The sequence below is a fragment of the Suncus etruscus genome, chromosome 7 (genome assembly GCF_024139225.1).
Source record: "Suncus etruscus isolate mSunEtr1 chromosome 7, mSunEtr1.pri.cur, whole genome shotgun sequence".
Taxonomy (NCBI): domain Eukaryota; kingdom Metazoa; phylum Chordata; class Mammalia; order Eulipotyphla; family Soricidae; genus Suncus; species Suncus etruscus.
The window spans coordinates 29,217,757-29,289,845 of NC_064854.1; the positions used below are offsets into that span (position 1 = coordinate 29,217,757).

The 72,089-nt window shown below is 40.6% G+C and overlaps 2 protein-coding genes and 1 pseudogene across 3 annotated transcripts; 2 read left to right on the plus strand and 1 right to left on the minus strand.

Annotated features, from left to right (window-relative positions):
- Positions 1–281: 281 nt before the first annotated feature.
- On the minus strand, positions 282–20,217 carry ENKUR (enkurin, TRPC channel interacting protein). Its single transcript, XM_049777815.1, has 5 exons — positions 19,991–20,217; positions 16,256–16,401; positions 11,995–12,227; positions 7,175–7,321; positions 282–682 (listed from the first exon to the last, which is right to left on the minus strand). Exons 1-5 carry the CDS (start codon positions 20,065–20,067, stop codon positions 509–511), a joined length of 777 nt encoding a protein of 258 aa, XP_049633772.1. The 5' UTR covers positions 20,068–20,217; the 3' UTR covers positions 282–508.
- A 531-nt stretch (positions 20,218–20,748) lies between these two features.
- On the plus strand, positions 20,749–30,440 carry THNSL1 (threonine synthase like 1). Of its 2 annotated transcripts, XM_049777767.1 has the most exons (3): positions 20,749–20,894; positions 26,487–26,636; positions 28,101–30,440. In XM_049777767.1, exon 3 carries the CDS (start codon positions 28,147–28,149, stop codon positions 30,376–30,378), a length of 2,232 nt encoding a protein of 743 aa, XP_049633724.1. In that variant the 5' UTR covers positions 20,749–20,894; positions 26,487–26,636; positions 28,101–28,146; the 3' UTR covers positions 30,379–30,440. The 2 variants fall into 2 exon arrangements, with proteins under 2 accessions (XP_049633724.1, XP_049633725.1); XM_049777768.1 differs by lacking the exon at positions 26,487–26,636.
- Positions 30,441–71,899: 41,459 nt separating this feature from the next.
- Positions 71,900–72,049, plus strand: LOC126014740 (uncharacterized; annotated as a pseudogene).
- The last annotated feature ends 40 nt before the right edge of the window (positions 72,050–72,089 follow it).

Sequence of the window (72,089 nt, forward strand, 5' to 3'; positions counted from 1 at the left end):
ATGTATGAAGCTCTGAAATTATCAGTAGGAAACACTTTAGAGTGACACAGTATATAGTACAATTTCAATTCAAAATATATAGTTATTTTTCTTTTGAATCCAGAATTTCCCCCATGTGAGGCAGGCACTCTATTAAGAACTTTTTTATTATGTTCCTTGTATCATGCAGTATAAAAATGTGAATTTCCAACTGTTCATTTTATATTTTAGGACCTAGAAATGATCATTTATGTGAAACAAGTGCACAATAATAGTAATAATGAATTGCACAATAAAATAAAAATACTTAAAACAAGACTTTATTTTGGTCTATTTGTAGAAAACCTCACACTCAAAAACCACAGTTTTCTCTCATGAGAGGAAATAATTTAACCATTCTTTAACATTTCCCAACTGTGTGCTAGTAAAGACCATTCAATATTTTTTCCTGGGCTGTGTTCTTTGAGAAACTATATCTCATCAGTATGTCCCTCACCTTATTTGAAAGTGATTCGACCTTTAAATCACATCACTTATTAGCAATATATATAATTTTATGCTTTTCAATGGCAGCAATGTCATGTTCTAGTTGCTTCATTTCCTCTTCCAGTCTTTGCTTGTGCATCTTCTTGGGGAGTGAGTCGATGAAGACTGATAGGGACTGGAACTCTTTATGCACCTCTTCCCAGTTCTTCTTCAGCCCCTGTCAATGATGGAGAGAACTGTAATAATGACAGTAAACCAAAAAAGCAACATAACTTATAAAAGGAAAATAAATAGTAAAGAAAAGCATGCTAGAAAAGAAAAATGCACATTGGTAAAGAAAACAGGCTTTGAACAATGATAAGTATTTATCAAGTGCATAGCCACAGCAACCAAAAGATACTGTACAGATGCCAGCCCCAGTTTTTGCCCATGTGCTTTGCTCCCACTGAAGACATTTATTTGCTGTTTTTAATGTTACTGTACTAGTTTTGACCATCAGATACACATACATAGTTAGGAGTTGTGTGAAACTAAACTTATATACAGTAAATGCTTTGTTAAAAATCATTAAACTTGATAATGCTATGCAAAATAAAATCCAACCAAGAAATTCTTCTAAAAATATTGGCTTTTTTTTCTTTTGAGTTCTATTTTAACCATCAGCCTCATTCTAAAATATGGCAATCACATAAAAATGTTTATTCTGACTTGTGAAGTCATTTCTTGTCTTTCCTTCTCTTTTTTATTTTTTTATTTTTCTTCTTTCTTTCTTTCTTTTCTTCTTTCTTCCTTCCTTCCTTCCTTCCTTCCTTCCTTCCTTCCTTCCTTCCTTCCTTCCTTCCTTCCTTCCTTCCTTCCTTCCTTCCTTCCCTCCCTCCCTCCCTCCCTCCCTCCCTTCCTTCCTTTCTTTCTTTCTTTCTCTTTCTCTTTCTTTCTCTCTTTCTTTTCCTTCCTTCCTTCCTCTTCCTTCCTACCTCTTCCTTCCTTTTTCTTTTTCTTTCTTTCTCTTTCTTTCTTCTTTCTTTTTTCTTCTTTCTCCTCTTTCCTTCCTTTCTTCCTTCCTTACTTCTTCCTTCCTTCCTTCCTTCCTTCCTTTTCCTTCCTTCCTTCCTTTTCCTTTCTTTCCTTCCTTCCTTTTCTCTCCTTTTCTTTTTTCTTTTCTTTACTTTTCTTTTCTTTACTTTTCTTTTCTTTTCTTTTCTTTTTCAGTTTTTGGACTATACCTGGCAATGCTCAGGGGGTAACTCTTGGCTCTGCATTCAGCAATTACTTTTGGTTCCTGGGGACCACTGGAGTACCAGGAATCAAAACTATGTTGACTGCATGTAAGGCTAGCACCCTACCTCTACTATATTTCCAGCCAGAGAAGTGTCATTTCTTTTTTTTTTTTTGGTTTTTGGGCCACACCTGGTAACGCTCAGGGGTTACTCCTGGCTATGTGCTCAGAAGTTGCTCCTGGCTTGGGGGACCATATGGGACACCGGGGGATCGAACCGCGGTCCGTCCAAGGCTAGCGCAGGCAAGGCAGGCACCTTACCTTTAGCGCCACCGCCTGGCCCCGTGAAGTGTCATTTCTTATTAAAATAGAATTGTATAAAATCGGGAGGCCGGAGAGATAGCATGGAAGTAAGGCTTTTGCCTTTCATGCAGAAGGTCATCAGTTCGAATCCAGCTTCCCATATGGTCTCCTGTGCCTGCCAGGAGCAATTTCTGAGCATGGAGCCAGGAGTTTCCTCTGAGCACTGCCGGGTGTGACCCAAAAACCACAAAAATTTGTATAAAATCCTAAAAATAAATTTTACATTTTTTTGTTGTTGTTTTGGGATCACACCCAGTAGTGCTCAGGACTTACTCCTTGCTTGTTTAGGAGGACTATATAAGGTTCCAGGGACTGAATGTGTGCAAGCCAAGTGCCCTATTCACTATACCATATCTCTGACTCATTCACAAGATCTTTTATGTGTCTTTTAATATACTAGAATAACTCTTCCTCCATACATATAGTTAAGAACTTCTAATCATTAATGTATAACAGAAATCTTTGAAATGTCATTAAATAGAACACATGTACCAGTTCAATAGAATAGTTAATATTCTATATTCTTAGAACAAACACATTAAAAGTAAGGGATCTCCTAGGAGCAATAGAGTTTATTTCCATATCTATGCAGTTTCTTTTTTTAGCACAGGGCACTCACTAGAGGCCCAATCACAAAATGGTCTTAGCTACTAATTGAATTCAGACAATAAAATCTTACAAGTTAACACTTTCTATTACTACTCACAAATGCACAAATCATTTTGCTTTATACAAAAAAGTAAAATGGAAAGCCCAATCTAAAGTAAAACTTTAAATTGCCTTGAAAACTATTATTTAGTTTTAAGAGATTAGGACTATCTTTAAATAAAAGTAACGTTACAATAAGCCACTGAAGTATAAATTTAATCTTATAGATATTGGGAAAATCAAATCTCAATGATTTATTTCCAAGTTTAGTTGGGATAGAATGGTTGGAGAAAGGACCAACACATTTTGAACCATTATTGAGGGAGAATATTTTAAGGATTTTCTTCAAGTAAAAGAAGGAAGAGTGTCCAGTTTATATTAGATGTTAGTGAGTAGAGCCACACCTACTCCAGGAAATTTCAAGTAACTGGGTAGAAGTTCAATTTAAGGGCCTGAGAATAGGGTACTGCTTAGGCCCAGGAGTTCTGGGGATCTATCTGGACCAGCCTCACTAGAGTGCCAAGGCCGCCTTTATGAATGCACCAGGCAATGCTCAGGGGACAGGGTGATTGGTGTTCAGAGATAGAGTTGGGGGCATACTATGTATGTGCCATACTTGCTTTCTCATTTCCTGGCTCCTATCCAGGTTAAATCTTAAAAAAAGGATGAATGAGTTAACACATTCCTACAGCATATAAGATGTTTACCAAGAACACCCTCAAAAGAATTATGTTTCCAGTTTTTCATTATGAAATATTTCTACGTGTTTCATAGATATACTATTTTCAGAGGGAAAAAACACTATTTATACATTTTCAAATATCAAAGGCTTAGCATAGCTATTTGACATTTCAATATTACTTGTCTTAGTAGCTACATATTCTTCACATTTTTAACAGTTTTAATTTTAAAAAATCTACCCAGTGTGTACACGGTTTGAATGAACATCAGCAGCTTTGGATAGAATAACATGTAACATGTTTAAACGGTCCCTTTGCTACTTTTCAAGACAAATCTTTTCTTGGAGGGTGGGAAATTTGGCCTTACCAAACAGTGCTCAGGACTTACTCCTGGCTCTTTACTCAGGGGTCAATCTAGTGTTATGAGGGATCAAAGTGGGGTTAGCTTTGTGCAAGGGTGCAAAACAAGTGCTTTAAACCCTGTACTGTCTCCAGTCCAAAGACTTATTTGGACCTATTTCAAAGCACATTTTTATTTTGTAAATTTGCTCTTCTGTTTTAATGCTAAAATATTTAAATTTGAAAAGCTTTCAGATAGGCAGTCCTAAAATCCTCCCCATAGTCACATGCTTCTCTGGAAATCCTCCCCACCCCAACCCTTCTCCATCTTCTGGTCCTGCTCTGTGTCTGGAGGTGAAGGGGGTCCTACGCCATACCACCCTGAACGTGCCCGATCTCGTCTGGAGTTGAAGGGGGCTGACTTTTGGGGGATTGCTCCCGATGCTTCCCATCTCCTGCAACTCCAGCCTGCAGCCCCTCTGCTCTTCAGTTTCTCCATTCAGCCAAGAGTGGTCCTTGGAGACCACTCCAAGCAGGAGAGGGAGCTTGGGAACACTTTTCTCCCCTCTTCTATGACAGTATCAGGACACTACTTCTGGTTCATCCACCGAGGACAACCATGCCCGGGCAGTGGTCGCTCCTGTGGCTCCAGCTCTCACTGAACTCTGGGCTTTGTTCCATATCCTTGCTCTGCAAGCCTAGAAAAAGTGTGGGTTCCCGGGCTCCCAATCCGGGGTTGCTGCAGTGCTCTTTTTGGGTTCCTTAGCCCTTCTTCTACTCTTGTAAATACTAGTCTCTTCATAGCTTCACAGGATTTTTGGCAAGCACACCTCTTCCTACAGTAGCACGGCTGGTGCACCGCCTTCTACTCCTTTGCGTGAAGGCACAGGAGGACTTGGGCCTGGACCATAGTCACTGCGAATGTGAGTTCCTCCAGCTACTTGCTCATTTGTGGGCAGGGACAGTAGTAAATCACATTCTAAGTTCTGTAACAGTCAGGGCCGTTTGTTTCTGCTCGCTACTGTGTCCTGCAGAATGGGCATAGTTTTGAACATCAAGAGATCTGCAAATGAATCTGGGTTGGAAGAACAAAGGAGCCCGCTAAATTGGAACTTGATGTCCTCTGTGAAATGAAGCATTCAGAAGCCTCCCTTGTGATATAATAAGACTGCTGTTTCACGAAGAAAGAGCAAAGTGTGAACAATGAACAAACATACTGACTCTTAACCCAGGAAGGGAAGCAGGGCTCTGCACTTATCAAACCCATTCCTAGAGGCTGTTACTCTAGGAGTTGTACCACCAGGTATCCAGGCATCTGAAACTTCCTATAGTCACTGCCAACGGTATGCAGAGAAACTGGAGCCTACATGACAGGAAGCTGACAATTGCTTCATCTCTCAAAAAGCACAGTCTCTTCTTTCTGAGACTTAGTGCCCTATATTTTCAGCATCATTTAGGCATAAAAATCTTGGGTTTCTAAAAGTATATGCTTTCTAAAAATGGTGGTAGTGTGTGTGTGTGTGTGTGTGTGTGTGTGTGTGTGTGTGTGTGTGTGTGTGTGAGAGAGAGAGAGAGAGAGAGAGAGAGAGAGAGAGAGAGAGAGAGAGAAACAGAGAATAGGACCAAAAAGATCTCTCTTAATCTGTCCAGCAACCTCCCAGCAACTGTGTGCCCCAGTCTCCTGCTTGCATGGCTTCCCTTTTCATTTCTTGCACCCCATTTGTAAACATCTGCATTTATAGTGGGCTCTGGGATAGGCACTGGGTGGCTTTTGCTAACGGAGACACAGTCCCGCCCTTAAGTCACTCCTCTTGTCTGGGGCTCCCTCTTGCACCGCAGTTTAAGTCCAGCTAAATAGGGCCACCTTTTGGTGGAGACTCATGCATTGTGGTTCTTATAAATCTATGGTTTCTGCAACACACAGATCTATAGAGGCATTATGGGAATACATATCACTTTTCATCAATTTAACAATCACATTCTCTCTAGCAGAAGTTTTATCTTAGGTCTTCGTTAAGCTCTTTGAGATTTAGCATACGGCTGACTCTACGCAAATCAAAAAGGCATTTAACAAATGTTTGATGGTGATTTTACTAAGATTTTTTTCAATTTATCATCTCACTGTTCCTTCTGAAATGCAGACAAGATGAATATGCATCTTTATATTTATTCATTCTTATAAAACATACAAAATTCATGTAGTCTTTTGCTGCTTCTTCTTTTTTTTTTTTTTTGGTTTTTGGCCACACCCGACGATGCTCAGGGGTTACTCCTGGCTGTCTGCTCAGAAATAGCTTCTGGCAAGCACGGGGGACCATATGGGACACCGGGATTCGAACCAACCACCTTTGGTCCTGAATCGGCTGCTTGCAAGGCAAACGCTGCCGCTGTGCTATCTCTCTGGGCCCCTTTTGCTGCTTGTTATGCTTGGTATTTTTTGCTTGTTTGTTTTTTGTTTTTTTTTGGGGGGGGTCATATCCAGCAGGGGTTACTTCTGGCTCTGCACTCAGAAATCACTCCTGGAAGGCTCAGGGGACCATATGGGATTCTAGGAATCTAACTGGGGTCCATCTGTTTTGGCCACATGCAAAGCAAAAGCCCTACTGCTGGTCTATTGCTCTGGCCCCAATGCCAGAGTTTAAGTTACTTTAAGTTAGAATCCAAAGCCTGTGGATTATATATAAATTACTTTAAGGTAAATAAGGAAAGAAAGATGATAGATGCAACCTTGCTTCATATTCCCTAATATCTTGAATAACAATGGTAAAATCCTTACATTAAAAATTTCCATGATATATGTATATTTTAAGTTCCTTTTATTCAAAATAAAGAAAATATATGTAATATCAAACATGCTGGTCATATTTAAAAGAGAGTGAACTTGGGAAGAAAAAGAAAAACAATTCTAGGAAAAGTTTTAATTATTCTAGAGCTCCATCTAGTGTAAATGATCTGGTTTATAGATGGTGTTCTTGAAGTGTTTGGAGACATGACAGTGATAATACAAATGCTTTTCCATTCTTTTTTTTTTTTTTTTTTTGGTTTTTGGGCCACACCCGTTTGACGCTCAGGGGTTACTCCTGGCTATGTGCTCAGAAATCGCCCCTGGCTTGGGGGGACCATATGGGACGCCGGGGGATCGAACCGCGGTCCGTTCCTTGGCTAGCACTTGCAAGGCAGACACCTTACCTCTAGCGCCACCTTCCCGGCCCCTGCTTTTCCATTCTATTAGTGCATGTGTCATGAAGAAAACAAGCTTCTTAACACCACCACTTTGACTAAAGCTCACCAAAGTGGCAAGAAAACTTAGGTTAATGAAATCCTCTGTTACAATATTTGGTTTGCCTCAAAGTCAGTTGCAAAGAACTAAAGAACTTGCTTTCATTATCCACCACGAGAGGATCATTCCTGTAAAGAATGTTCCAGAGAGTTACAACAAAACATGGGCTCCAAGAACACTTACTTGCAATACTGTCTCCCTTTCCTCATCAGACACTCTTTTCATAGCTGATTTTCTAAGGCATTCTTGGATGTAGTTGTCATATTCCTCTTGGGCCTTCTTGACCTCCTGGTTGCGCTTAGAAATATATTCAGGTATGACACCATAATCCTAAAGAATTTAAGGGGTGGCGAAAATCCATACCCTGAATGCAATCATAAGTATATGCATGTATACTTACCATGCAATGCCTGGGAGGATAAAACAATGTTACAAATTTTAAGTCTTTGCTCAAAATACTGCAAATTGACAAAATTCAGTGACATCATCTCCATGGGGGAATCTTTGCCTTCTAAAATTATCTGAGATGTGTTTGCCTTGGCTTGTTTTTCTCTGAATCTCTCCAGTGCCTCTTCTGGGCAGGTGGCTCAGCCCTTACCTCCCCCCCCCACCTCCAAGTTGCCTTTTCTATATTTCTGTTCCATGCTTCTACACTTTTATCCTGAAATATCTTAAATAGCATGAGGTTCTTTTTGCCTGTTCTTGTTATAAAAAAAGAGAAATATTCCTAAAGTGTTATAGAAACAAATTCTTTTGTTGTTGTTGTTAGTTTATTTGTTTTTGGATCACACCCAGCAGTGGTCAGGGGTTACTCCTGGCTCTGTGCTCAGAAATCACTCTTGGCAGGCATGTGGGACCATATGGAATGCTGGGATTTGAACCACTGTTTTCCTGGATTGGCTGCGTGCAAGGCAAATGCCCTACCGTTGTGCTATCTCTCTGGCCCCCAGAAACAAATTCTTAACTACACAAAGCCCATCAGCTTTAAGAGAAAATTTTCTTGAATCCCTCCTTCTCTCCATCCTGGTGGTTTCTAGAAATGCAAAATGTGTTTTTAGGTTTCCAGCCTGCCTAAAGGACTGACAGTGAAGAAGCAGTTCCAGTCTTAAAGATTAGAAAATGTTTTTGCTTTTACTGTGTGGAGAAAACAGAAGTACTCCTTGCTGAATCTTCAAAAACTTCATTGAGTGTGTATTTCATGCTGGGTTTATTATGGAAGAAGAATAGCATGGTGTTTTGTGGTGAGAGAAACTTGTCAAAATGAATGTCAAATAACATTAGTGATCCAAAGCAAAATTTAAAAATTGTTAAAAAATAGGTAGGTGTCATTTTAAATAAATATGTTCAGGGAGGACCTTTCCAAAGCAGCAGATATTGAAAGATAGAAGAAACATTTGAATGAATCACAAAGATTCTGTTTCTTCTTCTAGGCTCTTGGTGGGACCAAACTTTCCTATTTCTTTTGAAATCAGTTGTAACCTTGACAATCGACTTTCCAAGGGGAGTGGGTAAAAGCCTTGAGAACAAGTGGGTGACTAACACATTTTCTTGTCTGACATAATGACTGGTGATATTTTGGCTTTCTTACTTCTGGACTGTGGGCAATGAGCAAGGCACCATCAAATCCATAGACAAATAGAAACAGCAGGCAAGAGACGTTGCAGCTTTAAATTATTGCAATTTGTTTTTTGTTTTTTTTTGTTACCTCTGCATACTAACTACCTAACCCATCCTGACTAAAAGTGTTTTCAAAATTTAGGAAGCCCTATACCCAAAATCGCAAGGGCATATTAGTGCAGTGATAAACAGTTCATTATATTTCAGCAAACACTGCGAACAACATCTCATTACAGTTCAGGACATTTATGTTCATAATGATGTTTCTGTCATAAAAATACTAATTTATATTTCTAAACTTTAATAAAAGGAATGGTATGATATATTTTAGGGAAAAAGTACCTCACAAATAAAGGCCTTATTGATCTGAAATATTCCCATATGCTAGATTATTGAGGATTAGTGCACATTACTGACAATTTCATATATCTATTTTTTTTTACTGAACTCTTCAGGTATCATGCAAAGTGCTTAATATATTTTATATAGCTTAATCTTCACTAAAAGTGATTAGCCTAATAATTTGTCAAAGATCAGAGTGGTGGGACTGGAGAGATAGCATGGAGGTAGGGCATTTGCCTTGCATGCAGAAGGGTGGTGGTTGAATCCCAGCATCCCATATGGTCCTCCAGGCCCTCCAGGAGTGATTTCTGAGCCAGGAGTAACCCCTGAGCACTGCCGTGTGTGACCCCAAAACAAACAAACAAAAAGATCAGAGTGGTAATAAGTGGCAGTTAGAATTAAAAATAACATGTTTTATTGCTCTCTTTCTTATTACCTTATGCAGCCACCCATGCTTCTGTTTGTTTTTATAAATTATTTCTCCTGGCACAAATGACCATACACTATTTTATCTGAGACAAAAAACATGAGGTTCACTCATTTTAATAAATGGAATTGTCCCTGAAAAGATTTACAGTAACAGGTTTTGAAAACTAAACTCTGGCAAGTGAAAAATTAAGTCCCCACAAGCACCAAGAGGTTGTACAACTGTTGCAGACTCTTGCCATGGCTTATATATGCAAATAAATTTGATAATTTTTGTTTTATGATAAGCCATTTCTGTTTTCTCTTTATGGCAGAAACTGTATTGAAGGGAATGGCACAGGAGGAACAAAGCATATGGCAGCTAGTGGCAGGACCATGGAAAAAGAGTTTTAATAACATACCAAAAATGGACTGGGCATTTTAAAAGAATGGTAGAGAGAAGGTTTTGCTTTTCCCAGCTCAGTTGTCTGAGGAAACAGAGAGGGCAAGTATAACTTCAATGGATATTTCTCCAATTTAGAGCTTCCAGCTGAACTCTTCCAAAGTTGTGTTCTCAGAACTCCTCCCCAGTAGTCAGAAGTTCTCTGACACCAGTATCAGGTTCCTGTTTCAATTTTGAATCATACTGGGTTTATCAGGTGGATTGATGGCAAAGTACAATGCAAGCAGCTATGTACCACAGTGTCAATTAATTTCTTTTTCCTCTTCTTTCTTGCCACAGCTTATTATTCTGCATCATTGTTCTTTAGGAGTTTGCACTCATATTTTTTGGAGTGTTTCAAGCACTTTTAACATTTTTAAGCACTTTATTAGCACACAGTATTATAGGGTTTGGATAAGGTATAGAGGTATAGTTTTGGTAAACTTTTTAAAATTTTAAAGATTGTCTCTTTTTAAAAGACCCAAGCTTGGGGCCAGAGCAGTGGTGCAGGGTGTAAGGCATCTGCCTTGTGCACGCTAGCCTAGAATGACTGCGTTTGATCCCCCAGCATCCCATATGGTCCCCCAAGCCAGGAGTGATTTCTGAGCACATAGCCAGGAGTAACCCCTGAGCGTCACCAGTATGGCCCAAAAACCAAAAATAAAATAAAATAAAATAAAATAAAATAAAATAAAATACCCAAGCTTCTATAATTTTCATCAATGAAGTTATATGTCTATCTGAGAACAATCTTTTCAGATAGCAATGAGGATTTCCAAATGATTAGATTGTTGTCTCTCAATATTTGCTTTATTTGAAACTAAAAATAAACGAATGTGTTCTTGTTGAAGTAGTAATAGCAATGATTTATATCACAGTGATAGGGTGGATGGTTCTAAAGATGGAAACTCTATCTCATTCTGCTACATAATGGTTTAGTCTTGAGATCTGAAGACTAGCTTTTCTGGACTTAAACAGTGAATATACTTCTAAGTACATTTCCACCATAAGGTTTATCATCGTTGTTAACTAAATATATTGGACCAGGGAGATCACACAGGAACCAAAGTCACATGCTCTGCATGTGTAAAACCTTGGTCTGATCCCTGGTACCACATGACTATGATCCTGGAGGTCTCCCGGCATTTCTGGGGTGTCCCTGGTGGTCCTGTGCACTGGTCCCAAGCACTAAGTTGTAGTTCACCAAGCATGACTGGAAGTGGCCCTGATACCCCTGAACACTGCTTGGGAGTATCCTTTCCCCTCCCATGAAAACGTAGCTACGGACAATAGAAAATAAGCAAAAACAATTATGATTTCCCTCTACCGAACTATTTGTTGTTGTTCATTTCAAATTCTTTATAATTTCATCGCTTTAGGTTTGGACAAAGACAAATTACAGAGAAATGGGGATTTGTAATCTATAACATTTCATTAGTGATAATTCAATTGTCAATAATATAGCCAATCATTATGAACACCTGATTAACATTTTTATTTGAAAAATAGGTAACTGGGGCCACTGCTGGTTTTGCTTGGGGCTTACTCAGGAATTACTATTAGGGGGAACATATGTGGTGCTGAAGACTGAGCTCAGGTCGGTTACCAGCAAGGCAAGCACGTTACCCACTGTTCTCCTCTCTCCTCTCTCTCTCTCTTTCTCTCTTTCTCCTCTCTCTCTTCTCTCTCCTCTCTCTTCTCTCTCTCCTCTTTCTTCTCTCTCCTCTCTCTATTCTCTCTCTCCTCTCTCTATTCTCTCTCCTCTCTCTTCTCTCTCTATTCTCTCTCTTCTCTCTCTATTCTCTCTCTCCTCTCCCCTCTCTCTCTTCCCCCCTCCCAGATATGTGAACTTTAAATTATGTTAAGGACCACATTTAAGGACCTTGTTCAAGAACTAGAGAAATAGTATAGAGGGTGGGGTGGTTAGTCCAGTCCCCAGCATCCCATATTGCTCCCTGATTCCCACCAAGAGTGAGCTTTGAGTTCATTGCAAAGAGTAAACCCTGAGTACTGTCAGGTGTGATCTAAAATCAGACAAAAATCCCAGTTATCATTTTTTGTTTGTTATTTTTGGTGACCACACCTGACAGTGGTGGGGGTTACTCCAAACTCAGCCGAGGCTTCTGCTTAAAAAGTATATGCCCCAGTTCTTTAAAATCTCTCTTTGCCCTCTCTTCACTATTTATTACCAGCTTACCTTTTTTTTAATATACTTTGGAAGTAGTCCTGATGATTCAAGATCATGCTTGTCTCCATTTCTGTTGTCAACATAAATCGGTTTTGGTTTCTTAGCGACTCCCATAACAATATCAGCTACGTTTGTGTTTATAAAATTCTTTTCACTTTGCAGTCCCATAACTGGATGCTCATTCCTCCGTGGCACAGGAGGCTTTTTGGCCACATTCAATGAAGTTCTCTCAAATGATTTTTCTGTTTAGACAGAAGATCATCTTCTTAGTATGAAATGATAAATATAGCTATTTAAAACTATCTATAATAGTCATATGTTTTACTACCAGTATTTTAAAGTTTTTTTTTTTGGGGGGGCCACACCCAGCAGTGCTCAGCGGTTACTCCTGGCTGTCTGCTCAGAAATAGCTCCTGGCAGGCACGGGGGACCATATTGGAACACCGGGATTTGAACCAACCACCTTTGGTCCTGGATTGGCTGCTTGCAAGGCAAACGCCACTGTGCTATCTCTCCGGGCCCATTAAAGTTTTTTAATAATATTATCATACATTCAGTGTAAAGGCAACCATAAATACAAAACTGATCAAAGAATAATATAAAATATTTTAATAGTTTATAAACATGTAAAGAAAATTAATCTTCCAAAATCAGAATCAAAGAGCCAATAAATATTGCTATCATGAAAATAATTCCTTATAATGATATGCACCATAAACATTCATATTTCCCTCTGAAATAAGCTTGAAGATATTGTTTTCTGAGTACTATCAATAATACCAATAGTTGCTTCGTCAGAGAAGTTACTATAAAATCATGAAATACATAAGTAAAACTTGGTGAATTTTCAAGTCTGAGATATTATGGATCTTTCACTAGCATTTATTATGTAGTTTAAAAATCATGAGATAGTTAAGGACACAACAATAAAAAAATAAAAGAGTCAAGGTCTCTCATTCACTTCCTCTAAAAGCATATCACGTTGAGGGACATGGACATTCTCTTAAAAAATTTTGACACATTCATTTTGTATTGAGAGCCAAAATATAATTTGAATTAAATACAAAATGCTATCACTAAAATATTAAAATAAAATAATTACAGTGTTTTCCCCAAAACTAAAGGAACAATCATCTCAACAATGCATCCCTCCATTCTTATTTTTGTTTGTGGTGATCAAGGGTTACTCTTGACTCTGCACTCAGGAATTACTTCTAGCAGACTTAGGGGACCATATGGTATGCAAGGGATCAAACCCAGGTTGATGATGTACAAGGCAAACACCTCGCCACTGACTATACTATTACTCCAGTTCCATATCCTTTCATTCTTAATCAGAGAAATTTGGGACTTTGTAAGAAGTGGAATTCTGGGACTGGAGAATGGCTCAAGACACTGGACCCTAGCACTGCATAATCCCTTCATCTCCACCCAAGAATTGCAGGAATCAATGCCTGGAGCATAGAGCCAGAAGAAACCTGAGCACCTCAGATGTGGCCCCAAAGTGAAAACAGAAAAAAGAAAAGTGGAATCTATATAAATTTTGTCCTGAGAAAAAGTAATAATATTTATCACTAAAGTTTTTGAACTGGAATAATCTCTTGTAATGAAGTGAATTGTGGCCCCTTAATATTCATTTATTTAAGTCCTAACCCCTCCTGTACTCAGAATGTGACTGCTTTGAAGACAGAATCTTTAAAGAAGTATATAAAGGACCAGAAGATAACTTAATGGGCTGAGCACATGCATTTCAAGGTTCAAGGTAAAGAGTAGCATGATCACCTGAGCAAAACTCTCCTTCAGGTGTGACTCAAAGCCCTCCCCTGGGAAGGGAAGGCACGTAAATTAAAATAGGGTTTTTAGAATAGCTCTGTCATTGAACATTGATGATGGTGATAATATAAAAAACCAAGTGATTTGGTTTGTTTAGACTATATCAAAATGGCAATAACAACCCAAGTTTTTAGTCATACCATGTTCTATCAATTAAATTTAGAGAAACAAGTATGCATATATAAAGTCTGTTAAAATATTTTAGCAAATTCTGTCTTTTTTGAAGGTAGGTTCAAAAGGCAGAGTAAGATATTGGTAAAAAGAGAGTCAGGGGAAGCAGAAGAAAAAGATGAAAAAGAAGAAGAAGGAAAAAGAAGAAGAAAGAAGGAAATAGAACCACAAGCAGAAGCAGCAGCAGATGCAGAAGCAGCCACAGTAGATGTAGAAATATAATAAAAATAAAATAAAATAATAATAAGGCTTCCTAATCCCTGCTGGAGGCTGCTGAGGAAGACCCCAGAGAATTAAATCTCATCAAGGTTCGCAGATTAGGTAGGCAGTCCCAGCTCACAAGGCGGTACCAGAGCTCCCTTTTCATTTATTCTCCAATTTCCTGGGAGCCTCATAGTTATGTACTCTATGATCACCATAGTTTTTATATTTTCAGTCCAATAAAAAAATGGAAATGTAGGGGCCAGAGAGATACAGTGGTAAGGCGTTTGCCTTGCATGCAGCCGATTCAGGACGGATGGTGGTTCAAATCCTATATGGTCCCTGTGTCTGCCAGGAGTAATTTTTTTTCTTTCCTTTTTTTTTCTTCTTAGGCCACACCCGGTGACGCTCAGGGGTTCCTCCTGGCTCTGCGCTCAGAAATCGCTCCTGGCTTGGGGGACCATATGGAATGCTGGGGGATGGAACCGCAGTCCGTTCTAGGTTAGCCCGTTCAAGGCAAATGCCCTACTGCTTACTCCACCGCTCCACCTCCTAGGAGTGATTTCTGAGTGCAATACCAGGAGTAACCCCTGAGCACCAACGGGTGTGACCCAAAAACAAACCAAACCAAACCAAACCAAACCAAATAAAACAAAACAAAAATTTTAGGAGGATACCTTGATGAGAAGTTAGAAATTTTAAGATGACAAGTGCAGAGCATTAAAGCAAGCACAGGGCTCTCCTAAGTTTGGATCCCTCAGTGACTACACTGGTAGCACACCCAAGCAGCGGGCCATGACCACTACTGATGACGTCCCCTTCATTCCTTCAAACTCCATTTGTGGCTGCATTAGCCTTAGAGACCTGGGAGAGTGAAAGCTCTCATACATAAAGTGCTTTTGGTAGCAGTTTTGGCAACATACAGTGACAGCTCTTAATTCCATCTCTTGGAAAGAACAGTTGGGGGTTTAGAAGCTGGGAAACATTGCATATTGGAATTTAAAACTCATTATAATCTCACTCATTTGTGGATATAAGAAAAATAAAAGATAGAATGGAAATAGTATCCAGAGACAATAGTGATTAGGGCCAGAAAGACAAGTCTATGGTAGGAAGCTCACTACAAAGAGCAGTGAATGCGTTAGAATAAAGGGTTCATTATGAGAATGAGAGTTGGAAATAATCACTCTAGACAAGAACTGGATGCTGAAAGGGGATAAATGATATGCATGGTACCCCTTCATCAACAAGAATGCAAACCACAGTGTCAAAAAAGGAGAGAGAGAAAGAGAGAGGGAAGTAAAATGGTGGGAGTGGATGGGTAGGAGGGAAACAAGGGACGTTGATGGTGCGAAATGTGTACTGGTGAAGGGTGTTGTATATTATATGACTGAAATTCAATCATGAACAATTTCGTAGCCACAGTGCTTAAATAAAATAATTATAAAAAGTAAAACTCTTCTTATATAATGTCTATCTCCATTTATGTTTTCAGTGGTCTAAAGACCTACGGGGAGTGAAGGCCCTCACGGAGGCATAAAGTTTTCAACTAAAGTCATATGGCTAAGGTTTAAGATGAGGCATATGGTGTTGAAGTAAAGCTTTCCTGGATAGTGCAAGATATACCGTAGTTCAAAATGCTTGCATAAGCAATAAGGAAATTTACCTCTTGCTGGAACAATGTCAGGTTCACTATTATTTTTCCTTCATATTCTACTTATAGTATTCTCTACCCTCTCAAATTCTGGTTTTGTTTGTTTTTACATTCGAGGTTACAACCTGTAATACTCAAGACTTACTCCTGTCTCTGCACTCAGGGGACTGTATGAGGTGCTGTGATCAAATCCAGTAAGTTGTGTGCAAGGCAAAGCCCTATCTGCTGTACTATCACATTTGCCCATCTCAAATTCTGCTTATAGGATGTCAAGTTATCATGTTTGTACTTTTAATGTTCATAAACAATAATTGCTCGTTCATATTGTATAACACCAATGTCCAATTATATAACCTCATATAAAGTTCATACTAAATGTCAGTTTTTTTTTTAAAAAGTGAGAAAACTTACTTGGTGGTAGAGTTTTGTCTTTTGAATGTTTCTTCAGAAAATCTTTTGGAGAAGGTTTTTCAACGTTTGCTGGTCCCATTGTTTTCATTGCACTTTTAGATTTTTGAATTTCATTTTTTATATCATCCTTAAAAATTGATGAGTACCTAAATTTTAAAAAGCTTTATTTATACTCACAATAACATTATTTCAAGTTTTAAAAAGACACAGTTCTAATTTACATATCCACATAAATTATAAGACTTCATTAAGTTCTGTTTTGGCATTTGGCTATTAGTACTCAGTAAGAACAAAATATTAGCTCTACAGGACTCATTTAATGTAATGCTGCTGAAATCTTGATATCCTTCCATGTAGTTGACACTGTTTTTATCTATGGCACCACATATGCGTCCCAAGCACTGCCAGATACAGGAGTAAGCCCTGGATATTGTTGAATGTGGCCCAACATCTCTCCCCCAAAAAAGGATTGTCTATCAAGGAAAGAGGATAATAGTTACATGGGGCTTCAAATTATATCTGGAATATTGTCATATGTAAAAGGGAATGGTAACATGGATGGAGATATCACCTATCAATGCACCTGTGATGAATTTGGTGAAAATCATGAAAACTATCTCAAACATCATGAGCAAGTGAAATTCTGAAACATTAAAAAATATTCATGAGTTCTCAGTGGCACATTCATATCTTATGATTCAGTTAACATTTCAGCTGCAGAAAACTATCCTTTCTCAACTTTTTAAAAGATAACCTTTATAAGCCAAGAGGTAGCACAGTAGTAGGGCATTTGTCTTGCATGCAGCTGATCCAGGACAGACTCAGGTTTAATCTGGCATCCCATATGGTCTCCCAAGCCAGGAGTGATTTCTGAGCACAGAGCACAGAGCCTGGAGTAAACTTTGAGCACCATGGGGTGTGGGCCCAAAACAAAAATAAATAACTAAAAAAAAAAAAAGATATCCTTCTTAAGAATTCTCGCTAATTATCTTTATCTACCAGTAGGCCTTCAATAATATATGCCTTCATTTCCCTCATTTTAATGTGTATGTTTTCTTTTTTTGTTTTGTTTTGTTTTGTTTTTGGGTCACACCCGGCAGTACTCAGTGCTTACTCCTGGCTCCACGCTCAGAAATCGCTCCTGGCAGGCTCAGGGGACCATATGGGATTCAGGATTCCAACCAATGGCCTTCCGCATGAAAGGCAAATGCCTTACCTCCATGCTTTCTCTCCGGCCCTTATTTTTCTAACAAGTTCTATCATCTTTAAGATACGGGAAGTCACACTGTAGTCATTCAAGAGATCTATCTCTTTGTAAAATTGGCCTTTATCTTGCCAGTGAGTGTTCTTTAAACTGCATTTAGAATTTAGTGATGAAAATAACCCTTAAAGCTTCAGACACTTCTTTCTTCAGATTGATACTAATAGTAAGATTGTTGGGTAAGGCAAGTTTTGTGTTTGTATGGTGAAAGAGAACTCGTTAAATGTTTTATTGTGCTTTATTTTTAAACATTACTGCTTTGCACAAATACAGTCTTATCAAGTGAAATGCTCATGATTAGTGTTAACAGTGTGGGTTAACTTTATACTAATAGGAAGAGTTCTTCTGCATCATTTTTAGTGACTTCTATTTACTATCATGCTGAGTCAATTTTCCTAGTTATTGTTTTAGAAACCTGAAACCTTGCATCCTCATTGATATTTTCAAAAATGAATGTAGTGGAGAAATACCTAGATAAAACAGGGACTCATTAATGCTTTCCAAATAGCTATATTTTATAAATTTTCTTGGAAAAATATCACTTAGAAGCAGCTAAGCTTTTTAAGTTTTCCAATAAATAGAATCCCTATCTATTAAAATATCTCATGCAAAATGGATAATCTAAAAGCTATATTAACTACCAGTGAGTTTTATACTTCTAGAGGAGATTTATATAATGTGGAACATCAAAAGTTTTTTTTGTGTTTTTGTTTTGGGGGCATACCCGGTGGCATTCAGAGGTTATTTCTGATTCTGTGCTCACTCCTGGTGAGCTTGCGGGACCATATAGAATACCGGGGTTCAAGTCAAAACCTAAATTCTTCAATGGATCATACCTTACTTTATATTCCTCTTTCCAATATATGGTAGTTTTTTTTTTTTGGACCACACCCAGCAGCGTTCAGGGGTTACTCCTGACTCTGTGCTCAGAAATTGCTCTTGGTTTGGGGGACCATACGGGATGCAGGGGATCAAACCCACGTCTGTCATGGGTCAGCCACATGCAAGGCAAATGTCTTACCACTGTTACCAATCTGGCCTCATATTATATGGTAGATTTTGAGAATTCAATGGAAAACTACATAGATACTGCTCTGCTTAATAGCAAATACTCAAAACTTTCAATTGAAGAATCCATTCATTTGTTAAAGATGTTATGAATCCCAAGTATATTAGTACTAAAATCAATGACAAAAGAAATAAAATCAATGATCATTAGACTAGAAAGGAACCATAAATATGACCTAGTTTATTTTGTTTTACAAAATAGAATGGAATTTTATTCACAACCTCAAAAGTAATACAAGTCTGTTTCTCTGGTGGGTTGTTTTTCTCAGTGTTCTTTCAAAGTGGGTTTGGAGCCAAGAGGTATAGTATAGTGGGTAAGGTGCTTGCCTTGCATGTGACAGACCAGTTTCAATGCCATGGATCCAATATAGTCCCAGGTCTATCAGGAGTGACCCCTGAGTACAGAGCCAGGACTAAGCCCTGTGCACTACCTGGTGGCCCTCATAATACAAAATAAAACAAAAATTAATCAAAGTGGTTTTGACTTGCATCTGGAAAAGAAAAAAAGATAGCAAATATTTGAAATCCCAAGACCAAGGAGATGTTCTCAACTGGTGACCTTCATTTCTTCTCCTTTATTAAATGACTTATAAGTCCACATACAAAAGAATAACTGGAATGTTTGATTTGTGATTACTTGTTTGTTTTTAATTTGGAAGAACTTTAAACTATTTTATAACCCCAAATAACTTAATTCAAGCACATATTTTTTGTCTATTTTCCTTTCAATTCAACTAAAAGTTTTTTTTTATTTAAAAAAAAAAGACCTTAGAAAGTATCTAGTCCAGGCCGGAGAGATAGCATGGAGGTAAGGTGTTTGCCTTTCATGCAGAGGTCATTGGTTCGAATCCCGGCGTCTCAGATGGTCCTCTGTGCTTGCCAGGGGCAATTTCTGAGTGTGGAGCCAGGAGTAACCCCTGAGCACTGCCGGGTGAGACCCAAAAACCACACACACACACAAAGTATCTAGTCAATCAATATTTTGTTTTACTGATCCAAAAACTGACTCAGAATCAAAGGAATTAAGATTTCAAACAATGGGGGAGGAACAAATATGAGAAAAGTAGTCAGGCATACAGCAGATGCTTGAAATAAAAACTAAGTATTCTAGCACAGTAATAAATTTGTGATTCTCTATTTTCAATCATCTGAATGTAGTTGATAATAATATTTCAAAAACATTTAATATAAGAGACACATTACTCAATGACCCCTCAGCACTTGGTCCACCCATTTTGTGACATGGTGACTTCTGACGTGTGATATTGCCAAATACCTAGATGTGGTAAATTCCTGTGGAGTTGTCATCAAACTCTTACATCATTGAAACAAATTATCTTAGTTACTCTAAATGAAATAAGTACTCCCCCCTTATTTCAAGTGATCATTTTTGCTTACCCACCTACCTAGGAAGCTGCTGAGGCTCCTTCCAGTCACAGGGTATGAGGTTATAAATGCTCTCAGAAAGACTCATTGGATCCATGATCACCAAGGAACTTAAGAACTACCCAACTTTTATTTTTTCCTAACTATGCCAGTTTTTTCCTTCCCTTTCCTCTCCTACTCCTCCTACTCTCTTGCCTTCCCAAGACACTAAATTTTCTCTCATTCACACAATTCCCCTTTGCCCTATTCTAGCAGTCGTCTCCTGGGAGGAAAAGAAAAGACCCTTTTTCCATTCCTCCAGGTCCAGCGTTGTTGTTGAAAGCGCAGTGGCCATAGAAACCGTTGCTAAGCGACGGGAGAAAGGAAGGCTGCGATGCACACTTGGTTGCCTTTGCAGACTTCCCTGAAACGCCCTCTTGACTAAATTCAACATGGAAACCGTGTATTATATACGGGCATTGGGGGCAGTCAAGGTTGTCAAAGAATGGCACTTTTTAAATATGTTTCTCTAGATTTGGAGAGAAAGACCTGGGCCAAGAGAACAGGCTATGAGAAAAAACGGGCCCAGTGCAGGCGTCACACAATGAAAGCCTTTGTGAGCTAGGCCCGGCCCACTTCCATCCATGGGGCTGGAGCGAAGGGCTGAGCTCACTGTCAATGACGTAAGCTAGAAGAGGGCGGGGCGAGCCCGAGAGTAGCCAATCAGAAATGTGGGCGTGGTGTGGCTCGCCGCAGCGACGCAGGCGCAGAAGCCTCAGCGCGCAGGGGGCGGGTCAGGCTTGAGGGCGGCCTCAACGCCTGGGCTGTCTGTGTGGGGCGCCTGGGCGAGCCACCTGAGGGTGCCCGAGACGACACTGGCGGTTTGGGGGACTCTTTCTTCCCACTTCCTTCCCCTTGCCCCGTCTTCTCAGTGTGGTTTTCTGGGTGAGTTATTTGAGGAGAAAAAGAAAGGGACATTGACCCCCTCTCAGTTCCCCCGGCATGCTTCCCTTCCCTCTGTCTGGTTTTCCATTCCCGCTGTGAGGGATTTGGCGCTACCGGAAGTGCCGGACCCAGCCCACCTTGCCCCAGCCAGTGCCAAATAAGTCCCCTTCCGGTCCCTCCAAAATCTTGCTCCTAGATGAGTTGGACTTAAGCCCCTGCATTCAACCAGGACAAAAGCTTTTTAAAACAGGCCCTGGGTCACCCCAGTCCCGATGCATGTCCCTTTTTTGGGTGAATTTTCTTCTCTTTTAAGAAGAGGCCATCCTGAGTTAGGCTTAAACAATGACAGTTGGCTGATTCGATTCAGAAAGGGTTGCTTAAGATGGAAGGTTTCACATCTTCCAAAGGCCACTTTGCTCGGAGAGGAAGTAGAGACCTAAAGAGCACCCCAATTTTTTTCTGGCCTGCTCTCTGGCACATTGTTGGGATTAATCCAGCATTGTGGCTTGATGAATTTTAAAGTCTTTGGTTTCTAGATTTGACTTATTGGGGCTGGAAGTGGGGATGGGTATGACTAATGAATTTTAGGAGAAATTTTCTTACCTGATTTATCATATTTTATTTATTTATTTTTGGGCCCAGGTGTTTAATCAATATTTTGTTTCAGAGGAATGACGCCTACAGGACAATGATCTGGCTTTGTTTTTTTGTTTTTGTTATTTTTGTAAACATCTGGTACATATCTACCACTTGGGCCTTTTAGTTTCTCCTTTGAGGATATTTTATTTGTGGCTTGATGGTTAGTTAGCCTGTGTAGAGGGAAAAATCACTGGGGAACTGCTCCCTCCCTGTACTTGATGAGCTAAGGACTCACAAGAATGATAATGCCATTGGCCAAGTAGATAGTCATTGACTAAAGCTTACGGATTGTCTAATTAGCGGGAGCTCTTTGGGACTTTGTGCAGTCCTTATGGGCAAAGCGTGATTTCTTCGCTTAGAAGGCCCCAACTGGCCTCTGTTAGAATTACATTCCTGCTCTTACTGAATATGGAAATTTCACCACTTGGGCATATTTATTTTGATATAAAGGAAATTCTCAAACACTTTAGCATCTCAGTGATAGCAAGTTTAGGGTCACAGGTTGTTAAATCGTGCCAAAAGTAACTTGGTCTACTTTGGTTTGTTGTTCTTTGTTTTGGGGCCACACCTGGTGACTCAGGGGGTTATTTCTGGCTATGTGATCAGAAATCTCTCCTGGCACTGGGGACCATATGGGACTCCAAGGAATTGAACCAAAGTCCATTTTAGGTCAGCCACGTGCAAGGCAAATGCCCTACAGCTGTGCCACTGTTGCGGCCCCCTACTTTGTTATTCTTTTGAAAGTATTTTTACAAAGAGCATCTTCTATCTGTTATTTATTCAGAATGTTGGTAGCTTTCAAGGAAATGTCTATAACCCGTATACACACAGGAGATTAATATTGGTGTAGCCATTACTAGTGTAGCCAAAGGCAAGGAATTTTCTTTAGAAAGGGCTGAAAAATAGTTTAGGCCTTTGTAAGCCACATGTTTTCTATTTCAACTCCTCAACTCTGCTTTGTAGCTCAAAAGCAGCCAGACGATACCAAGGGAAAAAACTTAACAGAAGAATGTGCAAAGTTATGACCCATGAAATTTAATTTACAAAATATTATAGTGTGCCATGTTTGACCTTTGGACTACACTTTGTACTAGACCTGATATTTAACAACTGAGTTACAAATCAGTTTTTCTTTTTTGACTAAAGATTTTCATCCGTTAAGATGAATAATACTGGTATAGATGGGAATATATGAGACAACAGGGAAGGAAATAAATTCCAGAGAGATATTCTTTACAGTATTTAAATTTTAAATGTAAAAGGGTCCTTTAAAAGTCTCTTAAATACTTTCAGCCATTAAGAGCATAGCTAACAACAAGACTAACAGGAAAAGCATAGGCAAATTTGGTAATAAGATAGTCAAAAGATAAGTGGTGGATTTGTAAAATTTGTAAAATTGTGCTCTTGATGGTAAAACTTGGCGCTGAAGTGTGGTCCTGCCATCCTTTCCACTTACAGGGAAGTAGCAGCTGATTTCATCTCACGGGCTTGTTGAGAGTTTTTCCTCAGACACAAATCATCACTTCCCTGGCTACATTCTTCTCTCTAGTATATTAGCCTTTTCTTTTAAATAGTTGAAAACAACATATTGTAAATGTGTAGTAATTTAAAGTTTCTTAAAAATAAAAACAAGGGCCCGGAGAGATAGCACAGTGGCGTTTGCCTTGCAAGCAGCCGATCCAGGACCAAAGGTGGTTGGTTCGAATCCCGGTGTCCCATATGGTCCCCCGTGCTTGCCAGGAGCTATTTCTTTTTTTTTTTTTTTTTTTTTGGTTTTTGGGCCACACCCTGTGACACTCAGGGGTTACTCCTGGCTATGCGCTCAGAAGTTGCTCCTGGCTTCTTGGGGGACCATATGGGAGCCGGGGGATCGAACCGTGGTCCGTCCTAGGCTAGCGCAGGCAAGGCAGGCACCTTACCTCCAGCGCCACCGCCCGGCCCCATCCAGGAGCTATTTCTGAGCAGACAGCCAGGAGTAACACCTGAGCACCGCTGGGTGTGGCCCAAAAACCAAAAAAAATAAAAAAAATAAAAAAAAAACAAAAGATCATCATCAGATAATAAATGATCTTAATCATTCTGAAAATTTCAGGAGTTGGATTAATAGGATAACAAAATCATAGGACATTTATTTCAGAAGTTTATTCTAGTTCTTGTCATGAAATAATTTTTAGCGTCATGTCCTATATTATCTTGGAAGAATGTCCTTAAAATATTTTAATATAATTTAAATTGGCAGTGTTCTAAATCATTTTGATTAAATGGGTTTTACCAATTTTCTGAGAAAATCGAAAGCTAGATAATTTTATAATTGAAATTTTTTTTGTACTCAGTTTCTTTGTGTGTGTGTGTGTGTGTGTGTGTGTGTGTGTGTGTGTGTGTGTGTGTGTGTGTGTACTCAGTCTTAAAAATAGAATATTGGGGCTGGAGAGATAGCACAGCGGTAGGGCATTTGCCTTGCATGTAGACTGATGGTGGTTCGAATTCCATCATCTCATATGGTCCCCAAGGCTGCCAGGAGTGATTTCTGAGCACAGAGCCAGGAGTAACCCCTGAGCATCGCCGAGTGTGACCCAAAAAAACAGAAAACAAAAACAAACAAAAAATATAATAGAATATGATTCGGGCTAAATATCATTTAGTGGAAAAGTAGGAAAACATTAAACATATTTTGGAAAATGGTTATATAGAACTTAAAATAACTATTGGCATGACTATGAAGTATATCACTGATTTTTGTAGTTTTTCCTCCTTGTCAATTTTTTTCATTTTTGATTTGTTTGCTGTGGTAAAATTGTGAAATTCTGTGCTTATGGTCACATTGGTACATGAATTAATAATTACCTATGGCCTGTTTTTTAAAGTTTTCGCTATTACACCAACAAAACTTTGCCTTTTCATTGATCTGTTTAAATAGCAAGTGTCTTATGCTTAGAAAGTAATGAATAGGTTAAAACCCTCCATTCTTAAGTTAGAATACTTAATTAAAAATCACACTGGTGGTAGGATTGGTATATACTTAAAACTCAGCTATCAACAACTGAACCACAGTTCTTTAAATAAAAATATTACAAAGAAGTGGTGAAGGGCCAGAACAATAAAATAGCAATAATATAAGTATATCATAATATAATTTTATATTATATTATATTATATAAGTATATTATTGTATGTGGCCCATCCAAGTGTAATCCCCAACATGACATCCCATAGTGATCCAACCCCCCAGCACCGCCAGGAGTAATTCCTGATTGCAGAGCCAGGAGTAATCCCTGAGCACCTCTGGATATGACCCTAAAACACATTAAAAAAAAAAAACAAAAAACCTACTAGCAGGGCCAGAGAGACAGTACAGAAGATAAGGTGCTAGCCTTCCATGCTGTTGTCCCTGATTCTAATTCCTGTTACCACATAAATTCATGAAGTCCTCATCCTCCAGCAGTACCAGGAGTCATTTCTGAACAGAGAGCCAGGAATAGCCCCTGAGCACAGCTGGGTGCAAATAACAACATCCACCCCATTCACTAATGTGTGGATTAGAGGGAGCTCAAAAGACAAAGTGCATGCACCCCTGCAGTATTGCTAGTCATGATTCTAAATCCAAACATAATGTTTAAAAGTCACTGATGTGTAATGGAGTTGTATATATCTTTCATCTTCTGAGAAGTTAGCAACTAAAATATTTTTATATTAGAGCTTGGCTCTGTTAAAAATATTTGAGCTCATTAGAGTACTTCAGGTTCCAATCCAAGAGATTGGAACTTTAGATATTGTTGTTCTTTTCTGACACATCATTTTGAAATAATTTTATAGAACCTTTGCCTGAATTCACCTATTCATTGAAAATCTATTCCATTGAAAACCATTTAATGAAAAACATCCCCAAACATTAATAAATGAAAACATCTAAAATGTCTTTGAATTATTTCTTTAAGCAATTTGCAGCTGCTTGTTTGAGATTTCTGCTGATTCAGATTTGTTTGTAGCCCAGGGGACCAATTTGGTCCCCTTCATGGCCCTTCACACACCTTCATGGACTTGTGCTTGGGGATGAAAAGTTTGTGTTACTGTTTGCATGTCCACATCTGAGGTCAGATCAAGTGCTTTTCTTTTTTCTTTAATAAGTTTTTTAATTAAATCCCCCTGAGAAACTTACAAAGTTTTCATGATTGAGTTTCAGCCATATAATGCCCAACACCCCTCATCAGAAAGTGCTCTTGTCTCATCTCTCATTTTGCTCTCATCTTGTGAACAAGTGTTCCTTTTCCATCCTATTTAGTGCCATGTATTTCATATTTCTGCACCTTACTCTGGTTTGGATGTTTAAGATGCTGAAGGGCTGTCTATTTTTCCGACATATAGGAGGGAGAGAATGTGGTAGATAAGCTTTGTATTCAAGTATGAGTTAGAGCACCACTGACTGAATTCAGTGGTAAGCAATCAGCAATACATACATTAAAGAAGTCATCTTTAAACAGAAGCAAATATATATGTTTGCCACTTGTAAGTGCTTTGAATTTGGAATTATAGGCACATTTAAATAGCTAAGGGTGTGTGGTAGAGGCTCCATTTGTACCTATTTGTAGGTATTACTTTCATTCATGTATGATTGAAGATGGTTAAGAATACTAAAAGTAATCCAGGTATTTATTTCTTAAGTACTGTTTTTCCTTCTGATCATTATACAGGTAAATAATTTTGAGGCCATTGTGCATGATTTTACATTATATTCGCTTTTATGTTGCTTGATGGTAGAAATGTCTTTAGTGCCAATCAGAGAAATTCCTATACGATACACTGAATTTTTATAAAATTTTTATAAAATTCCTCTTCTGGACAAACAAAAACTTTATATTTTTCTTGTACTTAAAATCTTTCCAATGGTGTGTTAAGAACTGCAAAATAATATGATACTGCATGCAGTTATAAGTGACTTGAAATTTTTCCCCAAAGGTTGATTTTTCTTCACCATCAACAAACTCTTCATCTAAGATTGGTTCCTGTGTGACCTGTTTACAAGTCAGTTGAAGTTAAACACAGCACATACAAGTTGAAAAGTCAAATAAGGAAATGTATTTCTCCTCATGAATTTTAATTTAACTTGTAAGTTAAATTCAGTGCTAGCTTAAAATTATTTAAATGTTTAATTATAAAAGTTTCAGTAGCATAATTAAATGAAAGTTTTCAGCTCATAAACATGGGGCCATCATAATTTTTAATATGATTTCATTGCATATCAGTGCTGCCTTAGAACCATGAATAGTCCCAGTCTGAAGAGTTATAGTTAACTTTAACAGTGTAGCAGGTATCTTATATATAAAGTAAAACATTTGCATTTTCAGATTGGTGTTATTATGGTGATTTTAAATCTAAAGATAATGATTTAAGTAGTGGAAGAAATTGTGTTTCTTTGAATATTAGGTTAATAATTTGTGTCTCATCATTGGGGACATTCTTTTGTTTTTAACTCTCTCCTCTGGAGTCTGGAATTTGAGTTAAGTCTTTACTGATGATATATAGAGAGAGGACAGACACATAAGAGATGGTTCCATGCAAATAAAGCTATAAATTATGTCCTCATTTTGACCTTTGATCTTTAACTTTATTGCTAATTATCCATTTTCTTTGCCATTTAGTTAAGACTATCAATCGCTTTTACTTTTTTTTTTTTTAAGACCTTCAATGTGAAAAATAAGCTGAGAGGCGTAAAGAGCATGCAAGCATGCATGCAAACCCAAATCCAGTCCCCAGCACCACACACCAGCCCCTACTAAGGCACTCAAGCACTGTGGGGTTGGCTGTCGCATTGGGTTGGCTGTAATAGCCCCTAGAGCCCCCCAGACCTTTGGGACCTGAGCACCAAGATGTTAGATGTTAGGCTTTTGCCTTCAGACCACATACTAGCTGTTCCTGGGTTCTCTAATCATTGCTGGGGTGGCCCCTACCCCTAAATAATCTGTAAGAATAATAGTTTTTTTTTTTAAGAGGAAAAGGCATATAAATTAAAAAGATATCTTGCCTTTGCCCTACAATTTGAAAATATATTTAAATATTCTGTAAGCAAATATGTTTGTGTCTATTTTCCTCCTATGAGTTTGTATCAAAGAAATTTATTTCAGTAGTTTATCTACATATTCATATAGCTAAAGAGGAGTGAAATATATAAGAATATTGGGATTTTTAGGTCAAGTAAACAGCACTTCCCAAGTAATCCTTATTTAAATGGCTTTGAATCAATAAACTATGGACTGTGGTTTCATTAATTGCTTACTGATTTCTAAATTGATTTAGTATTTTTTAGAAACACTTATGATACAACTTTTCTCAATAAAATTTATGATGCTTATTTTAACTTTTTATTTGATCATTTAGTGTCTTGAGATTTTTAAATCCCATAAAGGGTTATATGCAAATATACAGTAATTTGGGTTGGAAAACTATTAAATGTTACATTAGGAAAGTTTTTTAAGTTATGTATTGTGGGCATCATTGCATTCAATCCTATTGAAATTTAACTTGAAATTAGTAACCATCTGTTTTTTTGTTTTGTTCTTATGTTTTGAAAAGGGCTAAAGCACTTTTAGCTTGGCTTGGGCAGAACAGTGAAAGGACAATGCTCCACTTTAACCGATGCCAGCACCTGAAACAAATAATCCAGAAATATTTTTCTAGTGTGCCTTTTATAACAGATAAACACGTGCAACAATTTCTTTCAAGAACCTTTGCATTTGCAGAATTAAGGAAGTCATGGTATTCAACCCACTCACTCCTTGGAGACAAAAATATTATCCTGATGGGAGCTCCTGGTGCTGGGAAAACAACAGTTGGCAGAATAATAGGTCAGAAACTTGGCTGTTGTGTCATAGATGTGGATGATGATATCCTTGAAAAAACATGGAATATGAGCGTGTCTGAAAAATTACAGGAAGTTGGTAGTGAACAATTTTTAGAAGAGGAAGGAAAAGCTGTGTTAAATTTCTCTGCATCTGGAAGTGTGATTTCCCTTACTGGGTCCAATCCAATTCATGATGTCAGCATGTGGCATCTAAAGAAAAATGGAATAGTTGTATACCTGGATGTTCCACTAATAGATATAATCAATCGTCTAAAAATTATGAAAGTCGAGAGGATTGTTACCCAGAACTCTGGAACATCTATGAAGGACTTACTTGAACATAGAAAACAGTATTATAAGAAGTGGTATGATACTCGTGTATTTTGTGAAAGTGGGGAGTCCCCAGAGAAGATAGCTGACAAAGTACTTAATGCACTTCAAAGGTACCAAGATGCGGACTCTGAAACATTCATTTCAACAAGATATTCTTGCACTAAAGATGGTAAACCAAAGGTCTCAACAAAGTTCTTTTCTGAAGCTGTAATTGAGGGCCTAGCTTCTGATGGTGGACTCTTTGTTCCCGAGAAGGAGTTTCCCAAATTAAATGCTGGGGAGTGGAGAAGACTGGTGGGAGCAACGTATGTAGAAAGAGCACAGGTACTGCTGGAGAAGTGTATCCATCCTGCTGATGTACCTGCTGCCAAGTTGGGAGAAATGATTGAAAATGCGTATGGGGAAAACTTTGCCTGCTCCAAAGTTGCCCCTATCAGGCACCTTTCAAACAACCAGTTCATCCTGGAGCTGTTTCACGGACCAACAGGATCATTTAAAGATATGTCTTTACAGCTTATGCCTCACCTTTTTGCACACTGTATCCCACCAACTTGCAATTACATGATACTTGTAGCTACATCTGGAGACACAGGAAGTGCCGTCTTAAATGGGTTTAGTCGTCTTAATAAGAACGATAAGCGAAGAATAGCTGTGGCCACATTTTTCCCTGAGAATGGAGTGAGTGAGTTTCAGAAAGCACAAATAATTGGCAGTCAGAAGGAAAATGGCAGGGCATTGGGTGTCAGGTCAGATTTTGATTTTTGTCAGACAGCTGTAAAAAGGATGTTTCAAGATAGCGATTTCACTGGCTTCCTTGCTGTGGAATATGGAACAATTTTAAGTTCAGCTAATTCCATAAACTGGGGTCGTCTACTTCCCCAAGTAGTTTATCATGCTTCTTCATATCTTGATCTTGTCAGCCAAGGCTTTATTTCTTTTGGAAGCCCAGTTGATGTCTGTATTCCCACAGGAAACTTTGGTAACATTTTAGCAGCAGTATATGCCAAAATGATGGGAATCCCTATTCGAAGATTTATTTGTGCCTCTAATCAGAACCATGTTTTAACAGATTTTATAAAAACAGGACATTATGATCTAAGGGAAAGAAAATTAGCACAAACCTTTTCACCAGCAATAGATATTCTCAAGTCTTCAAATCTAGAACGGCATTTGTACCTCATGGCTAATAAAGATGGACAGTTAATGACAAAATTATTTAATCAATTAGAAGAGGAACGTCATTTCCACATAGAAAAGATGTTAGTTGAGAAACTTCAACAGGATTTTGTAGCTGACTGGTGCTCTGAGGGAGATTGCCTTGCAGCTATTCACTCAACCTACAATACTCTGGGTTATATTTTGGACCCTCATACTGCTGTTGCAAAAGTGGTTGCAGACAGAATGCAAGACAAAACTTGCCCTGTAATTATTTCGTCTACAGCTCATTACTCAAAATTTGCACCTGTTATTATGAAGGCTTTAAAGATTGAAGAAATCAACCAAACTTCATCAAGTCAGCTTTATTTACTAAGTTCATATAATGCATTACCTCCACCACATGAGACTTTATTAGGAAAAACAAAACAGCAAGAGAAAATGGAATATCAAGTATGTACAGCAGATATGAATGTTCTGAAGGGTCATGTGGAAAAACTAATACAAAACCAATTCATTTAAAAGTTTTCAAAGTAAAAATTTTTACTGGTGATATGCATGTAATAATAAACTACAAAAGCTGATTTGGAGTACAGCAGAATTTTACTGTTATATAACTGTTTTTATATTCACATCTAATATCTTTTAAAAATATAACTATTTAAGCACCATGCTTACAAAATTGTTCATGATTGACTTTCAGTCATACAATTTATACCACCATTCACCAGAGCACATTTCTCACCACCAGTGTCCCCAGTTTCCCTCCTACCCTCTCCCATCCTCCTCTTTGTCTCCAGGGCAGGTATTTTAATCCCTCCTTTCTTTTTTGACATAACCCCCTCCCTTTCTTTTCTTTTTTGACATTGTGGTTTGTACTACTGCTAATGAAGTGGTAACATATTACTTTATCCCCTTAAACACCCCATTCTTGTCCAGTGATCAGTTCCCACTATATTGTCACTGCAGATTGACTGTTTACTACCCTAACTGTATTCACCACTTTGTGGCAAGCCTGCTACCATGGTTCAAGCCTCTTGATCCTCATCTCTTGTCTCTTGGAATTAATATCTTACTACCTTTTTTTTCTTTTCTTTTTTCCTTCCTTCCTTCCTTCCTTCCTTCCTTCCTTCCTTCCTTCCTTCCTTCCTTCCTTCCTTCCTTCCTTCCTTCCTTCCTTCCTTCCTCCCTCCCTCCCTCCCTCCCTCCCTCCCTCCCTCCCTTTCTTTCTTTCTCCTCCCTCCCTCCCTCCTTCCCTCCCTCCCTCCCTCCCTCCCTCCCTCCCTCCCTCCCTCCCTCCCTCCCTCCCTCCCTCCTTTCTTTCTTTCTTTCTTTCTTTCTTTCTTTCTTTCTTTCTTTCTTTCTTTCTTTCTTTCTTTCTTTCTTTCTTTCTTTCTTTCTTTCTTTCTTTCTTTCTTTCTTTCTTTCTTTCTTTCTTTCTTATTTCTCTCTCTCTTTTTTTTCTTTCTTTGTCACACCAGGCAGTGCTCAGGTGTTACTCTTGGCTCCACGCTCAGAAATCGTTCCTGGCAGACTGAGGGGACTATATAGGATGCCAGGATTCGAACCAATGACCTTCTGCATGAAAGGCAAATGCCTTACCTTCATGCTTTCTCTACGGCCCCATCTTTTATTTTTCTTGTATCCGACAAATGTGTGAGATTATTTTATATCTGTCCCTCTTCCTCTGACTCATTTCACTCAGCATAGTAATCTTACTATCTATCCAGGTATAAGCAAATTTCATGATTTTATTTTTCCTTGCAGCTTCATACTATTCCATTGTAGCAGTACCACTGTTTCTTTAGCCACTCACCTGATGCCGGACACCTGGGTTTCCAGATTCTAGCTATTGTAAATAATACTGCAATGAACGTTGAAGTGTAGAGGGCATTTTTGTGTTGTGATTTGCTGTTGTTGTTGTCATACCTAGGATATATCCCAAGGAGTGGTATTACTGGATCATATAGAAAACCTAATTTCTAGTTTTTAAAGGAATATCCATATTATTTTCCAAAAAGGATGGACAAGTTAGTCTGCATTTCTATCAGCAGTGAATGAGAGTCCCTTTCTCCCTGCATCCATACCAACACTCGTTATTCTTTTTTTTTTTTTTTTGTGACCACATCTTTTGTAGCCCATTTTCCAAGTACAGAGTTTTATATTGATATGTGTTCCTTGTGTGGAATGCATGGCTTCTTGTGTGGTCCAGTTGTGCTCTGAGCTTTGCATGCAGCAGGGAAGTCTGTTTCTCCTTTGTACTTCCCTGTAGGTGCACCAAAATATCTGGTATTAAATTTAATCATTAAAAATAGGTTAATGTCTGTACCAAGGCCTTTACCCAGTAGGGCCCTCAAGTGCTGGGACCCCGATTTCTCAGGCTTCTAGGGTTCGCCAGCCAACACTGTTTCCCAATACTGTGCTGTGAGTTGTTTCAATAAAGGAACTCTGGACTGAAAAAACATAGGTAAATGTGATGGTTAAGCACTATGTCTGCTGTCATTTCTAATTATGTAGACATTTGATCAGAAGCTCAGTTATCACTCAATTTGCATGGAGGAAGTGGTAGTCATATCTATTCATATAGGAGCATTGTTGTTAACCCTTCTAGAAGTCCATTTTGGACTAAATTATAGGCCTATACTGTCCAAATTAGGTAAGTATTTTGTCCTCCATTTCCTTGGGATGTTTATACTTAAGGTGACTTATTTTGAAGATCCATTATTTCATCTCATGGACTAACAGAAGTACTTAGTGGATGCATTAATGGAATACTGAAATATTTCTAAAATACGCAATATTTGAATAGATGTTGATTTTTTGTTGAGTTTTAGAATTGCACCTAGCAGTACTCAGTATTGATTCTGGCCTCCAATGGAAAAAATTATGAAAGCAATTTATCTTGAGCTAAAGCTGCGCACAATGAATATATTTAAATTTCTTTTTTTTACATTTTTAAATTATTTATGTTGGTCAATTCACTAGATGTTTTATTTCTTTGTCTTGGTTTGGTTTAGGGGCCACACCTGGCTGTGTTCAGGTATTACACCTATAGAAGGTGCTGTGAATTGAACTTGGGCGGGGGGGGGGGGGGGGGCTGTGTGTTGCAAGGCAAGTGCCTTACCTACTGTACTATCTCTCCTGCCCTCATTTTTTGTTGTTGTTGTTGTTGTTGTTGTTTTGTTTTTTGGGCCACACCCGGTGATGCTCAGGGGTTACTCCTGGCTATGCGCTCAGAAGTCGCTCCTGGCTTGGGGCACCATATGGGACGCCGGGGGATCGAACCGCGGTCCATCCAAGGCTAGCACAGGCAAGGCAGGCACCTTAGCTCTAGCGCCACTGCCCGGCCCCTCATTTTGTTTTAAATTAAAGATTGTCACTGAAAGTTCCAATAAATGTAATGAACTACTGTCAGCCAAAATGGCATTCCTCACATAATTTGTCTTTGCTATCATGTACTTCATTTTCTTGGAGAAGTACCTCTGAAAAAATATGCTAAAATGGGAAGCAATTAAATTTATTCTTGTGATTTCGGTAGCCAAACACAGATCTCATGCATCAAGATATATTCTTTACTGCTGCTAATCCTCATCTCCAAGTTTTGTTTGTTTGGGTATCATACCTGGTGTTACTTTGGAGTCTCAGTTGTACGGATGGGACCCTGCAATGCTGGGGATTGACCTTCGGTAGCCCACATGCTAAGCATGTGCTCAGAACATCTAATTGTTTCTGACCCAATTTTATTGTATTTTTGTTTTAGGGCCACATTCCAGTGACCATGTGATAATGGGAATTGGAATCCAGAGTTCTAGCATGCAAATCATGCCTGCAACTGTTTGAACTATCTCCCTAGTTCTTCAATTCTTGTTTAATTTTTTTGGATTCAATCAATAATGTTAGCTTTAGACCACTGAATTACCTGAAAAGTGAGTTCTAGTACCCAAAGTTGAAAACCAGGTGCAGTTATAACAAAACAGTGGGGCTCAAGGTTCACCATTTATCAATACATATTTCTTATTTATTTTTAAGAACATTTGGAAAATATATTTAAAATGTCCAGTGTGTGTATGAAACTGCATTATTTTCCTAAGAAATGGATGATCTTTTTAAAGACATGTTTTCTTGGGCTAGAGAAATAGTACAGTGGGTTGGATACTTGTCTTGTACACGAGCCAACCCAGATTCAGTTGCCAGTACCCTGTGTGATATCCAAAACACTGGTGGGTGTGGTACACACACACACACACACACACACACACACACACACACACACACACAAAGAACTCTACTAAAGACCACATAAAAGTAGTATATAGTGGGACCAGAGAGATGGTACAGAAGTTTAGACACTTGCATGTGGCTAACTCTGCTTAGATACCCAGCACCCTGTATGATTGATTTCCCAAGCCCCATTAGGAGTGATCCCTAAGCACAGATCCCTGAGCATAAATGGACATGCCCCCCCCAAACAATGATGATAAAAACACACAAATGTTTATCATTACAAAATAGAGCATAAATGAAAAGGCTATACAGACAAGTGCAATAAAACTTAAAAATTAATGTCAGAAACAGCTTGACAACAGGTGACATTGTACCTGAGGTGAGTATTAAGAGGTGAGATTTTCTAGGTGAAAAGAAGAGGAAAGATATATAGCGGCAAGGAAACCTGGTAACGAGTGTCATTGAGAAATAGTGCATTATTACAGATTGGGTTGCTCTCTTGCTTCCTCAAGAGAACAATCCTTGCCTTCACTTTTTCTCAGAAGCACTATGACCCTTCCCTTTCCTCTCAACTAATTACCTTACCTCATTCATGCAAGATTTGGCCTATGGCCTACCTGTTTCCCACTATCAAATGTGTAAGTTCTCATTTGATAGAAACAGATAAGAACCTTCTATTCTTTCTAAAGAGCCTTTGGATTAGGTAGGATTCTTCTTACTTTCAAAGACTGGTCTTCAGGGTAATCAGCAGTCTGTTTCTTCACCTCAAATGGAACTTTTTCTGTCGTTTTCAATGTACTCTCTTTCATAGCATAAAACAAGAACAGGGCTGGAGAGACAGTAGAGTGGATAAGGCAAGCAGCTGACTTTGCACTGAGTTTGATCTCAAAATCCCACATGGTCCTTAAATACTGCCCGTTATGATTCAAAACTAAAGAGTAAATTTAAAAATAGTGAATAAAGGAAATCTCTAAACATCACTTCCCTCCAATCATATTTGGTGAATGATTTGTTTTTTATTTGTCTTAAAAAGTGTTACATTGTAAAATTAATGATATTTTGTGGGGTGTGTTTTATTTTTCTTCCTGTTTTTGAATTGAGGTAAAACCCAGCAATGCTTCAAGGTTAATGTGTTTGCATAATCCGACCTTTTGAACTATCTCCATGGCCCATATATGAGGGGTATTTTTGTTCTTAAAAACATGTTAGTGTTGTTTTGGTTATGGTTTTTGGACCACACCCAGAAATGCTCAAGGACTCCTGGCAGGCTTCGGGACCCAACTTGGAATGGTCGCATGCAAGGCAAGTACCCTACCTGCTTACTGTCTCTCAGGCCACCATTTTAATGTTTTTAAAAATAAACACTTTGAGTTAATGAGACTTGCTGAAAATAGTCTCTAGAAGCTATTTTAAAAAATAATATTCTAGGGGCTGTGGAGATAACACAGCAGTAAGGTGTTTGCCTTGCATGCAGCTGACTCAGGATGGACAATGGTTCGAATCCTGGCATCCCATATGGTCCCCTGAGTCTGCCAGGAGCAATTTTTGAGTACAGAGCCAGGAGTAACCCCTGAGTGCCACTGGGTGTGCCCTCCCCCAAATAAAATTAAATATTCTAAACAGTAACAAGATAACACTTTGCACAACTTTTTGTTTTCTTTTGATTTTTGGGTCACACTCGGCTGTGCTCAGGGGTTACTCCTAGCTCTATGCTCAGAAATCACTCTTGGCAGGCTCGGTGGACCACATGGGATGCCAGGATTTGAACCAACGTCCTTCTGCATGCAAGGCAAACACCCTACCTCCGTGCTATCTCTACGGCTCCTGCACACTTTTAATGCTACTATGCCTATAAAACTGCCATTAGTGGGGCCGGACTGATAGAATAGTGGTAGGGAGTTTGCCTTGCACTCAGATAACCAGGGACAGATCTGGGTTCCATCCCCGGCATCCCATATGGTTTCCCTGAGCCTGCTAGGAATAATTTCTGTGCGCAGCCAGGAGTAACCTCTAAGCACCACAGAGTGTGGCTCCCCCCAAACAAACAAAAAAACTATTATTAGGGACCAGAGAGTATAGATGTACATACAGTGGGTAAGGCCAGGAGTAAGCGCTATGCAGAGCTGTGTATGAATCCAAAAAAACAAAATAAATAAAATGAAATCACCTTACAGCACTACTGTAAATCACAGTGCTTAAAATAAAAAATAGAAGTTAATTTTTAATCACCAACTTTTTTATGTCCAAATACATTTCTTTTTATTTTTTCACATTTTTATTGTGGTAAAAGTGAATTACAAATCTTTCGCAGTAATACTTAAGGCAATAGTGACAATGAATGAGGGGCATTCCCCCCACCAGTATTGTCCTTCCTCTGTCCCTGTTCCCAGCATGCATCCCACATCTCCCTCCTTTATCCCCCTTAATGCTAGAGGAACTATTCCTCCCTTGTACAGCTTGTTGTCGTTGACTTTGAATTTGGTATTCAAGTCTGATCATTTTTTATTTCTACCTAATGACAATGTCTTGTCCTGGTACCATGGGGGAGGCAAACCAAAGAGGAAAACTAGGAGGAGTTCATCTAGATGTTATAAATATCTATTTAGAAGAAGGAAGGGAAAAAAGAAGAGAAAGGTAACAACACAAAAACAAAACAAAACAAAACAAAAAAAAACAGGGAATAACAACTAAAGTACAAAAATTAAAAAAAGAATAAACCAAAACCAAAACCCATCAGCTACTTTAACTTAAACTAAAAGTATTAATGGTGATACTAAATTCATAAGTATTCCTTCCTACTGGTATTCTTTTGAAGTCATGTGAAAATACTGTTTTGGGTCTACTTGGTAGTAAATATCCCAGATCTGTAATCCAAGTAATTGTATATAATTTTCTTCAAAATTAAGGAATGTTTATAAATGCTTTGTTTGCAGTAGTCATTATCTAGTGTTCTCACTAAATAGTAGTTTTTTTGGGGGGGAAACATGTAATATTTTATGTTTTTACTTTTAAGTGTTTTGGTTTATGTTTTGGACCATACCTGGCTCTGCACTCAATGACCACTCCTGGCAGTCTTGAGACAGTATATGGTACTGGCAATTGAACCCAGGTCAGCTGTATAAAAGGCATGTACCCTACTCAATGCACTCCAGTTTTTCATTTTTAAGATGGAAATTAAGAACACTGACTTTGGACATTTAAATGTTATTTCCACCATTTGCTAATTGATTAACTGATGCAAGTTACTGAGCCCCCTTATCAAGTGAGGACAATAAAATAACCTTCATAAATTTGTTGGGAGGATTAACTGTAAATTGTTTAGAGAAGGACTTTGCATAAAGAATGTGCTCAGCCCATTTCAACTGTTATTTTGTTCTTTAGACATAGCAGATAATTACTGATCACCAATTGTGTGCTAAGCACTTAGCTAAGTTTTGGGGGGAACTGCAGCAGAAACTATACAATCCTATGAAGTTAGGAAGTAAGAAGAAAAATAGAAAACTGATATGGATCTGTAAATAAAAAATTTTTAAAGGTAAACAATGTCCATATGAGTAACATGGGAAGCTCATTATTCCACAGTTAAATCTGTAGAAATAGAGTTCTAGGTCATCTGGAGAAAAGAATCATAAAGGTGGCAAAGAGCCAGTGCTGATACGAATGAGCGGAGTATACTCATCCCCCAGATTTACTGCTTGGAATTTGTGGAGAACTTCTTGAAGTAAAGGTTTAAGAAAGGACATTTCTCTCAGACCAAAACTCCCTTCCCTAGGGCTAGACTAAATATTACAAATCTGTTGTAATACTGGACAACTGCTATGATGAGAGTTGACAAAATCCAAAGGGAAAGAGACTCCCAGAAAAGAGGAAACCATAGACTCTAGCTTCCCCTCCAAGATATATTGATTTTGAAAGCCCACAGCTTTTGTTGGCTACAGGGATAAGTGGATAAATGTTGGGCTAACAAATTCATCAGGTTACCTTTAGAGCAATCTTGGAAAATACCCCCCCCCCAAATTTTAGAGACTTGCAATTTAGATTTAGCTCTTTTATGGACCGTGGGTCTTTCCATAGGAATATCAAAGTAAGTTTGTATCTTAAGAAAATCCTTTCAAAATTCAACACTCCACTCTGGGGTCTGCAGCATCCCAAAGAAGAGTGTGGAATCTCTCCTTTGCTTTACAATACTCTCTTGCATTTGCTCTTATTTTTCAGGACATGGATTTCTCTTACTTTCTGGTCTTTCTTTTTTGTGAGGTGGGCTCTTTCATTTCTCTGTAAAATATTATACTCTCCTTTGAATTGGTAACCTTCCTCAAGAAAATGATTTTTCTTCACAAAACAAAAACATAAAAACAACCAGCCAACCAAAAACTTGTCAAAAATTTGGATTACTCATGCAGGAAGTTGAATGCACTTATACAAGAAGATTTTTTTTTTTCCTTTTTTCTGGAGGTGGGGTAGGATTTGGGCCACACCTCGTGGTACTCTGGAGTTACTCAGAAATCACTTCTGGCAGGCCTATGGAATGGGATGACATATGGGATGCCAGTGATTGAACCTGGATCAGCGGCGTGCAAGGCAAACGCCCTTCTCACTGTGCTATCACTTTACCCTTTCCCAAGAATGTCTATCAAATAATAAATTGCCCTTTCTAAAAGCATGGAATGTGTCTCCATTTATTCAGATATTTCTTTATGTCTATTTAGGTTTTAAAATATATCTCTTGAGATCTTAAAAAATATCTATGGTTGAGCAGATCTCTATGCATATATTGTTACTGTGAATGGTAGCAATATAAATGAATATGATTTTGAGAATAGAGACAGATGGTATATTTTATTTGGGTCTTGTATTCAGCAACATAGTAATGTTTATTTTTTATAGATAAATGATTCTATCAGCTAAAATGATTTTTTTAAATCACGTTTTGTCTTGGGTCACAATTGGCTATGCTCAAAGCCAAGTTCACATGGTTCTATGAGGAGAGATTTCTCCTAGTGGTGCTTAGAGGATCATGTATTTCTGGGGATCATCAAACTCAGGGAAACTTCCATGCAAAGCACTTGCTTAACCTCTTGAGCTATCCCTGGTCCTTATAGTTGTTTCATCTTTATATTTCTTTCTTGTAATTTTTTTTAGAATATTTGCTACTATATTAAATAAGATCAGTAATGGTGGGTGTCTTTGTTAGCTTAAATGAAAGCACTTACAGTGTCCTTAAATATAAAATTTGTTCTGAAGTGCCTAGTAAATATTTTTTACCCATTTGAATAGACTACTTCATTCCCTGATCTTGTCAAAGTAAGTATTGATTTACCATGTTTTTCATTGTTGCTAAAAAATTGTCAAATTACTCATTTAAAATATCTAATATTTTCTTCTATAATTTAGCCTAATATAACAGTAACCTTGAATAATATAGAACTATCAAAATAATGATAGATGATTGCAGTAACCAGTTCTGTACAAGCTTGAGATTTAGTGGAAGAGCCCAGGTTGGGCACTAACCAGTTAATAGTGGGTAGTCTTAATGGTAGGAAGTAAATATGTGTGAAGACCATTGTTTTGTGTTTCATTCTCTCCATTCTTATAATTCTTTGAAAAGTTAGGTCAACCCGACTGGTACAATACACACCACTGAATTTTCTTTTCCCACACTCACTTTTCACCCTCCTAATTTACTTCATTAAAATAGGTTTGGATTTAAAGATAGTACAGTAAGAAGGGCATTTACCTTTCATTCACCTGATCAGGGTTCAATCTTTGAGATGATGTGTGGTCCCCCGAAAACCTGCCAGGAGTGATCCCTAAGCACCAAATGAGGAGGAAGCCTTGAGCACTGTAAGGTATGACCTCCCTCATCCCAAACAAAAACAATGCTTAGTCTTGTAGATGAAAATATAGGGGCCGGAGAGATAGCACAGCGGTGTTTGCCTTGCAAACAGGCGATCCAGGACCTAAGGTTGTTGGTTCGAATCCCAGCATCCCATATGGTCCCCGTGCCTGCCAGGAGCTATTTCTAAGCAGATAGTCAGGAGTAACCCCTGAGCACTGCCGGGTGTGGCCCCAAAACAAAACAAAACAACAACAAAAAAGAAAATATAGAGAAAAAAACATAAAATTTGTACTTAGGACTTAAATAATCATATAAATTAAAAAGCTTACATTTGTAAGTGTGTAAAAATAGAAGTGATTTGATATGAGGTCAGTTGAAAGTTTATTAGATTTTTGCTGCACTAACATGGATATGAGAGAGAGGGGTGATGCCTTTTAAAGACAAATACAGGTTCATTGGGAATTTCCCATTTTTGCTTTTTTTAAGCAGGTAAGACAAGCAAAAAGACACTTAACATAGAATAGATCTAATATGTGGAATGTCAGATTTAGCATTTAAAAGAATAAAGGGAAATTTATGGTAAAAATGTAGGAGTAACATTAAATCCAGTTGAATTTGTATATTATGAATCCATTCCCAATTTAATCCAAACTTTATTATTTTTATCAGTTATTTGTGTTCCTATTATAATCTAAAGATAGATTTTAAAAACTAGACATTTTATTTATACACTGAATTCTAAAGTTTCTACACCTCAAACATTGAAAGGCTACATAGAAGAATAAAACGGAGGCAGTTGGAAATCTTGCCCTAGAGGTTTTATACTTCTTGCCCCTGAGAACATCTCCCCTTGCTTCTTATATAGAGAACAAATATTTCAGCGATTTGAAATGTGAATACTTCTAGGCTTAGCAGTATGTTTGTTTATATTCCTGCTATCCTGTGTGGAACCATTTCCTGAAGGTTCAGGAGAGCGGTCATCACCAAGTCATTGAAGGAACCAAGGGCTTCAGGGGCTGAAGATCAATTCCAGTTTCACTATGCTAAAATCTAGCCTGCAGGGGCTCTGAAAGGATTCTGTATTTCACTTTGGGGACACCTAGTGGCTTCTAGTCTGATTTGCATCCAAGCATACATGTATAAAATGATGCTCTAATTTTTTAAATAGTAAAACATTAAGTTGCAAAATCATAATTTGATACCTAAAAACAGAACAGAAAGTCACTGGCTTTTATTGTTTATCTGAAAGCTGCATTTCTAGAATGCTTAAGGAAGGTGGGTCAAAGAAGAAATATCAACTACCTTTTGGAGCAACTAATGTATCAAGGAGAAACTAGTCCTTTTGTTTAACAATTTGATAAGAGAAGGGAAACAAAGACTAAAACTAAAGGCAGGCTGTTTTCATCTGGAAAGTGAAGAGATGAAAGGGCTAAAGGTGAAGTTTTGTGAGCTGGGATTTGGGCCTCTCAAAAATTCCTTCTTGTTCAAGATCTAAATATTCTTCATTATTATGGGACAATGCACAATGCTGACTGAAGAATTCTAAATCCCCAGAAAACTTAGTAAATACATTTTCACCAATCATGGGCCTAATAAAGTGCTGAAGGAAATAAACCAGAATCTGCATAAAATATTGATTACTCTCTCTCTCTCTCTCTCTCTCTCTCTCTCTCTCTCTCTCTCTCTCTCTCTCTCTCTCTCTCTCTCTCTCTCTCTCTCTCTCTCTCTCAGCTTTTTGGGCCATACCTGACAGTGCTTGGAGCTTACTCCTGACTCTGTGCTCAGAGATTACTCCTGGTCATGCCCAGGGGACCAAATGGGGATAGAAACCAGGTTAACTACATGCAAGGCAAATGCCCTTCTCCAGCCCCAGATACTGATTTTACTCTATCTTCTGTTCCAAAACGATAGATGCAGCAGTTGGCTCAGTAAGAGGAAATGACTTAAGGTTCTTAGGACATTTAAGAATGGTAACGGTAGTAACTCACTCCTCCACCCATGCATTTAAATTACTTAACCAACTTAAAATTGTTGGATACTTCCTTTAAAATATGGTGACTCTTACAAACAATCCTGCATTGAGCATGGCTATGTGGAAGCCATGTCCCCACATTGATATTTTAAAAATCACATTAAGGGTCAAGAAGCCGGGGACTGGGCGGTGGCGCTGGAGGTAAGGTGCCTGCGCTAGCCTAGGACGGACCACGGTTCGATCCCCCGGCGTCCCATATGGTCCCCCAAGAAGCCAGGAGCAACTTCTGAGCGCATAGCCAGGAGTAACCCCTGAGCATCACAGGGTGTGGCCCAAAAAAAATATATATATATAAGGGTCAAGAAGCATATTAAAGGGATGGAGCATGTGCCTGGTTTGCCAAAAGTTCTAAATATTTTTGGGGCCACACCCGGTGTCGCTCAGGGGTTACTCCTGGCTATGTGCTCAGAAATTTCTCCTGGCTTGGGGGACCATATGGGACGCGGTGCGGGGGCAGGGAATCAAACCACGATCCATCCTAGGTTAGCACATGCAAGGCAAACGCCCTTCCGCTGCACTACCGCTCTGGCCCCTAAAGTTCCAAATTTGAGTTCTCTGGAGTATAGCTGAGTGAGCACTGTTGGGTGAGGCCCCAGGACCACCGAACCACTGGGCCTAAGCAGCATTGACCATGAAGCTCCACTGTTAGACTAGATATCTCCTCCCCCAAATACAAGACAAACAGGAGGAAATCTCTTAAAAAGTCTTTGGCTACAACACAGACAACATGCCTGTGAGGTGGAAAACCTCATCCCCAGCACTGCTTGAGCCTGAGGAGGGATTGTATAATTTCTGGCAAGTGTGTCATCTCTGGGCACTGCAATCCCACGTTCAACCCCAGAACATCACATGATGACAAGGATAATGGAGGGAAAGAAAAAGTGATCATAATAAAATGTTTAAAAGTGGCCCAAATACAAAACATAACAAAATTAAAAATTTTTTAATGTTTAAAAAGATTTTCCTACAGTGTCACCATCCTCCTCTCCCATTAGAATCCCTAACCAACCGGCTTCCTTCTCCATCCTTTTCATTGTCCTCTTTTCAATTATTTATATGCAAATGTCCATGTTTATTCTTGATGAATTGTTCCTGTTCCCAAAAGAGAAAGAGACAACAAATGCAATGTCACTTATCACAGTTGCCACATGTCCACAGCAAAGGAGCCCTGGTTTTATTGAGTATTCCCGCAGTTGCCTGCCCAAACCTGGGCTCTGAGTCATAATTTTGCTGTTCTATATTTCCCACATGTGCTAATATTGTTACCAAGTGGTCGAAATCTCTCTCTATAGACCTGAAGTTCAGGGAACAAATGGATAGTAAGGGGCTTTCATTAAGGTAACTCTAGAGTTGCCCTGAATTGGAATCACTTTTAACAGAACCATCTACAAAAATACTGATGATGCGAAAGTTGTCTTTTTAGAAAAATCCATAATATTCTGTTTTGAGATAGATAGGGTAAAGCTCTTTTATGTATCTTTCCAGCAACTCTTCTTATTTTGCTTCCTGGAAAGGGTGATTCATCTGTCTCTTCCTGCAGCATCTCAACTCTTCTCTTTTTCCATTTGAGAAACTCAAGTCACACACTGATGCAACTCTCATATGTCAGATGTGAGGAAACTGAGTTTTTCTGGTGGAGTCAGTTGTGCTGGATTGTTCATCCTTGGCTATTGAAGACAAAGAGAGCCTATTGATTTCTGATGATCACACCTGAAACCTATATAATGCTATAAGCAATGAAACTTCAAAAAATGCTTTCTTCTCTTCATGAGATTAAGACTCATGCAGAATCACATCCATATACCTGGTGCTATTATTATTATCTCTGCATTGCAAGTAAGATAGATTTTATTGTTGCTAAAATATCCTATAATGTCACTGTTATTTCTCCCCAGTACAATCCCCTAATAACTATGCCCATTTGGCTTCTCAAGTGAAATAGTTCTCAGTGAGCCTCTGCTCACTTGTGAGTTAGTTCAGAGTTGAAATAGTCAGGAGTTGCATTAGGTCATCTAAAACTGAGTCCTACATGGAGTTGTATGAGATTAAGGCTCTTGCACTGATCTTGGTTCACTTTTCAGCACTGCACTTGGTTGTCCCAGCACCCCAGAGAGTGATCTATGAGCACAGAGCCAGGACTAACCACAGACCACTGGTAGATAGAATTTCCAGCCCTTTAAAATGATAATAATGGACTTGAACATTTGTGAAGGCCTTCATCCCTGTCAACCCTGTGCCCAACACATGCTTCAGAGCCAACTCTATCAGAACTGGGGGTTTTTCTTTCCTGGGGGATAAACTGTGCTGAGTGAATCACTCTGAAATGGACATGTTTTGTGAGCCTGGAGGAAGAGAATTTCATGTTTGATGGCAATTCTGGGTTTGATGAGGGTCTTGAAAACTTCAGGTACCCTGTGGGTAATTCTGGCTAAAAGAACAATTATTGTATGTTGTGAGTTGGGAGAATGGCACAGGGGTTTCCATGGATTTTAAACTTAGCTTCTGTACCTGTTCTCCAATGTTCAATGTTAAGTAGAGCTAGGGCTGGCACTCACCTGATCCATCCTGGTTAGAAGAATGAGTGTATGGGAGTCAGGATGAGAATTAGTTGCCCTCAGGAGTTGCACACACACTTTCCAAATTCCAGCTTCTCTTCCTTGTTTGTTTTTTAATGCCTCCTATTTAAGAGGACACTTGATTAATATTTATTTTGCTTTGAATTTTCTCATGATAGCTTTATGAACTCTGTCCAAGGATTCTGCATAAAGAATAGTGAACAATTCAGAAAGAAATAACGAATAGCATAGTAACTGCTTCGAAGACTTGTCTATTCACTTGACCCCAGTACCTGAATCATCCCAGTACTTAAAGTCAAAAGAAATGTCAATGGAAGGTGCTCTTGGGTGGAAATGAAAGGAGACTCTCCCATGCTGACACTGGGACCTATGGGGAAAGTCCTAGATGGACTAATTGGGTGGTTTCACCATTTTGTCCAAGGCCGCCTGTGTCAGTATGCTGGGGCAGGAAGTGGTAAAACCCTGTTAACCAGCCCTGCTGTCCCAGTGATGGGTGTCTAACAGATGTCACCCTTTTATCTGTCTGGGCCTCTTTGCTTCCTGAAGGCTCAGTGCCTGGAGAGCCTGGGAGGCCCGCCTGTTTGTACATGGAGAAGTTGAGGTTCTTGGATGCAGTTGACTTTAACCCAAGGTGATAGCCAGGAGAGAGCTTTCAGTGACTCAGCGTCTAAACATCTGTTGTGCAAATAGACAGGGTGCCAGGCTCCCTGGACTGGCCAAGCCAGCTCCAGAGGAGCAGTGAAGACTCTACTCTCCATACAAGCTCCTGCAACCAGAAATCAGTCCAGCTGCTCCCAAGAAATGGCACTGATTTCTCCAGTTCTTATCCTCAACAAGTCTAGTTGTGGGAACCAACTCTTGAAAATACAGAATGGGAAAAGCCATTACCCTCTTCCCCCATACTCCCCAACTCCAAATAGGATCACCCCATTAAATTCTAAGTGGAACTAGAGCCAACTGGTAAAGCCATTTAGTCTATGGGTAGGGTAGACAGCAGCCCATAATAATAAAATAAAATAGTAATATCAACCATTCTGCTTCTTGGATGGGGCAAGAACATCTTCTAGATCCCCTAGTAGGTCTGATTCCCATCTTTACATTCCAGAACATCAGTACTAGGAGTCCATGGATAGCTGAGTTGCAGACATGTCTGCTTTTTGAGCATGAGGCCTTGAGTTCAACCACTGGTGCCACTTCCATGTGCCTCCATCCCAATAGCCCTGCTACTTTTGCCCTCTTCCCCCCAGTGGCTCCACTGATTCTATGCCTCCCAATCAGTTGTATTCAGACATTGCAAACAAAGTTTTTTGCACTGACCAGGAAGATGGTCCCCAACAAGCTTCTTAGTTAAGTGTGAGCCCCAAAGCAAGCATGCATGTAATGTTCATCACCACAAAGGAAGGAAAATAATGAAGAGAATCTGTCCACATTTCCACCAGCCACCTCCAGCCACCTGCTCTGTCTTTCTGCTCCAACCAGGCACCATGGGAGGCTCACAGGTGCCAGGAATGTATGGCAAGGCCCCAAGCTCTGAGATCAGCCCCTTATCTGACAGCTTCCAGGTAAGGATGATAGACCTCATCCCAGGGTCAGTGCCTTCAGACCTCACCCCTAATGCCAGAGCCCTCTTCCCTAAGAAATGCCAAGGGCTTCTGTCCACCTTTTGCCTAGAGTCACTTTCTGGGTGCAGCATGGTGCCTTCTGCTGGGAGGGACAAAGCACAGATGGCAAGGTCAAGCCCCCCCCCCCCCATTGGAAATCATCATCCAGTCCCTCTACCAGGCTGAACCTGTGTGGCCCATACAGTTCCTGCTTCAAAGAGGGCAGTAAAGAGAAAATCTTGGAGAGCTGAGCTTCAGGCCACCTGGCCTATTGGAGAGAGGAACAGAGTGGCTGATGTCTTTCCAAGGTCTAATTCTGACTAACTTCCATGTGGAACACAATGACAGCATTTGTGAAAGTCTCTTTCTTTGCTGCAGCCCCCAATTCTCTCTCTCTCTCTCTCTCTCTCTCTCTCTCTCTCTCTCTCTCTCTCTCTCTCTCTCTCTCTCTCTCTCTCTCTCTGCTGTAGGTTTGCCTTATCTTGATTGTGCAGGAGCCAGAAATGGGGCTATGAATGGCCAGACCCAACCCAGCCTGCTCCTTTAATTCCACAGCAGCAGAAACATTCTAAACTTGACTTTTATTGCTGTTTTCCAACATCTGGAGGAGCATCAGACCCATTGTGGTACTCAGTAAATATTCAGGGTGGAAAGGACTGCAGGAGGCCATTGGCTCAGAGGGGAAATAAGCTACTGCTGCTGCTGCTGCTGCTGCTCCTGCTCTGTGGGGCCATAACCATGTTCTCTACTCTCACTTGGCACTGTCAGTGAACAGGGCTTGGACAGGGGCTCTTGGCCTACTGCTATCTGAATTTTGTCTATAAAGAACCTCAGCAGTAACACAGGTTTGAGAAACTCCTTTTCTGCTGGCAGGTGGGCCTCCCCCTGCACATTACAATGTCCTTTTTACTCTTTCCTTATGAAATCACTGAGGTTCTTTTAAGAAGGGCTGGAGAGATTACCTCATCAGTCTGAACAACACTTCCCATTTGGGAGGCCCAGGGTCCATTCCAGGCTCCACATACTCAGGATCTCAGTATCAACTGGAGCAGCTCATAATTGCAGAGCCAGGTGAATAGTCACTGAGCACAGCCAGGTCTGAGTGGCCCCAAAGAAAAATAATCAGAGGAAGAAAAGACAAAATAGGGTTGGAGCGATATTCTAAAGGCTGAATGCAACCTCAGCATGAGAGAACTTGGTCCATGATCTCCTGAGTGGAGAGCTAGGAGTAGGCCCTGAGCATGGTGGGCTGTGTGGCTCAAAGACCAAAGAGGATAAGGCTGGAGAGATAATATAGTGGGAAGAGTGTTTGCCTTGCACATGGGTCCACCTGGGTTCTATCACTGGTGCTCTATATTATACCCAGAGCACTGCTATGCTGGGTGTGGCCCAGTTCCCCACCTCCCCCCACAAAAAAAGAAAAAACAAGGAAGGAAGGAAGAAATGAAAGAAAAAAGAGGGAAAGTAAAGAAAAAAAGGATAAATAAACTCCCTTTGTTTTGCCCCCCCCCCCCCTTTTTTTTCTAATTGGCTTCTGGGATGTTAGAGGGATACTATGTATGGGCTTCCCAGGGTCCCTCCCTGTCTGGGAAGTGGCAGTTCATCCTCTGGCAGTTTCCCCTGAGTCCCTCCCAAGTATGCTGTCCTGTTCCTGAGACAGGAATCTGTTTATGAGCCCCTATGGCAGCAGGTGACACAATGGGCCTGGCCTTCTCTATGACTAATAGGTGACTGGTGTCCAGAAGGAATTGCCAGTGACACACCCCTCCAGCCCCCAGGTCAGGCCACCCTCAGGCCTGGGCAGAGGAGACAGCCTGTGTGTCATAGCATGAGGAAAGGCCAGTCACCTGGGATGCGGGACAAAGAACAAAGAAAGGAAAGGGAAGGAGGTGCTTGGAGAGGCCCTTGTCCCCAACACCCCACTTCTATCTCCTCTCTGAAGCTTGCCTGGAGCTGCTTCTAGGGGCCTTCTCTCCCTAAAGTCAGTTTCGTTTCCTCCCACATGCTCACTCCAGCCCCACAAGTAACAGAACTTGCTTTCTGAGTAACTTTCTCATGCCTCTGGCTTTTTCCATGTCTTTCCCTGACAACAACATTCTTCCGGTAAGGTCAGCACTGGTTTTTCAAAGACCTGGTGTTTCGAAGTCCAATGTGAGCAGCTCTGTCCTGTGGAATGTTCTCCTTTGGGCCTGGCAAACCAGTACAGACATGAGAGTAGTAATATTCTACCATGGGAAATTTGAGATTGTGTCCTTTGAGACAACAGGTAAGAACTAGAAGGTGATCACGCTCAGGGTGACGATGCCAGTGGAGGTCCCAGGGTGACTTATGTGACGTGAGGAAAAAGGTAGCAACTCCAAGGAGGGGATTTGCAGCTTTCTCTCTCCCTCACTCTGCCACCCTGGGGACAGCTGGGTAAAGTCTGCCATCCTGGGGATAGCTGAGACCATGCATGGCATCAAAATCCCACCAGCTCCACTAGGCAGCCAACAAGCTGCACCTGATGTTCACTTGTTCTGCAGCGTGGGTCTAAATTCTCGACACCCAAGAGAAATTTCTTGTGAACTCAGGCGGGAGTCAGGAATTGCTCTTTGCAAGAAAGAAAAGTCAGTCTTAGACCTTATCCAGACCTTCAAGGTTTATCCCCTTCCATTACAGAAACTAATTTGAGCAGTGAAGTAAAAAATAATTTTTATTCGGAGGTACTTAGGGTTGGGAGAGGATAAGAAAGAGAGAAAAGTGCCCAAGGGAATGCTTTGTCTACTCCAATGGCAGAGAGAATTCCAGTACATATCCCAGAATTAAAGTATAAAAGTCCACATCTTAAGAGAAGAGATACAGGTAACAGGTATATGCAGACACTACATGCATAAGCTGGCAACACACATGTGCCCCTCCCTTCTCACCAACTTGACCTTTTTCTTGGGGGGGGGGGGTTCACACCCAGCGGCATTCAGGGGTTACTCCTGGCTCATATGCTCATATGCTCAGAAATTGCTCCTGGCCAGCTCAGGGGACCTTGGTTTGTCCCAGGTCAGCCACATGCAAGGCAAACACCCTACCACTGTGCTACCACTCCGGCCCCTCCAACTTGACTTTTATAGGATTTCTCTCAACCTGTGTCTTCTTTGTTGTTTTTTGTTTGTTTGTTTGTTTTTTGTCTATGTAAGAGTCCTGTTGGTAGGGCGGTTGCCAGCGGGTAGTTTTGAGATTCCTTTCTTGGCCTTTGTTCCTGCTGGAGCCTTTGTTTCTGTAGGGTCCAGTCTTTGGGCCTGCAGTGGCATCAGATGAGACTCTTATCAATGATGAAATAACTCTTCCAAATCCTGTCTCTTGATTATATTAAGAATCTTAAGAATTTAGGAACCAGTGGGTAGGATATTTGCCTTGCATTGCTGCTGACCTGGGTTCCCACATGGTCCCCCTAGCCTGCCAGGAGTGCTGAGTGCAGAGCCAGTAGTAACCTCTTAGTACCACTGGGTGTGGTTCAAATAAAGCCAAAAAGCCCCCCCCCCAAAAAAAATCTTAAGAATTTATTGCAGGGGGCCGGGAGGTGGCGCAAGAGGTAAGGTGCCTGCCTTGCCTGCGCTAGCCTTGGACGGACTGCGGTTCGATTCCCCCGGTGTCCCATATGGTCCCCCAAGCCAGGAGCAACTTCTGAGCACATAGCCAGGAGTAACCCCTGAGCGTTACCGGGTGTGGCCCAAAAACCAAAAAAAAAAAAAAAAAAAAAAAAGAATTTATTGCCCTTGAGGGGACCCTTCCCTACCTGCCTGCCTGCCTATTTGAGTAATAAGTGAAAGTCAATCACCAAAGGGTAGGCATAGTGAGACCCAAAATAAACTGCCACAAGGCTGGCAGAAGCCATCACACTTAGATGGGATAAAATTTAAGAGAGTTACCAGAGGTGAAGGGTGAGAGGAAGAAGAAAATGTCTGGGGAAGGAGAGGCCTTGGAACTTTGGAGATGGTAGTGACATCACAGAGAGAAGTGAGCCTTTAACCCCAGAAACTCAATCTTGTGAGCTAATAATAAGTCAATGAAAAATATTCAATCAAAGTTCTTAGACTCTTCCAGTAGGTTTTTTGGAATGGTGGTGGTGGAAGGGAGACCCTAAGGTGTTCAGGGCTTACTCCAGGCTATATGCTCAAGTGTCATTTTTGGCTGAGCTGGGTTGGGAAGCCATGTGCAAAGTTGGGAACTGAACTGGGGTCTGCTGCAAGAAAGGCAAGTGCCTTAACTCATGTATTATCACTCCTCCCCAATGCTCAGACTCCCAGGTGCTAAATGGTCCAGGTGCCCAATTTCTGATCCACTATAACAATCTCTGCTCTCATTCTGGCCATGAAGCTCCTAATCTCTGCCAAATACAGCTGGGAAGAAAGAAAAATCAATGCTGGAGCTGCCTCTGTTGGACCCCTAAAGACTATTTGGTTTCTATTTTTAGCAGGAATCAGATTTAACATGAGGGAACATGGTAAAATGTTTACTAAGCTCCTAGTGGTCTTTTTACCCTAAGGATCATTTTATTTGGGCAGCCCTGAAAGAACCTTCTGGAGATACAACCTTGCAAAATACCTCCGTCAAGATTCAATCCCCGTACCACATACAATCCACTGAGCACCACCTGGGGTGATGCCTGAGCACAGAGTCAGGAATAGGCCTTGAGCATCACAGTTTGGGTGGTCCCCAACACCCCTTCAAAACAAAAACAAAAAGAGCGCCATCATTTCGAAAAGGGCCTGAAATCATAGATCCATGGAACCTGTGCATGAGCATTTTGCATTTGTTTCTCAAGAACTGAGGAGCAGTGCTATTCTGGGCCTCCCCAGGCTCACAGGGTTGACTGGTGCTGGGCTATATAAAGAGAGTGGACCGATGAGAACATTCTCAGTCCTCAGCAGAAGTGAGCAGGCAAATGCCCCTGATGTGTCCTGCCTGCCTGTGCCTGGATGCAGGTGATCCTGTGTCATAGGCCCGTGAGACAAAGGGATACAAAGGCTCACATTCCTGAGGCATTACCAGCACACCAGCCTTTGGGGGAAAAGGAAGTGACTGGGGGAAAAGTCTGTGCTTCTCTGGAGTCCTCTGTGGGCATGTGGGAGTTCTCTTTCTCTCTCTGTCTCTGTCTCTCTGTCTCTCTCATTACTCAGTCCTCTCTGGGTTTCAGTAGCCCGGAAGTGCCATGGACTCCATTGACTTGCTTTAAAGAATTGAGGTTGAAGCTGTCCTCCCTGGGAGGAGTGAGGAGGCCTTGGATGTTCCCAAGCCTAAGGGGCTAGTCAGCACTGGAAACTGTGGTTGAGAGGGACTCTGCACTACTTCAAATATCATTGCTGAAGTCTCCCCCACCCAGTCTAGGAGGTACATTAGCACTGGAGGTATCAGGAGGAAACATGTCTAGTACAACCAGGGTTGGGGCTTGGGTGGAGAGCAAGTCTTTGAGCACTAGGGAAGGTCAGTGCTCAGGCTCTGCTGCCTTTTGCTTTGCCGTTCCCTTTCTGTGCTTCTCTATATGAGAGAGACAGTTCTGTGTCTATCCCTCTCTCTCTTCACTGACTTCACTCAGCCTTACCCTCAAGCTGCTAGGTTTAACTTTATCGAAAGCCCAAACTAGGTAAGGAAGGCATTAAATTTAACCTTTTTTGAGGTTTGGGTCATACTTGGCACTGCTCAGGGCTTACTCCTGGCTCTGCACTCAGAAATCACTCCTGGTGTATTCAGGGGCACCATATGGGACACGGGAGATTGAACCTAGGTTGGTTGTGTGCAAGGCAAGCACCTTAACCACTGTAATATTGCTCTGGCTTCAAGGAGTACATTTTGTATTTTCAAACTAAAACTAAGTGATAATCCCAAATCAGATCAATCTCAAGCTGAACTCAATATCTGAGTCTATCTTATCAATAGCAGTGGGGTTGGGGGGAGATTTTTTTAACCTCCAGGAAATAGTCAAACCCCAGATAAATGCCAAATTGAAGCTACTTTCCTGAATATTGGCAAAGTAGCCTGCAGGAGGGAAACTTTGTCAAGCTCCAGTGTGGGTAGGTCTAAACTGCAGGTAACCAGGACATGTCCATGTTTTTTAAGGGCAAGAGTTCATTCATATCACCAAGGAACACTGGAGGACTTCCTACTAACAATACATTTTTTTGACTAGTTTATAAAGAGTATACCAAGGATATACCAGAGTAATAGCACAGTGGGGTAGGGTGCTTGTCTTCGCATGTAGTCAACCTGGATTCCATCCTCAGTAGCCCATGTGATCCCCAAACCTTCTAAGTGTAGAGCCACAAGTAACCCCTAAATACTCCTGGTTGTGCCTCTTTGCCCCCCAAACCCCACAACATCTACTCTACTTAGTAAGAAAGGTCTTGTCATTTTAACGAGTGGTCATCATGAGATTAAATATTTTGCAATTTTAGTTTTTGGAGTTTTCTTGGGGAGAGACAGAAAGACTCATATGACCTTGGGGGGAAGAACCAGATCACACCAAGTATTTCTATCTTAGGAATAAGCACCTTTTCTTTATTACTTGGATTTTTTTCTCTGCCTCCATTCAGCAAGAGTCCAGGATGGGATGAAAGCTCTGCCTTGAGACTAAGGTACCTGCCTCTCTGCAGCACCTAATAGATAAAGACTGAAATAACCTGCTAATAGCATCATCTTAGCTTCCTTTGACTCATGACTCTTTCCATGGGGAAGTGAGTGTCCTGGGGCTGGAAAGAGAAACCTCCCATCACCACCACTTTCTTCTCTTCCTTTCTGAGCTGTTGGTAGAAAAAAAAATTGTTTTTTCTGGTCTGAATAAGAGCAGAGAATTCTGAAGGTCTCATTGGTGGGCAGACAAGAATCAGACTGGGGTTTTGATTCAGAAGCCCAAGAGCTAGAGCAGGGATCCTCAAAAATTTTAAATAGGGGGCCAGTTGACTGTCTCTCAGATTGTTGGAGGGCCGGACTGTAGTAAAAACAAAAATTATGAACAAATTCCTATGCACACTGCATCTATCTTATTTTGAAGTTAAAAAATGAGGGAAATACAATATTTAAAATGAAGTAAATTAAATCAACACACTTACCAGTATTCGATGGGAACTATGGGCCTTTTGGCTAATGAGATGGTCAATGTCCAGTTCCATATTTGTCACTGCCAGCCGTAACAAGTGATGCAAGTGTGCATCCATTAGTCTTGATCTGGTGGGAAATTTCAAATGTTTCATTCTAGAAAAAGTCTGTTCACAGACATAGTGCTGCCAAAGATGGCTGCCATTTTGAATGCATTATTCCTGAGACGTAGATATGTCTCAGAGGGGAGAGATACATAAATCTTAAGAAGGCTGCTTGAATGTGTAACAGATGTAACAGAGCTACTCAACAATTTCAGTGTACAACTTCAAGGAAAGGGGAAGCTCATCTGTTAAATGCAATCACATATCAAGGCATTTGAAGTAAAATTAGGCCTCCTCATCAAACAAGTGAAGGAGGAAAACTTATGCCATCTCCCCACAACTCAAAATCTGTTAGTGGAAAAACCATTGGTTTTTGAATGTGTCTTTCAGAGAGCCACAGTTCTGCAGTTCAGCCATTTCCATTTGATAAATTTGGTAAATTGTATCCACATTTTCAATGTCAATAGAAAATGGGTTATAGAAAAACTATGTATACTGTTCATGGAGATGAAGCTCTTTAAATCTAATTTGGAACTCCTTTTGCAATATTTCCAGTGAATCCACACATTTTGTTTGGGAATGCAACCAATGGTTTTTCCACTAACAGATTTTGAGTTGTGGGGAGATGGCATAAGTTTTCCTCCTTCACTAATTTTACTTCAAATGCTTTGATATGTGATTGCATTTAACAGATGAACTTCCCCTTTCCTTGAAGTTGTACATTGAAATTGTTAAGTAGCTCTGTTACATCTGTTACAAAGGCAAGGTGCCATTTGCATTATGCATCACTGAGTTCTGGTACTTCTTTGTGTCTTGAAAGCAGAAAAGTTGTAATCTGTGGAAGTAACTCATAGAAATGTTTTAAAATTCTTCAACTCAGTCAATGGACTTGTGTGTGATACAGAACATCTTCATAGTCAACATTTAGCTCATTGAACTTAGACCCCCAGCTATCATTATGTATGAAGGTAAAATCCAAATGGATTAAAGACCTCGATATCAGCCCCAAAACCATAAGATATATAGAACAGCACATAGGCAAGACACTCCAGGACATCACAGGCATCTTCAAGGAGGAAACTGCACTCTCCAAGCAAGTGAAAGCAGAGATTAACAAATGGGAATATATTAAGCTGAGAAGCTTCTGCACCTCAAAGGAAATAGTGCCCAGGATACAAGAGCCACCCACTAAGTGGGAGAAACTATTCACCCAATACCCATCAGATAAGGGGCTAATCTCCAAAATATACAAGGCACTGACAGAACTTTACAAGAAAAAAACATCTAATCCCATCAAAAAATGGGGAGAAGAAATGAACAGACACTTTGACAAAAAAGAAATACAAATGGCCAAAAGACACATGAAAAAGTGCTCCACATCACTAATCATCAGGGAGATGCAAATCAAAACAACGATGAGATACCACCTCACACCACAGAGAATGGCACACATCACAAAGAATGAGAATAAACAGTGTTGGCGGGGATGTGGAGAGAAAGGAACTCTTATCCACTGCTGGTGGGAATGCCGTCTAGTTCAACCTTTATGGAAAGCGATATGGAGATTCCTCCAAAAACTTGAAATCGAGCTCCCATATGATCCAGCTATACCACTCCTAGGAATATACCCTAAGAACACAAAAATACAGTACAAAAACCCCTTCCTTACACCCATATTCATTGCAGCACTATTTACCATAGCAAGACTCTGGAAACAACCAAGATGCCCTTCAACAGATGAATGGCTAAAGAAACTGTGGTACATATACACAATGGAATATTATGCAGCTGTCAGGAGAGATGAAGTCATGAAATTTTCCTATACATGGATGTACACGGAATCTATTATGCTGAGTGAAATAAGCCAGAGAGAGAGAGAGAAAAACACAGAATGGTCTCACTCATCTATGGGTTTTAAGAAAAATGAAAGACATTCTTGCAATAATAATTTTTAGACACAAAAGAGAAAAGAGCTGGAAGTTCCAGCTCACCACAGGAAGCTCACCACAAAGAGTGATGAGTTTAACTAGAGAAATAACTACATTCTGAACTTTCCTAATAATGAGAATGTATGAGGGAAATGGAGAGCCTGTTTAGAGTACAGGCAGGGGTTAGGTGGGGAGGAGGGAGACTTGGGACATTGGTGGTGGGAATGTTGCACTGGTGATGGGTGGCGTTCTTTACATGACTGAAACCCAAACACAATCATGTATGTAATCAAGGTGTTTAAATAAAAAAAAAATTAAGCACAAAAAAAAAAAACAACATTTAGCTCAGACCAAAAATTCTGAAGTTGTCTGTGGTTTAGTGCATGAGCTCTAATGAAATCAACACAAGACACCACAATTTTTATTACAGAGTTCTATTTCAGTGATTTACAACACAGTGCTTGTTGGTGTATCATTATTGTATTAGAAGGTTATTTATATCCATCTCTTTGTTAATGCGAGCAATTACTTCTTCATTAGATCCAACCATTCTAGGAGCACCATCAGTTGTCACACTGGCTAGTTTAGCCCAGTCCAGATCCAAACCCTACACAGTTTGGCAAGTCTTTTTATAAGTATCCTCACCTGTAAGTTATTCCTTGGATGCTTTGCAGTGCAGCAAGCTCTTCTGTGACTTCAAATAATCATTTGTTCTATGAATAAAAATTAGAACTTGTGAAGAATCATGAACATCATTGCTTTAGTCGAGTGCCAAGGAAAATATGAAAGTTTTTTTGTGGAGTTTTACAAATTCGGATGCAAATTGTCTCCCATTTCTTCAATCCTCCATGTAATTGTAGGTCCTGAAAGACTCACTGTACTAAATAAAGTAGCCTTCTCTGGACACATCTTTTTGGTGACAAAAAGAAGGCATTCTTTAACAAATTCTCCTTCCACGAATATTCTGCCAGTGCGTGCTATTAGCTTGGAAATCTGAAAACTTGCTAGCAGTGATGAAATATTTAGCTGCTTCTGCATCACAAAAGTATTTTGCTGAGTTATCAATGTAGTTTTCAGTTTTAATATTTTATCTTTTCTCACTTCTCTGACCAATCATATCTATCTTTGTTGAGTTTCTTCCTTCCTTCTTTTCCTTCCTTCCTTCTTCCTTCTTCCTTCCTTCCTTCTTTCTTTCCTTCCTTCCTTCCTTCCTTCCTTTCCTTTCCTTCCTTCCTTTCCTTTCCTTTCTTCTTTCCTTCCTTCCTTCCTTCCTTCCTTCCTTCCTTCCTTCCTTCCTTCCTTCCTTCCTTCCTTCCTTCCTTCCTTCCTTCCTTCCTTCCTTCCTTCCTTCCTTCCTTCCTTCCTTCCTTCCTTCCTTCCTTCCTTCTTCTTTCTTCTTTCTTTCTTTCTTTCTTTCTTTCTTTCTTTCTTTCTTTCTTTCTTTCTTTCTTCCTTTTCTTCCTTCCTTCCTTCCTTCCTTCCTTCCTTCCTTCCTTCCTTCCTTCCTTCCTTCCTTCCTTCCTTCCTTCCTTCCTGCCTGCCTTCCTTGCTTCCTTCCTGCCTTCCTTCCTTCCTTCCTTCCTTCCTTCCTTTCTTTCTTTCTTTCTTTCTTTCTTTCTTTCTTTCTTTCTTTCTTTCTTTCTTTCTTTCTTCCTTTTCTTCCTTCCTTCCTTCCTTCCTTCCTTCCTTCCTTCCTTCCTTCCTTCCTTCCTTCCTTCCTTCCTTCCTTCCTTCCTTCCTTCCTTCCTTCCTTCCTTCCTTCCTTCCTTCCTTCCTTCCTTCCTTCCTTCCTTCCTTCCTTCCTTCCTTCCTTTCTTTCTCTTTCGTTCTTTCGTTTTTGGGTCACACTCGGCTTTGCTCAGGGGTTACTCCTGGCTCTGAGCTCAGAAATCGCCCCTGGCAGGCACGGGGGACCATATGGGATGCCGGGATTTGAATCACCATCTTTGTGCATGGAAGGCAAACACCCTACCTCCATGCTATCTCTCTAGCCCCCTATGTTGCATTTTATAGTGTCAATGCAAATTGTACTTTTTGAACACAGACACTATTTTCTGGCATATAAGACACACGGCTCTTTCCTTGTACTGCATGAAAAAGTAATCAAAAGTCTACTGTTCTTTGAGTATCTTATACTCCGAGTCAATTTTTCTCTTTCTTGACAACATTGTTTCCTAGGGATTTTAAATTACTATTAGTAACACACACACACACACACACACACAGCTACAAAAACTATATATCAGCAATAACTTTGTCCACACAGAGACATACAGTCTGCAATACAGTTTCACCTCACGCTCACTCTGGGGCAGGTGCCATTAACCACTTGACATCTGCAGTGTTCCACCTCCTTAATGACAAGGCCCCTTTAAGAAATTTTGTGCTCTGCAACTTTAAGGATTTATTGCCAGTATACCACATAGTACGAGCAATCAGGTCAATGCACTTTCCCCACCACATCTAGAGCTTTCATTTAGGGCTGTTCGATCACTTCTGCAACTTCTATATATATATATATATATATATATATATATATATATATATATATATATATATATATTTTTTTTTTTTTTGGTAAATTAACGGCAAAGTTTAGCAAACGTTAATTTTTTATTATCACTTTTACAATATGGCAGTCCCTAAGCAGTGAAAAGTTAATTACACCTGTAGTTTTGTTCATAGATCAGAACAACAGTATAACTGGGGTTTATACAACATACAACATATAACGTAATACAACTGAATATAAACACACTTATTGTATTTTAAATTGGGTTTTGCTACTCCTCAGCTGTTTGTCACTGACCAGCAGGGGAGAACAGCAGAAGCTCAACCATAGATCACTGTTACTACCAATATAGCTTAACATCTTTCCTTCTCTCCTCTTTTCCACCTTTCCTGCTTTCCCCCTTTCCCTTCTGTTCCAACTTACTTCTTTCCTTATTCATACTTCTTTGCTCCTTTCTACCTTTCCTTCTGTCCATCTTTCAATGTTTCCTTCTTTTCACCCTTAACTACATTTCTTCTATTTCTTCTAACTACAAATCCTTCTATTCCTTCTGGTAGTGACCATGAGACACCTCTTAATAATGCTGCCAACTTTCTCCAAGCTGCCTCTGCGCTGCGCCTGTCTCCCATGCTCTCTCTCCCACTCTTTGACCTTCACTGCCCAAAAGCCACCATGCAGGTGGCTCTCCCAAATAACTCCTCTGAATTTTGGATAGTTGTCATCTGGCTGCTATGTTCGGATCCTCTCATGGCCTGAAGACTGGACATCGGTTCCCATAATTCCCCAACCCCTCTTCCACCGATGACTGTCCTTCTGTAAAAATAAATAAATAAACACATAAATAAATAAATAAATAAATAAATAAATAAATAAATAAATAAATAAAATTATAGCAACCAGCCTGGTGGGATAGTGGGCCGGATAAATGTCCTCAGAGGACCACTTGTGGCCTGAGGGCCATAGTCTGAGAACCCCTGGAGAGCAGTAGTACAAAGGGTAGGGCTTATACATGGCTGGTCGGGGTTTGTTTCCTGGCATCCTGAGAACTACCAGGACTAATTCCCAAGTGCAGAGCCAGAAGTAACCACAGAGCATAGGGAGGTGTGGCACAGCTAAATAAATCCAGAAGCCCACTTTTTAAAAAAGTCACTAAAAATATGGTACATTTAGCAAAACAGGACCTCACAGGAACCCCCAGAGTTCTACCTGCTGGAGCCTGGCTGACCTAGCACCGCCAGGCCTGATCCTCACTAATACTTAGCATTTATTTGCATGAGTTGTCTCTAGGCCTCCTGAGTAAGGCTTTGGGATTCCTCCTGGATATTCCCTCACCCCCCCCCCCCGAAAAATTTTTCCCCATTTTGTTTTAATAAAATTTAAAAAGATTATTTTATACTTGCTGCATGTGACATCTGTCACACATTGGGAACCAGATTAGTGAGACTAAAATTCCTGGCAAAAGCCTGTGTATAACTAAAAGGCTTCATAGTCACTGATAAAAAAAAAAAATGACATTTTAGGGTTTCTGCAGGTATTTCTTCATTTGAATATCGGCACTGAAGAGTGCTTTGGAAAGGTTAATAATAAACTCTGAGTTTCAACAAGATTTTGTGTTTTATAAAGTCGATAAGATAATAACATTTTCAGTCTTGAGGTACTGAGGTTTCATTCTTGTTTTCCTTTTCAATATGCTGTGCCATGAACAGGCAAATACAGTGTCTACAGGCATTGAGAGGTAGAGGAACTGATTCCATGCAGGCTTCTCACTCATACCTATGTGTTATTAAAGTTTTTAATGGACTACTTTTTAAAAAAAATCCAAAGAAAATTTCAGACCTGCAATATTTTTTCCTGGGAAATAGCATGGACTCAAAAAAAAAAAAAAAAAAAAAAAAAAAAAAAAAAAACAACATAAAGCTATGCAGTATCATTTCCTGGGCACTGAATAGATAGAATTTTATTGCTTCTTAAGTGAAGTCTGGCTAAAATTTTACCTTCATATCCTGTCATTTCATATGAAAAATAACGCTATGTCTTTGAAGTTATAACAGCTTCCTTGATATAATGCTCAAGAGACTAGAATTTTCTTAGGCTAAGCAACCCTGTGAGAATTCTAAAATATTGGCAGCTATGAAAATGTCAAATATCTGAATAACCACTTTTAAATATTGCAAGCAAAATAGCCTTATACTTCAAGAGGACATTTGACAGAGTGCAATATTTTTAGGCAAATAGATCAGACTTTCTTTAAACAGTGACATATTAAAAATAAATCCACTTTATTTGGGCCCTGGTCTATAGAATATGGCTTGCTCTTGTTGTCTATTTAGAACACTATGATAGTAATAAATTACACTCTGTTTACTTACTGATTTTCAAAAATATCTGACATTAAATGTGAAGTAAGAATCTCCCTTATCTCTGAAAAACTCTTTATAATGGCTTTATGATTCATGTTACATGAATCATGTCTACTATGGCTATTTTTCCACATTATTTACTGTTAATGGCAACACCAGCCTGTTTAGAAGCCTCAAATTGCTTTCCATAGAATAGTATGACTTCTAAAACCAGGGAGATTTTTCAGTGTTAAGGGTGCACAAACTAAAATGTCACTCTAATAGCAGAAAACCAGGGTATGCTCAGGGTACCATACACAGTGTGAGGGGTGTGTGCGTGCGTGCGTGTGTGTGTGTGTGTGTGTGTGTGTGTGTGTGTGTGTGTGTGTGTTTGCTTGAGATGATTCCTGGATTTTCCTCTTCATTGAAGGTGAGGTTTGGGAGGGATTCAGATCATCTTACAGGGAAGATATAATATCACTAACACTGGTTATTATCTAGGGGCCTCTGGGAAGAGATGGTTCCTATTGCCTAGGTACATAGAAAAAGGTTGAATGACCTCCATGTGTTAAGACAGTCTGAGATTTCTTCCACACACTTATGAGCTGTTGAGGTCCCTCTCAGGGAAACAAGCAGTGTTTCTAATGGGTATTTTATGGCCACTGGAGTCCTGATTCCTGGGTGCTTCTAGGCATAAAAAGGACAGTTGTCTTTTCCTTTTTCCATCTGAAATATCCTTTCTTTCCTCCCAATGGACGTGCCTTCTCATTCATGCCTTTCTTTTTGCTTTGACACACTCTGGTCCTCAGACAGGTTCCAGAGGAGATAAATAACAGAGGTGCTATGCGGTGCATTTGAAATAAGAACACAGTTATGAGATTCTAAAGAAATAGATAAATGAGACAAAAAAATAATTCTAAAGGGAGTGTGTTTAGGGACTGGAGGGATATAACAACAGGTAGAGTACTTGCTTTGCACTTAAGTTTGATTCTCAGCATTTTATGTTTTCTCAAGCCTGTCAGGACTGATCCTGAGTACAGAGCCAGAAGTAAGCCTTAAGCACAACTGGGTGTGGCCCCCAAACAAAATAGAACAAAGAAAATACTAAAAGGACTGCTTTGACCTTTTTTTTTTTTTTTTTGGTTTTTGGGCCACACCCAGTGACGCTCAGGGGTTACTCCTGGCTATGCACTCAGAAATCGCTCCTGGCTTGGGGGACCATATGGGACGCCGGGAATCTAACCACGGTCTGTTCTAGGCTAGCGCAGGCAAGGCAGATGCCTTACCCCTTGCACCACCGCTCCAGCCCCTGCTTTGACAATTTGAAAGAAAAGTTTCTCTGAAAAGCTAGCACAATATTGGCCAGATAGGGAAAGTTTCTGTTTGGGGAGCTGGCCAAAAGGATTAGGCAGGCGTTCACTGTCTACCAGTTAATCATTTACAATGTTCAGTTTAGGTAGACAAACTCAATCCACCACAAACAGATAAGAAGTTTGGAGAAGAACATAGGAACATTTTACAAGTTCAAAGTCTAGAGATTATTCTGCTTGGCTAATGCGATAGATTTTGTGGTTTCCATACTCCTCCCAATATGGGCTGTGGCTTGAAGGCAAGATCAGAACAGAGAGAACGTTTTAGGATTTTTTTAATGGATAGATGAACAAATGGCTGGATAAATGGATGGGTAGTAGGTAAAAATATGGGTGGGTGGGTGACAGATAGATAGATGAGTGGATGAATAAATGGATGGATGAATGAGATGGTAGGTTCTGGGTTTGGCTAGTGAGGCAGAACTGATTATCTCTGGGTTTTGTTGTTGTTGTTGTTGTTTGGTTGGTTGGTTTTGGGCCACACCCAGTGGAGCTCAGGGCTTACTCCCAGCTCTGCCCTCAGAAATCACTCCTGGCAGGCTCAGGAAACCTGGGATGCCTGGGATTGAATCCGATTGGCTATGTTAAAGGCAAATGCCCCACCCACTGTGCTATCTCTCCAGCCTCTCTGATTACTTCTGTAACTCCCAGTGTTCTCACTACCATTAGTGGCCTTGCTAGGACCCTTCCTAGTTATTTATACCTGTAGATTTCTAGCATCTTTAACTTTACACACTTAACCATGGACAAATCCTATTTTTATTTTCTATATTTTTACATTGTACATGTAATCACATAGACTCAGACTCTAGCAAGTCACCTGGTTCTCTTCCATTGAATCTGTGAGATAACACAAAATCTGAATTTATTTTACTAAGTGATGAAACATTTCATTTGCTTTCTGATTGTGCTATTATAAATAGTCCTATCACTAATACTTGTCTCACCTCTCTGTGGGTTTGGTTTTGCCATGTTCTATTTTTGGTTTTGGGGCCACAGCTGGTGGTGCTCAGAGTTTACTCCTGGTTCTGCACTCAGGGATCACCCCTGCTGATTTTTATGGGACCATCTGGGGTTACAGGAATCAAACTAGGCTAGCCACATTCAAGGCAGGTACCCTACCAACTATACTATCTTTCCAGGGTATTTGTGTGTGTGTGTGTGTGTGTGTGTGTGTGTGTGTGTGTGTGTGTGTGTGAGTGGGGGGCATACCTGGAGGCACTCAGGGGTTACTCCTGGCTCTGCGCTCAGAAATCGCTCCAGGCAGGCTCAGATGATCATATGGAATGTCAGGGATTGAACTTGGGTCAATCCTGGGTCAGCTGTGTGCAAGGCGAATGCCCTACCTCTGTTCTATCACTCCAGTCCCTATATAAGGAAATTCTCATGTTCTTGTTTTTTTGGTTTGGGCACCACATCCACCGGTGCTCAAGGCTTACTCCGGGCTCTACTACTGTCAGTAATCCCTGGCAGTACTTTGGGGATTTGGGGGTACCAAGTACTGAATCCAGGTTGGCCCCTAGTGCAAGACAAACACCGTACCTTCTGTACTACTACTGCCCTCCAAACACTTAACAGGGAATCCTAAGACTCTTAAGAAATGCATCTTTTACACTAAATTTCAGAACATACTTTCAGCAGCAGTTGCCCGTTGAAGGGGAAAGAAACTTGCATCATTGCTTGCTAAATGACCTCTGAGTGACACTGGAGTCAGAGATGATGGAGCAACAGCTAAGGAAAGACTGAAGTTATCCCTTAAGATGAAAGGAGGTGAACTCCACCAGTTGTCAGTGGAGCTCAGAAGCTCCCCAGTCGCTTGCTCTTTTTCATTTCTCTTCCAGTAGAAAGGGAAGCAAGACAAGCACACGTCTTCTAGTGACCAAGGGGGTGCTGGTTGGAAGAAGAGCTCAGCCATTCCCTGAAACTGACAGCTCCTGGGTGTAAGTGGGATCTCCTCTTCCCCATGCTGTTTCACCTTTCAGATCACTCAGGCCTGGGAAGATCACTCTTTCAGATCACTCTGCCACGGAAGAGCCCCGACTCCCTCTAGTGGACATCAGCTAATCTGCCTGGACGAGCCACGCTGGAACAGGTGTCCTTAAACGCCCTCCTGGAAAAATGGGAGCTCCTTCCCCTTCTAGAAATTTCCGTCTTTAACAAGCCATCTGTGTGTCTCCTGCTACTCGAGACCAGGTACTGGGGATGTTTCCCCCATCCAGGACAGCATCCCCACTACATTTATTTTGCTTTTTAATGAATTCAATCATCGACTCTGTTTTGTTCTGTTTGTTTCATCCTTGTTAGGGACTGGTTATGTATGTCTAGTCTATGCTGTGTCATGAGCAAAAGGCATGTCAGTCATGAAGCCACCCCCGAGAGAGCAGCTGGGGTTGGGAGGATGTTTGTGTAGAGGATTAGGAAAGCCAGAGCATCATGCTTACTTTGGAAAATGTTGGTGGATTGCGGAAAACAGAGGAGAAGAAAGGGGCTATTATGTTTGTTGCCTTTTAGGGTGATGTCCTAAGACTCCAGGAGACTGTTTCCCAGCTTGGGCCAGCATCGCTTCAGCCAGCTGTTTGGATAGCCAAGAAGTCTCCACACATGAGCTGTCCAGCTCCTCTACTCAGCTCCTGTGTGTCATCGTGAACTTGAATTCTGAAAAGATGAGGCAACTTGGTTCCTGGCAGGGTCCATGTCTCCCTCCTACCTTCCTGCTTTGTCCCAGTCTGCCTCTGACTGCAGCCTTCTTCCTAATATCTATCTACACACCTGCCTGCTTTTTTGTTCTCTTTTGTTTTTGTTTATGGGCCACACCTGGCATGCTCAGGGGTTACTCCTGGCTATGTGCTCAGAAGTCATTCCTGGTAGCTTAGAGGACCATATAGAATATTGGGGATTCAACCCGCATCTGTCCCAGATGGGTCACATGCAAGGCAAATGCCCTACTGTTGCTCTATCCCTCAGGTCCCCCCACACCTGTTTTCTAATTCCCACTACCTTACTCTTACTACATGCCTGCTTCTGAATGACCTTTGTCCCCACCTACTTGTTCCCTCCTTACCTGTTTTACTACCTAGTTCTCCTTCTCTCTGTCTTTCCATCCACTCTCCTTCCTATCTCTCTACTTCCTACTGACATAACAACCAACCTACCTAAAGCAAACTACTCTAAATAGGGATTTAAAACAAACTGCTCTAAACTCTAAACTTTCTTATTTGTTAAAGTAGAGGCCTTGAGTTAAAGGGGTATTTGCCATGCTGGCAGTTATAAGGGAGAAACGGTATTGGGCCTCCTTGAGAGCAACTTAAAGAAAGATTCCCTTCCTCTGCCACACCCCATCACTGACTACTAGTGATCAAAGACAAGTGTCGGGCCGGGCGGTGGCGCTAAAGGTAAGGTGCCTGCCTTGCCTGCGCTAGCCTTGGACGGACCGCGGTTCGATCCCCCGGCATCCCATATGGTCCCCCAAGCCAGGAGCAACTTCTGAGCACATAGCCAGGAGTAACCCCTGAGCGTTACCGGGTGTGGCCCAAAAACCAAAAAAAAAAAAAAAAAAGACAAGTGTCAATCACATAGCAGGTGACAGTTTCTTTCCCCAACACCTGTCTCAAGTGTCCCAGTGTGTCCCTGGTACCACACTTGTAGCTACTAGGTACATAATGTCAGCTGTAGGGTTTAAGAAAATTGCCCCATGTCGTGAGCACCTCAAGAATGAGACTGTTGCGCTCGAATTCTTCAATTCACCCTTTATTTAAGTTGAGATCAGCTTGACCACTATAACTCTGACCTGTGTAAATACAATAAGTACTTCAGCCCAGAAACAGTCTTACCTCTTTCATTAGTTTGGCCTTTCAGTCTGTGTTTGAAGAGGCACTATTTATGGGCTTGCAAATAAAGTGCAGTAAGAAAGGAATTTAAAGGATGTCCTTGAATCATGGTGAGGGGGGAGTTGCGAGGAGAAGGGGTCCATGACGCCAAATAGGTTCATTAACTCTTCTTCTCCCTGATCAGGACACCTCCATGCTGTCCTCCAGAAGCCTGGGATTGCCACTTCCAGAATGTATGGCCTGAAAATGTCTGGTCCCCTAGGTGCTTGTTCAGGTTCTGTGTGTGCAGAAGGGTGAAGGCAGCATCTTGAGCAAAGCAGAAGGAAAAGTTATTCCCACTGTGAGTTTTTGTTTGTTTGTTTGTTTGCTCTGTTTTGTGGCCACATCTGCTTCAATGGTATTCAGGGCTTAACCCGGCTAGTCTCAGGGATGACTCCTGATGCAGAGGTGCCTTTGCTTTCAGTCCAGTAATCCCCTTGAAACACTTCATGCATTAAAAACAAACAAACAGGGCCCGGAGGGATAGCACAGCGGTGTTTGCCTTGCAAGTAGCCAATCCAGGACCAAAGGTGGTTGGTTCGAATCCCGGTGTCCCATATGGTCCCCCGAGCCTGCCAGGAGCTATTCCTGAGCAGACAGCCAGGAGTAACCCCTGAGCACCGCCTGGTGTGGCCCAAAAACCAAAAAAAAACAAAAAACAAAAAACAAAACAAAAACAAACAAACAAACAAACAATGGGGCCAGAGAGATAGCATGGAGGTAAGGTGTTTGCCTTGTATGCAGAAGGACAGTAGTGCGAATCCCGGCATCTCATATGGTCCCCTGAGTCTGCCAGGAGCGATTTTTGAGTGTAAAGCCAGGAGTAACCCCTGAGCGCCGCTGGGTGTTACCCAAAAAACAAAACAAAACAAATAATAAAAACAAGCAAACAATGAGAGTGGATGAGAGAATTGAGGAGCAAAGTGCTTGCTGTCTACAGGGCTGACCCTGATTCAGGCCTGACACTGCATATGATCCCCTGAGCATAGCCTGGACTGATCCATGAGCACAGAGACAAGAGTAAGTCCTGGGCATAGCTGGGTGTGCTACCTTGCCCCTAACCAAGGACTTACCTTCTGCTCTGGCAGGCTGCTCATTAAATAAGACTATAGATGTTGCTTATAGTGCATCGCTCATGCAAAAGCCAGGGTGGAGCTTATTCAGACACCTACATAATCCTACCTTTCTCCTCAGGTATAGGCTTTGGGGACTAACTGGTCTCTGCCATTTTTGCTTTCAATCTTTTCCTATGCTCCTCCCAGTGCAGTCATTTGACAGTCCCTCTGCCTACATGAAGAAAAGAAAGAAATCTCTCCTTTCATGGCTTGGTTGCTTTTCAAAAATTGAGAAAGGAGAAGCTGGATCCAAATAGTACAAATAGTACATCCAAATAGTACAGTGATGAGAGCAGGACAGCTGATCCCAAAGTATTTGCCCATGATGTTAATCGATGATCCTCCAGAAAATATTCTGTGCCCACGTGAATCTTGTTAGTGCTTCTCAAAGGGAAAAAAGTGATACTTGTTTTCACTGAAAACCTCAGTTGACCCTGAAGCTGTGTCATCAAGTGTATGGCTCCATTCAATGAAATCCAACGCCTGGAGAATGAGTCTGAAGCAGAGTCGTTACAAGAATTAATAAACGGAGACACTTTTATGAAAGAAAAGGCATGGAGTGTGTGTGTGGGGGGGGTAGTGGTAGTGGTGGTGGGTGGTGGTGGTGGTGGGTGGTGGGGGTTCCAATCTCTTGGCCTTGAGCCCATCTAACCGACCTCTCTTTATTGACCAGTTCAATTCATCACTGGGCAGTGGAGAGTCCAGTGATAGATAAAAAGTACATATCTCCAGCTAATTCCGTCTAGGTGGGCTTATCCTGAGTCAGTTCTTTTTAGGCTTACATGTAAAATTCTCTCTGTTTTGGGGCAAAACTAAGTGTAAACAGTTATAAAGGAACCAGGATGGGGTAAAACCAAGTTGTAAACAAACATATTAAAAATAAAACAGGGATGATCTTTGTTTTGGGTTTAAAAAAAAGGTGTTATCTAATATTTACTCTTGCAACTGAAACCAGTTCCTTTGGGAGAGATCAGGAAGTATTTGTTTTATGACTTGATTTTCCTTGTCCCTATACCCCCATCTATAGGAAAAAATTCTTTTTTTTTTTTTTTTTTTTTTTTTTTGGTTTTTGGGCCACACCCGGCGGTGCTCAGGGGTTACTCCTGGCTGTCTGCTCAGAAATAGCTCCTGGCAGGCACGGGGGACCATATGGGACACCAGGATTCGAACCAACCACCTTTGGTCCTGGATCGGCTGCTTGCAAGGCAAACGCCGCTGTGCTATCTCTCCGGGCCCAGGAAAAATTTCTAAACCAGTATTCTGAGCCCTGAGTGGGGGACTAAGTGACTCCTCAGAGTTGAGGAGTTGAGCACTTGGTACAAAGCAGTTGTGGCCTCTCCTAATGCAGAGCCATTTTCTGACAAACTGGATGGGGTTGCTGGAGTTTTCTGCACCCACAGTAAAATTCGCCTTTTTCCTATGGTGGTTTAAGGGACCCCACTTCTCCATTGCACTAGCCCACAACTTAGTCTCAGTTAGGGGCTTACCATAACTGGGTTAGAAATACTAATGGCCTGGGGCTGGAGAGATAGCATGGAGGTAGGGTGTTTGCCTTGCATGCAGAAGGACGGTAGTTCGAATCCCGACATCCCATGTGGTCCCCCAAGCCTGCCAGGAGCGATTTCTGAGTATAGAGTCAGGAGTAACCCCTGAGCGCTGCCGGGTGTGACCCAAAAACAAAAACAAAACAACAAAAAAGAGAAATACTAATGACTTAATCCTGAACTCAGGATCAGGGAAACAGTCGCCCATGTTATTGGTTTCTTCACTCTAAGTGTGATCTCCTAGTTTGAACTGAGGGTACTTAGGAAGGTAATTGTCTTGACTTAAATAACACCGATACCTTTTAATTCTTTTTTTTTTTTTTTTTTTTGTTTTTGGGCCACACCCGGCAGCGCTCAGGGGGTTACTCCTGGCTATCTGTTCAGAAATCGCTCCTGGCAGGTAGGGGGGACCATATGGGATGCCGGGATTCGAACCAACCACCTTAGGTCCTGTGTTGGTTGCTTGCAAGGCAAACGCCACTGTGCTATCTCTCCGGCCCCACCTTTTAATTCTTGAATTCTCAGATTTCTTCTACTTTCTCTCTGCCATAGAGCCATTTTCAGGGGCTTTTGATGGCAGCTTGAAGTGTCTTTTTCACCAGTTTTCACTGAGAATCATGTCTAGAGAGATCTGTCTGCAAAAGGTGATCTCCATTAAAATGTATTTTGACATTCAGTTGAGTAACAAGTACCATATCGGCCCGGAGAGATAGCACAGCAGCGTTTGCCTTGGCACTTGCCTTGCAAGCAGCCAATCCAGGACCAAAGGTGCTTGGTTCGAATCCTGGTGTCCCATATGGTCCCCCGTGCCTGCCAGGAGCTATTTCTGAGCAAACAGCCAGGAGTAACCCCTGAGCAATGCTGGGTGTGGCCCAAACAAACAAACAAACAAACAAAACAAAAAAACAAGTACCATATCAAGTATTGGGAATAGAAAGTGAATAAAAGGGGCACATTTGTGACCTATTCAGGTTCTTGTTTATAAAAGGGATTCACTAAATATTTAAATAAACCCATGGTTAACAAATGTCTTTCCTTCCTTCCTTCCTTCCTTCCTTCCTTCCTTCCTTCCTTCCTTCCTTCCTTCCTTCCTTCCTTCCTTCCTTCCTTCCTTCCTCCTTCCTTCCTTCCTTCCTTCCTTCCTTCCTTCCTTCCTTCCTTCCTTCCTTCCTTCCTCCTTCCTTCCTTCCTCCTTCCTTCCTTCCTTCCTTCCTTCCTTCCTTCCTTCCTTCCTTCCTTCCTTCCTTCCTTCCTTCCTTCCTTCCTTCCTTCCTTCCTTCCTTCCTTCCTTCCTTCCTTCCTTCCTTCCTTCCTTCCTTCCTTCCCTCCCACATACTTGGAACATTTGCTAGCTGGCTTTCTAGACACTTAGAGGAACTGAGAGTATTATAAAGACAATACCCCTTGTTCTATCCTGTCTTTTACACAATCTTCTAATCCCATCTTTATTAAAGGAGTGCAGGAGGTGGTTGCTGTCATTCCTGTTATTGTTTCCTTTGCCTTAGAGAAATATTCATTAGAGATTGAAAGCATGCCTTACCACAGGGTCACAATTCTGACATCTTCTTGGCATGGTTTTGACCAGGGAAAGCCCCACTCAGTGTTCTGCAGTCTCAGAGGGCCATTTTGGAATTTTTAAGTCACATTTTCTTCCAGTCTGATTATATTCTTTTCAGTGACATGGGATCTTCCTAAGTGTTACTGATCTAAGAGAAAACTACTACAAAACTGTTGGAGCTGAACTACACAAGAGGAAAAGTGATATGTTCCACGTCAAAAGACTTCAGACCTTAGATAGTTTCCATAAAGTTTGAAATAAGCATGTTCTATCTCCAGCTGATAGCTGAATATCTCTCTCTCTCTCTCTCTCTCTCTCTCTCTCTCTCTCTCTCTCTCTCTCTCTCTCTCTCTCTCTCTCTCTCTCTCTCTCTCTCTCTCCACCCTCCAGTAGATTGGGTCACAACTAGACTCATAGACCCAGGGATACATTTTCTGAATGTTCCTTGATAGTGACTAAATAAGCAACCTAGAGAGAATAACTCTCTGAACACAAAGCGGGAAGAGATGCCCTTCCTGAACATAGGAAGAAAAGCCAGGACTTTGCCTGGTTGTGGACCCAACTACTTGGACAATGACCATGGAGATTCCAAGTTCATAAAGTTTTTGGGTCATATCCAGTGGTGCTTATGACTTCCTCCTGGCTCTGTGCTCAGGGATCACTCCTGGTAGGCTTAGGGGACCATATGAGATGCCAGAGAGCAAACTTGAGTTATCAGTTGCATGTGAGGCAAGTACACTTCCTGCTGGCCCCCTCATCTGAATTTTTTATTTTTATTTTTGTTTGTTTTGTTTTTGGGTCATAGCTGGCAGTGCTCAGGGGTTATTCCTGGCTCTGTACTCAGAAATTACTTCTGATAGACTCAGAGGATCTTATGGGATGCTGGGGATCAAACTTGGGTCAGCCACTTGCAAGGCAAACACCCTACTTGCTGTGTTACTGCTCCAGCCTCCCACTTATATGGTTAATGGTTAATTTGACAACTACAGAGAATGTTCAGGGAAACATTGAGAAACATTGGAAAATTGCGAGGTGAGAACTCACTTTGACTGGGCTGGGAAAGTGTTTCCAGGAGTCTGTCCTATAAGAGGCTAAAGAGCAACCAGAATCAACCATTTGATATAGGGGTTCATAAGAGCGGTAGGGGCACAGAACATAGAGATGAGAAGATCCACTGAGTTCAGAGAACCGTAAGAACTGAGTTTATTAGGCTGCTGAGTGAAAGATGAGGGTTAGCAGATAAGTGGTACCATCTTGGAGAGTCTTTGTATGATTCATTGAGGAGCCTGAAATTTCCTCCTATTCAAAGAGGAGCCATTGGAGTGTTTTATACTATAAATGGCCTGGGCTGAAGTAGACAGTAAGTAGGAAGGATTAGAAATAAAGTAAACAGAGGCCAGAGAGATGGTACTAGAAGTAAGGTGTCTGCCTTGCAAGCGCTAGCCAAGGAAGGACCGCAGTTTGATCCCCCGGTGTCCCATATGCTCCCCCCAACTCCAGGGGCGATTTCTGAGTGCTTAGCCAGGAGTAACCCCTGAGCATCAAATGGGTGTGGCCCCAAAAACCAAAAAAAAAAAAAAGTAAATAAATTGGGGCCGAGCCTGCCAGGAGCAATTTCTGAGTGTAGATCCAGGAGTAACCCCTGATCGGTGCCGGGTGTGACCCAACAAAAACAAACAAAAAAACAAAACAAACAAACAAAAAAAGAAATAAACAGGGCTGGAGTGATAGCACAGCAGAAGGGCATTTGCCTTGAACGCAGCTGATCCAGGACAGACCTCGGTTCAATCCTCTGCATCCCATATGGTCCCCCGAGCCAGGAGCGATTCCTGAGATCATAGTCAGGAGTAACCCCTGAACTTCACTGGGTGTGGCCCAAAAACCAAAATAATAATAATAATAATAATAATAATAATAATAATAATGATAAACAGGAAGAATTACATTAGATATATTTGAGAAATAGTCTGGGGTTAATATTACTAAGAATTGGGGTTTGGTTACGTAGTTTATCAATAGAGCAATTTCTTGTATGAAGTCTGAGGTTTGATTCCTGGTCCAGCAAAACAAAACAAAGAATTGGATATTAATTGAATGTAAGGAAGTAGGAGAAAGGCTGACTGGTAATTGTCAAACCTAAGGTCCTGTCAATCTTACCTTGATAGCAAAACCAGGGGGCATATAAAGAGTGTAGTGAGTAGATTGTTTGCCTTCCATGTGACCAACCAGATTTAATCCCCAGCACTGGAGCTTTGCTACGATTGATCCTAGAGCCAGGAGTAAGCCCTGGGCACAGTAGGTGTGGCCCAAGCACAAAAGAAAAAAAAGATCAAAACCAGGGTCCAGAGAGACATTAAAAGGGTAAAGATGATACTTACCTGGCAGGGGCGATACCATGATCACGAAGGTGGTTTCCCCAGGGCGAGGCTCACCCATTGCACTCCGGGTGTGCTGACCCCTGCGATTTCCCCAAATGTGGGAAACTCAACTGCGTAATTTGTGGTAGTGTGTGCGCGCTCTCCCCTGGGGGAAAAAAAAAGAAAGGTAAAGATGTATGCTT

Coding starts and splice junctions, on each gene's coding strand:
- ENKUR (XM_049777815.1), bottom strand. CDS start 20,067: ATGGATCCAATGAGTCTTTCTGAGAGCATTTATAACCTCATACCCTGT. Junction 16,402..19,990: donor GAGCCTCAGCAGCTTCCTAG/GTAGGTGGGTAA, acceptor TTTAAAATTTAG/GTACTCATCAATTTTTAAGG. Junction 7,322..11,994: donor CAAAGTATATTAAAAAAAAG/GTAAGCTGGTAA, acceptor TAAATTCTTTAG/GATTATGGTGTCATACCTGA.
- THNSL1 (XM_049777767.1), top strand. CDS start 28,147: ATGCTCCACTTTAACCGATGCCAGCACCTGAAACAAATAATCCAGAAA.